Genomic DNA, 72,089 nt, shown 5'->3' with positions numbered 1-72,089 from the left:
GTAGTCCTGCAGAGGATGCTGTGATATATCTTGCCCAATGATAGATGCTTAAACAGTCCATGTGCAGGATGCATGGCGTCCTGAATTATTTTGGTGGCCTTTCAGATGCTTCTTGCAGAATAGAGTTGTTTTATGACTGGAAGACTAGAGCCTGTTACTTTTTTTGCAACCCTCACCACTCTTTGAAGCGCATTCCTTCCTGTAACTGTGCAGCTTCCAAATCACACTATGAAGTTGCAGGTGAGGATGCTCTCTATTGCACCCCTATAGTAGGTGGAGAAAATATGAGGAGGAAGCTTAGCTTTTTTTCAGCCTTCTTAAAAAGTGGAGGTGTTGGTGCACTTTCTTGACCAGTTGACTGGTGTTTCCTGAACAAGAGAGACCTTCTGATATGTGTACACCCACAAATTTCATACTCTCAACCCTTTCCACATTCTCACCATTGATCCTGAGTGCTGGCTGGTTTGTTCTCCTCTTCCTAAAGTCAATGATAATCTCTTTGGTCTGGCTTACATTCAGGTCAAGGTTGTTCCCCTTGCACCAACTGATCAGAGATGCCACCTCCTCTCTGTATGCCCTTTCATCCTCCTTTATTGATGAGCCCTACGACTGTGGTGTCATCAGCCAACCTGATGATATGGTTGGACTTGTGCTTAGTATAGCAGTCGTGGGTCAGGATGGTGATTAACAGTGAGCTGAGAACACATACCTGTATCCCTGTGAATCCCTATTGTTAATCGTGATGCACTTTGATGTGTTTTTACCTGAATACACCCTCTGTGGTCTGTCAATCAGGAAGTCCAGGATCCAGTTACAGAGATGTTTAGTGATTCCTAAATGTGCCAGTTTTTCTATCAGTTGCATTGGTACTACCGTATTAAATGCAGAGCTGTAGTCTATGAAGAGCATCCTCGCGTAGTTGTCTTTGCCCTCTAAATGCTCAAGGGAGATGCGCAGTGCTACTGATATGGCATCAGCCATGGATCTGTTAGCTCTGTACGGAAACTGCAAAGGGTCAAAACATTTCATAGCAGTGTATGTCAGAGTGACTGGTCCATAGTCATTAGGAATGGAGGGAGTGGTTTTCTTAGGTAGTGGGATGATGTTAGCTTCCTTGTAGCATGAAAGTACTTTTGCCATGGCAACAGAGGTATTATATATTTCCTTGAGCACTGTGCACAGTTGATCAGCACAGCCTTTTAACACCTTGCTCAGTATGTTGTCTGGATCAGCAGCCTTCCTGGGGATCACTCTCCTTAGCTCTCTTCTTATCTCCTCTGTGCTGAGTACTGCATCCTTCTCATCAGTTGGTAGCTTTAGTGCCAACCTGTTGTTTCTTTCCTCAGATCTACCAGAGAAGATGTTCAAACTGTCCAGGAATTTGATGCTGTCCTCACACTGTGATCCCCTGATTTTGTAGTCAGTGATCTCCTATATGCCTTGCCATAGTCTCCTTGCATCCTTCATGTTTTCAAAGTGGCTCTGTACCTTTCTGCCATACTCCCTCTTAGCCTCCTTTGTACCCCTCCTCAGATTACCTCTTGCTACACTTAGGGCTGCTTTGTCCTTAGCCCTGTAAGCTGTGTTTCTTTCCTTCAGAAGCTCATCTACCTTAGGGGTGAGCTATGGCTTCTGGTAAGCTGTAATAATGATACTCTTTGTATTTCTTACTCCAACAACATGGTTTGAAATGTATGCCATCACTACATCAGTGCCTTCATCAATGTTCAGATGCTGATTCACTGTGGCTGCTTTCTTGAACATATCATAGTTCATTCTTTCAAAGCAGTCTTGGAGGGCCTACATAACTCCCTCAGGCCATAGCCTGATTTCTTTCTTCATGTGTTTCTCTCTAACCAGTGCAGATTTGTAAGCTGGTGATAGCAAAATGGTATAATGGTCAGAGTTTCCCATATGTGGAAGCTGCACTGCCTTATAACCTTTCTTTACATTTATGTACACCTTGTTCAGGGTATTATCATGCCTTGTAGGAACATCCACATACTGATGGTAATGTGGGAGTACTTCTTTCAGATCTGCTTTATTAAAGTCACCAATTGCCACATGTACAAAGTCAGGATATTTGCTTTGCAAGATACCCATGTGATTGCATAGTTTATTTAGAGCCTCAATGGTATTAGCACTAGGTGGGATATACACCACTGTTACACTAACCACTTTCAGCTCCCTGGGCAAGTAAAATGGTCTACATTTAATGGACAGGAACTCTAAGTTCTCACAGCAGTGTGACTGACAGTATGATTTCACATTTACTGCACCATCTTTTGTTAGCATAGATGCAGACACCACCTCCTCTGGCCTTTCCACACAGTGAATGTTTTCTGTTTGCACTAAACTTTAAAATTCTCTAAGTTTACTCCACTATCATTTATCTTGTCATGCAGCCACATCTCAGTAATCAAAAATAAATAAATATTTCTCAGCTTGTTTGTGTTGGAGAGTTCCAGTCTGAAGTAGTCCATCTTGTTATCCAGTGATCTCACATTAGCTAGCAGTATAGTTGGTAGTACAGGCATGTAGGGGTTTGCTTTTAACTTTACATCAATATCTGCTCCGTAACCTCTTTTCCTTATTCTGTGACATCTTTTTCTCTTTTTTTCTTGTCCAATATATTCCAGAAACCTGTTCTAACAGGTTTCATGCACTTTAGAGTGTGAAGAGTTAAAATACACAGCTGTTGTAGCTCCATGTGAGGAATAGGTCCAGATACTCTGCAGACTTCAAGGCACCCAACAAGCAGCCTGCAGATGTTGACTGTTTAATTTCTAGTAAATTCTGTCTACTGTAAGTTGTTGTACCTTCAACTGGAAGTACAGAAACTGATTTTTTTGAGATTTTCTGTGCAAAAGAAGACAAAATATACATATCTCTAAAATGAGCCGATACAGCCACACATGGATCCGCCATTTTTTTTTAAGATTCACTGTTTTGATCTATTCATTGTATGATTCATGTTTTTTGGCAAGTAATTTATATTGAAATCGATAAAGAATGGGTGTCAGAATGTATGTTAGCACAAATCCTATACAACTATCCATGTGTATAACAGTAATAATTGAAATATGTTCCTACTTTTGGGCCATTGTAGACCTATTAATTTATGATATGTCAAGATATCCTGCTCTAAAAGGTGGAGAGGCATGGTCTGTAACACAAAGCAACAGTTGTACATTCTCAGATAACACTGAACATGAGTCTATAACGTGTAAAAGGAAAGAGTGCTTGTGTTATGTTATATTCCAAAGGAAAAGTACAGTATTATAGTAGTCACTGCTTGTGGATTCTAATACCACACTCCTCAAATGTAAAGTTCAGCTGATTACAATACTGTTTTAGCTTGTGAATAAAAAATACACAGTATTTTCAAGTAATCAGCATTACAGGATTTGAAGGGCATACCTCTAGAGCTGTGTCTTGAATGGCCTGCAGTTAAGTGTAATCGCTGTACATGCATTCCAAGTAACAAAGAAAGTTTGTATCAGTTGGTATTGTTAACAGTAGAATGTAATTAATTCTTAATTGTAGAAAGCATTCTATATTACCTGTGAGGTTACTAACGCTCCTCTTTTTTCTCTCACCCCACACCTTCTCTTCTTGTATTTTTAATTTCTTATATTTTTATTTGTTTTATTGTTATTATTGTATTACTTATATAATCAACATACTTATTATATTATTTGTTTTTATCTCTTATTTTTGGTGTATTATGTATAATTTCATAATTCTTTGCTGGGAAACACATTTTTATTTTATTGATTTTGCATTTTGTTTGTAATTATATTATTTGAATCTTTATATACTGCTTTACAGTTTTTTATTTATTTTATAAATTTTATTTAATTTGTTTTATGTTTTATTTACTTTGTGGTTTGAATTGTATTTATGTTATTACTACAGCACAGCAGTGTAGGCCAGTTACCCATGATCTGCCTACACTCACACCATAGGTTGAAGCACACTATGGCCTGGAACTTCTGGGCTGCAGCCTGGTGGCACCCCCACCCCGCTTGCCCTGCCCTACCTGGACCTTCAAATAGTTCTGCCCCAGGAGCCAGGCCTGTGGTCCCCTTGAAGAGCAGAGGCAGAAGGGGTGCATACATCACCCATCCAGAGTTGCCAGCTCTGGTGTGTAGGACTGTGCAACAGACTGTGGACACATGCCTACACTGGATGGATAGCATGCTTTCCATACTGGTACTACAACACACTAACAGGCCACCCAGACCACTGTAGCTCGAACAGAACTAAGCAAGGAATCTACCTTCCACAAGGAACAAGGTTTCCAATAATCCACACCTCGATCAGGATAACACAGTTTTAATGTAATCACAGAATAACCAGGTTAAGCGCTTTCATCCACACTATGCAGACTTCATCAGAACCAATGAATGCATTGAACAGGATACGTTTATATAGCGGATTTGGCGCCAAAAAAACAATTAGTGTGTTTAATTAAAATTATATTCTTTAAAAAATTATTAAATTGTTATTTAAAAATCTCAAACACTTATACACACTTGTAAAACCATTGTGATGAGTGATTAGGGAAGAAATATAAATATATATATATATATATATATATATATATATATACATTATAAAAAATTAAAAAATAAATTCTCTAATAGATATATATTGATAAATACTATTGAGAAAACTACTATAATCCCTAGACTTATATAGAATGTGTGATGATGTATAAAAAAGCTGTAAACACAAAACACAATAATGGTATAAAACACAAAAATGACAATAATAAAATGAAATGAAAAGTGTTAAAATCACAAAACTGGTGTTAAAAACAATTACTTGTGTTTAACCCCTGTCCAAAAGAAGGAAGGGTTTTATACTAATGCTCTCATTTAAGCCTGGCCATGAGGTAGCATCACACAATATCTGCCATTTTGATTCTAAACATGATAATCCTACCTTCCAATTGCCCCCGTGTTCACTCACTTCAATTTGGTCAATAATTTTAAAAGTAAAAATGTGGTGAGGCCCTTTTCACTAATGTGTTTACTTAGTGCATTTTTCATATCTACTTTTTTAATTTTGTATAAATGTTCATATATACGGGTTTTTAGCTTCTTTTCAGTCTCACCAATATAATAAGCTTGGCAACAAGAACAGGAAGCCAAATAAACCACCCGCATATAATTGCAATTCCCTTTTCTACCAAAGCATGTGGTTCTGTTGTTGTTGTCCAATTTTGTAATCCTATTAATATTGATATATTGACAATACTTACAGCTACCACATTTGCTAGTATGTTCGTTTTTATTGCTCCTAACCTGTTTTCTCTTCCCACCTTCAATTATTCTCTTTAAGTTGTCTGACGTTTTAAAGACACTAACAGGATGGTCACCTAACACCATGACGTTGTCATCTGAACTTGAAAAAACATCCCAATGCCTTTTCAAAATCTCCTTAACCAAGTTGGAATATGGGTTGAACATGATGACACACACATTCCTTCTATTGTTTGAAACTTCCTTTGAAATATTCTTGTCGACAAATGTGTTACCCAATAACGGGACAAATCTTTCCCCCCAAGATGTAATCACATAATTTGTGACGTCCTCCACCATAGCCACTGGGTAACCTCTAGCCAAAAACATCTCTGCCTCTATTCTCATCTGTTCTTCCATGTCCTGTTTAGTGGAACACATTCTGGCAACACGAATGCATTGCCCTTTGAGTACATTTTTGAAGATGTGGGGAGGATGACAACTACCAAATTGTATGTAGTCGTTGGAAAAGGTGGATTTCCTGTAGATTTTTGACTTAAATCCTTCATTGGTGTTACTAATGAAAGTGTCCAAATATGGTATCCCCAATTTCTCCATTTTGTATGTGAACCTTAAAAAGCTAGTGGTACTGTTGAGGTAAGAAATGAAGCTGGGTATATCTTCTTCAGGTCCCTTCCATACAATGAAAAGGTCATCTAAAAAACGTGTATATAAAGCAATATGCTTGGAATATTCACTAGACAGGACAAATACCTGCTCCCACTCAAGCATAACGAGATTTGAAAAATGGGGGCACAAGAAGCCCCCATTGCTACTCCTCGGATCTGTTTGAAATATTCTCCCTGGAACTGAATGTAGTTATGTGAGAGAACAAGTCCCATCATGTCAATTATTAGACAAATTTTGTCCCATGTGAGATTAGAATGATTTTTCAAACTGTTTTCGAAATATTCAAGACCAGTAGCATTAGGAATGCACGAAAACAATTCCTGAACATCTATAGTCAGAAAGATTAAATTTGGGGACCATATTTCATGTTTTAATTTGCTTAAAAAGTCCCAAGAGTCCTTAGTTAAATGTGGAACGTTATGGTATACATGTTTGCACCAATGGTCTATGGCAACCCCTATATTGAATGTTTTTGATTTTGAACCGGATATAATGGGTCTAAAGGGGGGGGGGGGGTTTGACACTTTTGTGAATTTTAGGAATGCCAACTATTTTAGACATCACAGGATATTCTGTTCTGATAAAATCATACTCTTCATTCATGATACGGTTGTCTAATAAATATTCTTCAATAATCAAATCTATTCTATGATATCCTATATTGATCTGGTTGAGAGAGATCAAGTTACCAGAATTAAAAAGGATGTCTTGTATAGCTTTATAATAATCATTAGTGTCGTATATCACTAAACCACCCCCTTTATCCGGTTTCATGATCCTAATGTCACTATTTGCTACCACTTGGTCCAAACACAATCTCTCTCCCTCAGTGAGGTTGTCAACAAAGAGTGTACCATACCATGGGTTTCTCCGTATGTTTCCATATAAATTATAGATGTCTTTGCATACCATTCGCTCATAGTTACTGACCTGCACATTTGTAACAGGAATATATGCACTTTTTCTAACTAGTTTGTTAGGGGGGGGCATCACTTGTGACATCTTTAAACTGCAATGCTAATTGAAGCCTACGACTGTATAACTTCACTTCTTTAATAACATCAACCACATTAAATCTAGCAGATGGAATGAATTTCATTCCCTTACTAAACAAGGAAAAAAATTCTTGTGTTATATAAACACCAGTGTAGTTGTACACTTTAAAACCTGTAAAGGAATGAACAACAACTTTACTGCCATTGCTGGCCTCTGTTTCTATCAAGTTCTTTCCGCTCACATCTATTTCACTGGTCAACGAACATTCATTAGTCAATACCACATGCTTTTCACTATTGTTCGGGGACCCTCCCCTCTTCCTCACTATCTTCTTTTTCGGTGAATGGGGGCTTGGTGGAACCTTCCACTCTGAAAATTTTCATCCTCATCTCTTCTTTTATTCCTGCCCCTGTTTAATTCAGAATGTAACTCTGTGTTTCTCATCCTATTCTGATTACTATGGGGCCAAATGTATGCCCTGTGTATTTTGTATGCCTCTAAGTCCCTTTCTAGTTTATCCAATTTCCTGTTATATATGTCATATGCTTTAGTTTTCGCCACTCTAAACTGTTTATTAAATAATTCTTGCCAAGAATGGAAAATGGGGTCATGTGTAATTTCATTGTGCAATTGTTCAATTTCTGTCAACAAACTCCCAATCTTCTCATCGCTGAATTTCATAAGGAGTTTTATGAATTCAAAACCAAAAAAATCAAACAAATTGTTAAATTCATACTGCACAGTTTCATTAAACTGGACCCCTAAGGGTAGTTTAAAAAACCTAAGCCCTTTAGGCACAATCTTCAAATTCAGACACTTTTCCAAATACCCATTGTCAATTTTAACACCCTTTATATTGTTTAGTTTTTTACCCAATAAGTAAATTTTAGACTTAATGGAGTCATTCACTAAATTTCCATTTCTAGCTTCATATCCTGCATTTGTTGCATTATCGTAGCCAAAATCATAATCATCATTCAGGAAATTATTCATAATATCACTCGTGTATTGTCCATAATTTACATTATTTACATTGTTTACATCACTCATATATTGTCCATGATTTTTATTTTTATTATTATTAGCGTTGTTACTGCTAAAAGAGGCGCCCTTGTCCCTTTGTTTATGTGTTCGTGTTTTAACACAGGGACTAGAAATAATATCATCCACCACAGTACCTTTGTGACGGTCAGCACCTTTGCTGACCGTTGCAGAGTAAGTTCTCATCATCGCCCAATGTTTAGGCTTCGCCCCCATACTGTGAGTCTCTTCATGAGAATGAAAGAGACTGAAATCGAATGTAAATTCCGCATCATCCATTAGATGCACATCGATTTCCTTAGAGTCCAAGTTAAGTTGTACACACGGCGTTACCACCGTATTTCTTGCTATTTGACCATTTGGAATGTCCGACTCACTTATGTCTACCTCCACATTAGGTGATGTTGAACCAGTTGATATAATCCTTACAGGATGAAGGTTTGTAGAATGTAAATTGAGGCTTAGACTCGGTGGAGCCAGCTCCGTGTTTGCCGCTTCCACCGCGGGTCTAGTCAGTGAAGTAACCAGCTGCAGCAGTTTGTTGACGTCATCTTTCAACGACGAAACCTCCGCACGTAGTTCCATAAACTCAGTTCTGCTCAATGAAGCAGACGGGGATCCAGGGGAAGCCATAGTAAAAGCAACTTGAGAAGTGTAAACGATCCAAATACCAAAACACTAACAGGCCACCCAGACCACTGTAGCTCGAACAGAACTAAGCAAGGAATCTACCTTCCACAAGGAACAAGGTTTCCAATAATCCACACCTCGATCAGGATAACACAGTTTTAATGTAATCACAGAATAACCAGGTTAAGCGCTTTCATCCACACTATGCAGACTTCATCAGAACCAATGAATGCATTGAACAGGATACGTTTATATAGCGGATTTGGCGCCAAAAAAACAATTAGTGTGTTTAATTAAAATTATATTCTTTAAAAAATTATTAAATTGTTATTTAAAAGTCTCAAACACTTGTACACACTTATAGAAGTGGACCTTCAAATAGTTCTGCCCCAGGAGCCAGGCCTGTGGTCCCCTCGAAGAGCAGAGGCAGAAGGGGTGCATACATCACCCATCCAGAGTTGCCAGCTCTGGTGTGTAGGACTGTGCAACAGACTGTGGACACATGCCTACACTGGATGGATAGCATGCTTTCCATACTGGTACTACAGACTGGCCATAGGTGCAGACGTCAGCCACTGCAGCTAGTGGCACAGTGATGGGACAGTGCTGACAGTCTAACTGGTGAAGACTTTAGTCACACTGTCAGGATGCTGATGTCCATGGGACCTCGAACCCCCCACCCTCATCCAAACCAAGGTGTTCACCCCCTCTTGTGTCCTTCACCAACCCTGTCTTTTGTCTTGTTTGTCTTGTCTGTCTACAAATGCTTCCTCATCTTCCCAGTTTTCCTTCCTCAGACTTGCCTATGTCCCTTCCCCAACATTCCACTCTCTCCTTAAAAAGGGGGGGGCACCTGTACCTGCCAAAAAATGTTTGTCCCATATGTAGCTCTCCATTATTTCACACACGTGTCTACTTGAAATACTTTATTTGGTCCAATTGGCTTCACAATGCGATTGTGTTGTTGCCACCCCTCCTTGTGGAGGTGACAGTCCAAATTCAACTGATAAACTGTACATGTGCCCATGTGTTACTGTTGAAGAAATGGATAGCTATGTTTTTTCCTACACCCTTCCTGCACATACTTGCCCTCCTTTCACTTTATCTTTCCTCCTGCTTGCTCCCCATTTCACCACTTTCCTATCTTCCCCCATTTCTTTTCTTTAAAGAATCATTGCATGATGGTGCTCATTGTTTGGATGTTTTGAGAAGTAATCATTTTGATCATGAGTTCATCTTTGTAACAGATGACAATACTAACTTGTTTTCAGTAATACCTCATGATATAGGCCTATAGTTTTTTACAACACCTTAACAGAGCCAGAAGGGTTAATTGATAGTAGAGTTGATAATTTGGTTGGCCTAATGAATGTAGCACTTAAAAGTAACTTTTTGAAGATTAATTTTATCAGCAGACTTTGGGCTAGCAATGGGTGCAAAATGTACCCCAATATGTTCCAATTTTGTGCTCACTGAGTGGGAAAAGCGCTATGTGTTTTCTTCAGAATTTATGTCAAAAGTGGTCATATATTTAAAATTCTTGGATGATATCCTTATCTTATGGAAAGGAAATGCACAAGAAATATCTGACTTTGTTGACTACTTGAATACAACTACAAGTTTTTTTTTTTAATTCACATATAATGTACAGAAAAATGGAATAGAGTTTTTGGATATGTTTGTATATAAGGACCCAGGAGCAAGGAATTTATGTTCTAGTATTTTTCACAAGAAGACCTACTCTAATGTTTTATTACATCTTAATAGTTGCCATCCAGCTTATTAAAAACAAAGTGTGGTAAAGGTGTAAATGGTAAGACTATCAAGGTTGATTAGTGATGATTTAAAATTCTTTGAAGACATGACCACCCTTATTGATATGTTTAAAGATAGGGGGTACCCATTGCATTTATTAATTAAGGTTATAAATTAAGTATTAAAGAATTGTAATTCTAGATTCACCCCATTTTAAAACAGGAATTACTTTTAATATGAAGGATAACTTTAAAATATAGGGCCAAAATAAAAGAGGAGCATTGGCTCTAAAATATAACCATGATGCACCTTTGATCCAGGCAACACTTAACACCCATTGGAATAAATTGTTACCCACAGAATTGAAAGCTAAGTCAGTTGACAAACCACGGGTTACATTTAGCAGGGGTAGGAATGTACAAGGTTGGTTGGAGACATATGGTCTCTCCAAATTTGATAAGTTAAAATCTAAGATGTATAAGTGTGGATCATGCAAATTTTGTAAATATATTAACGATGGGCCCTGTGTGTCAATTTCTGGTTATGAGAAGAGTATCCAGTGTCCTGCACGTTGTAACTGCTGTACAGATATGGTGGTCTATGTGCTACTTGTACAACATGCTGAGCTTTATATGTGGGTAATACCACTAGAAAGCTTAAGGAATGGATAGCGGAACACGTCAGGGATATTAAAAATAAGAAAACCACTGATGTCCTTTATGTGCATTCAGAATAGTATGAAAATTTCAGTAGGTTTATATTTTTTATCATTGATTAGGTAGAAGTTGACAAAAGTGGTGGCGATTTTAAAAATATATTGGAGTATAGAGAAACAGTATGGCAGTTGAGATTAAATGCCAAACAATTTCCCAGGATTAATGATGCTTGTTCCATTTTAAGTATTTTAAAGCTATGGGCACAAAAATCTCTAACATAAGAGTTTAGTAATTTCTTTCCCTCAGCTTATGAAAAGTTTAACTATGTTATGTAATTTTTTTCAAAATTATTGTATCTATTCATAATGCATTATAATAATTTGCTGTTATTACTTGGTTTATTCACAACTGGTTTTACTGTTTTGGCAAGTAGTAGCATTATTTCAGGAATTTTTTGTAGCTGGAAATGTTCTGGTTTATTATTCATTCATGGTAACTGTGTTGAAGCAATGGACACCTACTTTTGGCCATCTTTTTTTCTTCTTCTTCTTCTTCTTGTTCTTAGTGTGGTTGTTTTCTGAAGCCTGAATAGTATTACTGGTGAAAGTACTTTGTTTCTTTATTTTGTAATAAATTTGTGAGTCTCTGTGAATATTGGTCGGTAGTGGTGTTTTTTTTTTTTCATGTGGTTTGTGTTTTTTTACACTAAGCAACTCTTGGTATATGTGGTTACCAACAAACATACCTTTGTACTAATAAAGAAACCACAGACGTCAGTACTTTAAAACTGGATGATTGGATTCTTTACTTGAACTTAAAGTAAAAAAAAGCATTTTATAAATGTAAATATACCTCAAATAAATGCTGACAAAATAAGTAAATAAAATAAAAGATTCAAAGAGGGAGATGGCATTCAGAAAAATATTGACTGCAAAAATGTTGATCCTGAACTGCTTCTAGGTTGTGCTTGAGTGCTATGTCCATCTCTCAGGAACCACTGTTTGCAGAAAATGGGTGAATGTTAGCATGAGATGAGAGGCATGTCTTTCTGATGCTAACCATTGAGCTAACCTGTGTGCAGTATGTCAGGCGGTCTTTGCATGACTAATTTACCCTAACTAATAGCTTGGTAAATTTGATACTACATTCTGGGTTAACAGGCTGTACAATGCAATACGATAGTGATGTTGGTCATTTTGGGGAAGAAGTCAGATTGTCATTTGGAAGAATGAAGGTAGGGTGGTAAAACTAAAGCAGCATGTTTATGTTCTGTTACCACAGGTGCTGCTGTGCCTCATGCCACTGTTACTCACCTTGTCAGCTTTTATGAGATCAAGCCATGTATGTCTGTCTGTCTGTCTATCTGGGGCAAGGTATGTGTGGTGCTTGTGTCACTGCAAGTTAAAAACTGACAAGTCTGACTGAAATGCAACTTCTCCCGTCATTGGTTCTGGTACACCTTTAATTTTACCAGGTATAATTAATACAGAAGTGAACTGTTGCTTGCTAGAGCAAGCACTGTCTTTCAGGATGTCTTGATCTTCAAAAGGTGTCAGTGGGATAGGTAATGCTAAGTTATAATGCATTGGGCCTGTCAATTTATTGAACTGATGTTAGTTCAAACCAAAGTGAGTAGTCACAGTTGGAGAATTCTTGTGGCAGTTCGGCTGTCCCTCCATTAGGCTTTGTACCCTTCAATATGTGAATTTCTTGTTGGAGGTAGAAGTCAGGGTTTCCTGTGGAACACCAGGTGTCATGGGTCAACCTTCCACAGGCCATTGATCAGGCAGGATTGGATTTACAGGTGGCTTTTAATGTCACTACCAGTCAAGGAGCATTGTAAAGCAAACTCCAAAACTGTCTGTATCTGCAAAATGCACAGTTGTATTTGAGGAATTGGTTTATTTAGATCTCTGGTATCTGCTATCATTGAAGGTTGTTGTTATGGATAATGTCAGACCATCAGAGTTCAGACTTCAACTATCACAGCAATGACACATTGCAAAGTATGATGTGCTAGTATTCATGCTAATCAGCTGTCCCTTTTCTGTTCCACATTTTGATCTGTCCCTGTAAGCTCACCTGAAGTTGGCAATTTTGGGAAGCAAGATGGGCATACACTAAATGAATAATGGCAATAGTTAGAGATACCGACTTTTTTCACTCCAATAAATACATGTTCTCTGATGTTGTCAACTTCTTAGGTAATAGTACTACAAGTAACAAAGTTACCCATCCATCCCTGATTATTTCTTTGTTTGTCCTTGATTCTGAAGGTGAGCTGGTAATTTTGGGAGGCAAAAGGAAGAAGAAGGCCGATGTTTGATTTTTGTTTTTTTTTTACCATTGCATTACAATATGTACTTCACTGGCAAAAGATTGGCTTTTTCAGTGTTCACAGATGTGTATTCCAATACAGCTGATCATTTTGAAAATTTGGTGTTTTTGTCTTAGGGTGGAGGCAGGGAACGTTCATTGACCAAAAGGGTTTGCCCTAGGTATACAGTTTTTTCCTTGAGCACTTGCCTGGGGACAGTGTAGGTGGAGGAAGTGAAGGCTAATTGGTGTTAGAGAAATAGATTAAATAGTTTAGGGGTGGCAAAGTTTGGTTGTGAATGCTAAGAAGAGAGATAGGAAGGTGTCAATAGGCAGGATATAAGATCATTAGTAAAAGAGAGAGGGAAGGAGAAATATTTAAGTGATAGGGGTTGCAATTACTGCTGTCTTGGCATAGGCATTTTCTGAAGCAGAATAGATAAAAAAGAAACCTCGTAACTGATAAAGGAACCACAGAGGAAATAACTTGAAGTTTCACAAACGTCCACAGAAGTTCCAAACATGGCAAACACAATATTTGCTTTCTGAAGCAGCCCTGCTCACCCTATAATGCTAGATGCATGGTAGGGTACTGGAGTCATTAGGCCTTTGATGGTAAAGCTGCCATTTCCCTTATTTTGTTTCATAGTTCAAAGGCAATGTAGGCAGAGTCTGTGTTGGAGGTGCTGCCCAGAAGTGGTAGTTCAGTAGTGAGTCTCATCTAGTTATGCTGCTAAGTTTGGTGGTTTAAATGCATTTGCATGTAAACATTATAAACACATCAGCAAGAGGAATACGTTTTGGCAGTTGAGCAGTATAAATGCACTTGCCAGCTGTGGTTTTACCATTGTGCCATGACGTGTTTGTCAGCAGAGGACTGAATTTACCAGTGTTCACATAAGTTGACTGCACAGCAAATTTAGTGTGGTTTCTGTCTTGGTGGAGGGTTCATGGACAATTACTTTTAAGTCTGCTTAACCCAATCTTTTTTGCCTTTTCATTAGCAGAGCACATTTTACTGAAAGACAATTGAAGCCTGACACATATGCATATCTGTGTCTATATTTGATCAGTGAAATGGCATTACAGCGAATGCCCTTTCGATGACATATACAGACCGAAATCTGAAAATAGTGAAGGCTCAGGTCAGTGATTTTTTTCCCAGGAAAAAAAAACGCTTGGCCTGAGCCATGACATTGCCCTTTACCCCATTATAGTGTGATCTTGGAGTTGATATATTTAGTTAGGGGAGTGGGAGGGGTGTGGGGTCGAAGACCCCCACTTTATGTTTGAAATTGTATATATGTGTTGTTAGTGCTAGTGATTTCTTTCCCAGGGAAAGAAATCGCTGTTTTGAACATTTGCGGTTAGTACAGTTGCTGATTAGGTGTCGATGAAGAGGCGTTCGATGTAACGCCTCTTCGAGGATTTAATATAGACCCACATATTTTATAAGTAGTCATGTACTGCACAACTTGTACTTATTTTCAGTTTTGTTCTAATGTTGTTTACCTCAGATTGTTAAGAAATATGGAACACGTCTTCTTAAGTGTGTGCTTTTTATTTCATCAGCAAACACATTGAATGTCTATATTCATGGAACAAAATTCTTTATATCAGAATTTAATTCCTTAGATTTTAAGTTGACTGCAGCAACTATCTTGGTTTGCTTTTCAGTTATGCACCTTTGCTTATAAAAAGTAAAAATAAAAAAGCCATTGTCATTTGTTTGTCAAATCGCTTGCACATAAAAACCGACTGTTATATGGTGTTTACAACACAAATTAGTCTGCAAGCTTTTTATTACCTAATGTTGAACAGTGTGAGTCCTGCTACTGTAACTGGACATATTTAAATGGTTTCAGAATGTGACAATGTGGGTTGAGTGCCTGTGAATGAGTAGCGATGCTAGAAAAGTGGCGACATTTTGTAAAGATGCTTATAGAGTCATGGTAAGGAAAATAGCTTGTACATTTGATCAGATGTTTGTTTGCAAAACACCCTTGTATATTCTAGTGTGAAAATCTAAATACATGCATGCACGCACACATGCACACACACACACACAGACACATATACAAGCAGTCCCTGGGTTAAGGATGAGATCCGTTTTTTAGTCTGTCCTTAAGCCAAATTTGTATGTAGGGAGAAACACGTACATATGCTTCTTATTAAATGTCACTTAGTCAAATGTTTGCCTCAATCTAGTATTTATTTTACTTTTCTTTGCATATAAAACACTTTAGAAACACTTTCAAACAAAAAGAAAAATCTTAAACATAATACAAAAAAAAAATCTTAAACATAATACTGTACGCTGTAGCTATGCTTCCTATCAATGTTGGTTTAAGACGTCATGTTATTAAATGCAGTGTTTAGGAGGACTTTTTCACACATGCACATATACATACTTCTCAACTGTAGAGTATTGCAGAACATCCACATTTTTGCCTCATATTTTTGGTCCATTATTCATAAAATTGTGGTTGTTTAGTAAAAGCAGTGTCAAATCAATAAAGGCTGAAGTTAGAAAATAGTGACTGACATTTGAGTTTCAGAATTCATACACTTCAGAAAATTCTTGCTAATGCAAAACCTATTATTCTATCAACTTTCTGTTTGTAAGAACAATATTTATTAAAATTGTCCCTATTTTGGGGTATTTGTCCCACTTTTATTTATAGCTTTGTCCAGATTTCTTGCTCTAAGAGGTTTGCAGGTATCACACACACACACACACACACACACACACACACACACACACACACACACACACACACACACACACACACACACACACACACACACACACACACGCAACCCTACTTTACCTATTCCATAACTAACCCTCTCCCCTTATGCAACCACCCATTGTTAGGGGATCGCTCCCGCACTCTCACTCTTCACTCTCTCTCTCTCTCTCTCATACACACAGTCGCTTCCTCATTCATACCTGCATTCACTCACACATCGCTCTCACTCTCTTGATCTCTCATACACACAGTCGCTTCCTCATTCATACCTGCATTCACTCACACATCGCTCTCACTCTCTTGATCTCTCATACACACAGTCACTTCCTCATTCATACCTGCATTCACTCACACATCGTGCACTCTTCACTCTCTCTCTCTCACACACACCCACAGTCACTTCCTCATTCATACCTGCATTCACTCACACATTGCTCTCACTTTCTCTCAATCACACACACACACACACACACACACACACACACACACACACACACACACACACACACCTGGGCAACTTTAACAATTTTAATTTTTTTCATGTTATTTCCAGCATTGCTGCACCCCGTTCGTATCTATAGGTAGTATGCAAGTCAGATGTCCATAACCCGGGGACTGCCTCTACACACACACACAAACACACACACATTCAAAAAGAATGGTGCATTATGAATATTATTATCAAAATGTGTACAGCCCTCTACAGTTATTAAATAACTTATTTTACATAAGTAAAATTCCTAAAAAAGTTTTTAATTAGGAGAGAACTGTTTGATTACACTGTCTGTTGTCTTTTGATTAAATTTAAAGAAGGTAGATATTGTAGAAATATTATACTAGCAGGATTCTGACTCAGGGGCAGTATACAGCTGACCAGAATTACATTTAATGTGCCATAGACTTAGCTTAAAGAACATTATCCCTGGGATTCAATAAACTCCGTGTAGGCTTTATAAAATGCCTACACGGAGTTTACATGTGTGTGCAGAGATGCATTGTGGTGTGCAGCAAGCATCAGCAGGCAATGCATATTCATGCTGCATGTCAAGTTTAAGCACGTTTTTGCGGCAGCAACAGTATTGCTGGCCAGGAAACTGTGTAAGCAAACAAGGATAGCACTTCTGTTTAACTCAGAGCACTGACCGTCTGCTGTTTTGCGTGGAATGCCCCAATGATCACCAGGACTTCACAGATAGCTCTCAATCTCTTAGTGCAAGACATTGGAAGAAAGGCCAACATAATGTGGGACAATGACCCAGAAATAGGTATATATTTGACATATTTGACCTATAGAAATGTGCTAGAATAACCAGGAGTTTGTGTTAAGATATATGTTCTGAAGGATTTGAAGTATGAAACTCAAATGTATGTAATATTGAGTCACATCAGTCCTGAGATCATCCCAGTGATATGGCAAAAAGCCACAAATTTGTTAAGGGAGACATCTGGACATTCTGTGAAAATATTGATAGTTGATAGGTATGAATGTTAAGCTACTACAAGATAGAGCAGAAGCTACTACAAGATAGAGCAAAATCCTTAAAAGGTAAGACACCCTTGATCACTATAAGTAAAAAACTAAGAGCTCTCATAAAATCATCCAAAGCAAATTTTGAGAGAAAAATAGCTAAAGACTCAAAAGACAATCATAAGGCCTTCTTTAGCTATGTTAGAAACCTGGGAGGAAACTCCCAGATATGCTCAGAACTAGTTCAAAATGATGTAAAGATTACTGATCCTACAGACATTGCCAACATACTGGCTGACAGGTTCAGTGCAAACTTCTCTCTCCCCCAAAAGGAGAGATATCTATACCAAGCGATTGCAGCCCCCCAAACATCTCCAGCGCCCAAGTGAGAACTGCTCTCTCCAAAGCAAAAAACACAGCATCCATGGGACCTGATGGTGTCCTCAGCTGTGTGCTCCACGAACTCAATGAGGAATTAAACCCACAGCTAGGACAGCTGTTTAATCATAGTCTTACCTCTGGATACGCACTCCAGGAGTGGCGCACTGCAACTGTGGTCCCACTTCACAAAGGCGGTGCCTCCACCGACCCTGGAAATTACCAGCCCATTAGCTTGACAAGCCTTATCTGCAAAGCCATAGGGAGGATCATAATGGACCTCATAAATAAAGACATAGGGAATTTGCAGACTTTGGATCCATCCCAGTTTGGCTTTGTCAAAGGCAGATCATGCCTTCTAAACTTGGTTGACTTTTTCGAAACAGTCACCAAAGCCATTGATGAGGGAAAGGCAGTCCATACAGCCTACCTCGATCTGGTGAAGGCCTTCGATACAATACCCCACTCGGGTATCATTGAAAAACTCATCAGCTTAAATGTTAACCCATACATCACAAGATGGGTTGCAAACTGGCTGAGTGACAGAACCCACAGGGTCAGAGTTGCTGACGCCATGTCAGACTCAAAGCCTGTCACAAGTGGTGTACCACAGGGCTCAGTCCTGGGCCCACTCTTGTTTGGCATCTACTTTTCCGAAGTACAAGCAAACACAGGAGGGTTATGGCTGACAAAGTTTGCAGATGACTGCAAACTGGGCGCCATAGTAGAAAACAGATCTGACACAGATATCCTTCAGAAGGGTCTCACAGAAACAGATAACTGGTGCCAGAGCCATGGCCTAAAGTTAAATGCCAAAATGCATAGTCATACCCTTCGGGAAAAACAAGGTTACCCCTAGCTACCAAATAGGTGGCAATCCACTGAGCACAGAAGAAGTTATCAGGGACCTGGGGACCCAGGTTGATAGTAGTCTGTCATTCGACACCCATGTAGCTAAAGTAGTTAGGAAGACCTTCTACATTGCCCACCTTATCATGAAGGGATTCTCATCTAGATCAAGGGAGGTCATAGTCTCCTATACTCATCACTCATCAGACCAATGATTGAGTACAATGCCCCATTCGAATGTATCTGACCCGACACTTGCAGCAGCTGGAGAGGCCACAAAAGTTCCTCACCAAAAGGATAAAGGGTCTCAAACATCTGTCCTATGCTGCCCGACTGAAAGAACTCCAGCTCTATTCAGTCGCCACATTGCTCAGAGGTGACCTTTGCCTAACATACAAGGCCATGTCAAACCCAGATTTGATGAATATGCTTCACCTCAAAAATCTAGATCCGTCAGAGCCACAAGGGTGGGAGACTTAAACCTCGACACGGCTATTAATAGGACGTGCTGGAGGGATAGATTCATCACCCAAAGACTCCCTATGCTGTGGAATAAAATCCCGGTATATGTGAGGCAGAGCACCTCGCTGGCCTTGTTCAAGAGAAATCTTGACCAATGGATGGGAGATCGCAGATATACCCCAGGGATTACCTCAGTGTCACTGCTCGACAGAGGCACAGCAAAATAATGGGTATAGTTCCCCATACTAAAGGGGTGGCGTAAACCACAAAACTATGGGCTAGGCTTGTAAATGCCCTCGGGCAGATAGCCTAGTATGAACCTATGAACCTATGAACCTATATACAATACAGGGCAGTGTAACTACAGTGCAGAGTATTGTTATATCCCATTCCTGGCATACTGTACTGAAGCTGTGTAAATGATCTCTAACGGTACATGGACTGCCATGTAAAATAAACACTCGGGGGATGTGTGTGTATTGAAGAGGGACACACAGATGAATTGTAGGAATGAATTGCAGGAATGAACAAAGGGAAAGAGGACAGTTGAAACAACTTAATGTACATCAGCTGAGGGCATGTCAATGGAAGATGATTGTAGCAGCAACACCAATCACATATCTATATGGTACAGTAAGGACTGCACAGTGAAAATGTGTATTATGTGACTGTCACACAAGGTGACATAAAAATGGGGAGGATGTCGTGTGAGATAAGTATCCTTACATGAATAATGCAGAGGACATCTATCAGGGATCTGACATACAATTGGGGTAGTATGCATATTGTGAAGCTGTGCAAACTAATTTGCCTGAATATGAGTGTAATCTCAGCAAAGGTCTCTAGCAAGCGGGACACAGGTAAAGGCTCATGGATAACATTAAAAGAACAAAGGCTCATGGACAACATTAAAAGAACCAACCACAATCATAGACAATATCAGACTAATACCACCAGTAATACAATGCCTCTGACATAATATAGTATATATTTAGAGTGATAAGAGATAATTCTGCACAAATACACTTGTACAACTATTAAGATATGTACACAACCTATGAGGGTAATCACGCACACTGTCCTGGCACCGTAACATGTGCTGGACGTGTTAGTAGGGACACTGCTATATCTGCATGCGACATTATGAGCAAATACAGGGTATCTGACTGGTGCGCATGACATATATATGAAGCACAATCCACACTGTCATGAATGATATTCATGCCATTAATGTTGCCAAATATCTGTGTATGTAGTGTGTGCATCACCAGAACATGTAGCACACATGCAACTGGTGTAACAACTTGATGGGTGTACAGCACCAACAGACAGTCATGTTTATGCCAAAAAAACAATACCTAAGTATGGCCAATAAGCTGTGTGAGAGCACACTATGACAAAGGTGGTACAATTCAGTTACACATTAGTGGAAGATGTGTAGGTAGGTACACAAAGAAGGGTGCATTCTACTCAGTTATTGGTGTGATGATGGCTAGGAACTATGGGGATATTATGGTCTCTGATATGGATGTCCTTCACATACTCAGTACTTTTGTTACTTTTGATCAGATGGCAGTAGTCAGTATTGTGACCACATGCTGGTAGATGTTCCACTTACCATCTACCCCAGAACACAGGTCACGTACCTCTTGGTCTGATTATATACTTTGATTGTGCGTTTGTTTTCCTGACTTAACAAAACTCCCATGTTTTCTTGTCATTGCAGGTGTTCTCATGGCTGTGGCACTAATTTTGGTATGTGTTGATACTGTCTGTATTACATTAATATCACAGTCAGAGTCAATGATTCCCCACAATCTGTAATCCTTCATGCAGCTGTTTGGACACAGGATGTGCATGTCATCTGTGATGTCCATCACTTAAATAATGAACAGGAAAGGCCCTAGCCAACACCCCTGATGTACAGACCTGATCACTGGATCTGAGATATAGGTCACTTCACACATCTCAACACAGTAACATGTCACGTATGTGATACACTGGTGTACCACTTGGTGTTATAGTTGTTTATGGCCACATCTGACAGTGCTGAATGAATACCTCAGTGTGGATTTGTGTCAAATGCCTTGGCCTAGTCAAGTTCCACAAGATGATAGTGTTGTTATCATGCCTACCCTCAATGACCTTTTTAAGGAAATCTGTCAGATGTAACAGACATGATGTAGCATTAATAACTCACACAGGTCTGTTGCACACAGCCAGGATATTGCTAGTGTCCATTTAGAAAAGGTCCATGATGGCATGCTGGTCTACCTCACAGTCGAGGAGAGTCAGGATATTCCTCTACATGCATGCATCAGGTGCTGTCCTCCCAATTCCTATGAATGCAGCTTGATGTACACCCTTCTACAAGAACATTGCTCATGTGGACGGTGTGTTGAAGTATGTATTGAACCATATCAGGAAGGTCTATGTGCTGAGTCACACCATAGGCGATCTGTGATGTTGTCACAGCCCATTGATTCTGTGTGATAGGCCTGGATGAAATTAAGACAGTGCATACTGCCTATCATGATCTGGCCTAGGATTTTGGCACAGTTTCCCAAGTAGGTATCATTGAGAGAGTCATCCATCTGGGGATTAACCCTTACACCACTAGATGGGTAACCAACTGGCTTACTGACAGAACATATACTGTGAAAGCTGGTGAATCAACCTGTACCAATAGAGCTGTCACCATTGCAAAATTTAGGGATCTGTCTTTGACCCTTTAGTGTTTGGAATCTATTTCTCAACATTCAGCTAAAGTATATGGCCTTTGCCTTACCACATTTGCTGATTCTTGCATATTTGGTGCAATCATTGAGTCCACCAATTATTATTATTATTATTATTATTATTATTATTATTATTATTATTATTATTATTATTATTATTATTATTATTATTATTTTATATTTGTTTACCAGGAAAGTCCAACTGGACACAAGTCCTTTTTCAGTGGAGACCCTGGGAGAAAAGCTCCACATCCAACATAAATCCTTTACAGCTGACAATTTTGTATAGATAAGACATTTTAATATACATCATAATAATATTATTGCAGTAGAACAGTACATATCATTGCAAAATGATAATGATGATAACATGCTACAAGCGGAGCTAACCAGACAAATGATTACTGACAAAGCCACATGATCTACAAATAAATGCAGAAATGTATCTTTTTGTTGTCCTTCTGAAAAATGGAATTCCATGCTAATTATAGTGCTGATAACAGACCTGCTATGCTGAAACCAAGTGATGCAAGCAATGGGAACATAGGTAAATAGCAATCTGAACTTTGACCACTAACTGTCCACACTGACATTGAAAGTCTATGCTGTGCACATAATAAGTCATGCCATCATATTCAGATTTTAGGATTGTATTACAGCACTGTACTTGAATCTCATCAGACCACTAATAGAGTATAATGCTTTGTTTTGCATGCAGCTCACTAGACATATGCAGCAGCTGGATAGACTACAGGAGTTTTTCATCAAGAAAACACAGTGCCTACAAACCATGTCACAATGTATGTGGACAGACTGAAAGCCATGTCACTGTAATCTGCATTGCATATGATGAGGTGACTTCTACCTGGCCTCCAGGCCAGTCACTGACCCTGACATGGTAGAAATAGTGCATATCCACAAATCAGATATAGCTGATTACATTAGCAGTGTCTGTTGAGGAGAATATGGCAATAAACAGTGCACCACATTCTGGTGTAAAAACCTCCCTACAGTGTTAAGCAAGAGCACAAATACACACACGCCCCAGTGACTGCAATGAGAACAGAACCCCTACCTAGCTAAGTACACAGACTATAAGACTCAGTAATTTATGCAAGCACCATAGCACAAGTCTGACTTTTGGAATACTGCAGGTCAACTTGTAGTGCATGATATTAGCAGGCCATGTTAGAGAGAAGCTGTTGGGAGGCTTGTATGAAATGGAAGTATAGGCATGTGCATGTATCAAAATACTGTCAATCCATGGTATTGGAGCAGCAACTGTAGGACATACACTTCTGCTCTTTTGTCTAGACACACACACACACACACACACACACACACACACACACACACACACACACACACACACACACACACACACTTGACTGTAGTGAGAACAGAACCCCTACCTAAGTGCACAGACTACAGAAGTCAGTACTTTATACAATTGCCATGGCACAAGTCTGACTTTTACAAAACTGTGGGTCAACTTATAGTGGATGACAATAGCAGGCCATATTGAAGAGAAAATATTAGGAGGCCTGCATAGGTTCATAGCTTCATATGTTCATAGGAGGTTACTAGTCTAATGGACGTAGTGCATTTATAAGCTTAGCTGTGTAAAAGCATAAGTAGCCTTACTGACCACAGTTAGATGGTCGATTTTGTGATCAGCACCAATTGACCCTGTCCATGAGGGACATAGGTTCCATCACATGGGTGAACTTGCAATCACCCATCCAGTTGCAAGGTTGTGCTTGAATAGGGTCATTGATAAGCATTGCTATACATGTAATAGGAGCCTATTACAGAGGAGTGTCAATCGCTGGGAGACATATCTATCTCTCAGGCATATTCTGTTTATGTCACAGGTTAGGTTGAGATCCCTGGAGCAAGTTATTCTTGCCCCATTTGATTTGCAGATGTCCAGCATTTCCAGTTGGGCAGGGTTTGAGAGTGATCTGTAGGCCAGGCAGAGGTTACCTCTCAACATCCCCCGTGATACTGAGTACAGTGACAGGTCTTTAAGTTTCTCCATGTATGCCATGTTTTGGAGGCCTTGGATAATCCCAGTCACAAACCTCTATGTTTTCTCCAGTTGTTGCAGGTGTCTGTTGAGGTACAGACAGATGGGAGCATTGTACTCAATTAGTGGTCTGATAAGGGTAGAGTACAGGAGAGCTATGACCTCCCTAGTCTTCAATGTGATGGCCTTATTTATGAGGTGCCCAATATAGAATGTATGTCTCACCACTATGGACACATACTGATTGAAGAGTAGATTGCTATCAACATGTGTTCCCAAGTCTCACAATACTGTGTTTGAATGTAGAGTGGTGCTATGTATATCATAACTGGCAGGTGTACTTCATTACCAAAGGGGAACAAAGAGGCACCTTTTGCTTTAAGGTTCAGTCCGTAAATTTGGCAGCAATCATTTGTCTATCTCAGTCCTTTCTGTAATGTGTTACCCTCATTGGGGGACTCTCTATGACTGCATCCAGCTGACAGTCATCTGCAGACTTGGTAAACCACAGGCCATCTACCTTTACCTGCACTTCAGAGAAATAGTTTTCAAACAGTTGAGGGCCTAGCACAGATCCTTGTGGTATTCCACCGGTACGTGGTCTAGTAGTGGTGATGCAGTCCCAATTTTTGACAGTGTGTGTTCTATCAGTGAGGCAGTTGATTGCCCATCTAGTAATGTATAGGTTACACCCCAGATGGGAGATGTTCTCTATGATACATTAATGTGAAATAGTGTCAAAGGCCTTGGATTACTCATCATATGTGGTATGCCTGTTATCCCTTGTCCAGGTCTTTGGGGTCAGTATCAAAGAAGTCCACTAGGTTTACTAAACAAGACTTATCCTTGACAAAACCAAAATGGGTTGGGTCAAGTGTGTTGAAGGTCATCTACGTCCCTGTGGATATAGTCTATGCTGATTCCTTCCCTAGCCGTGCAGATAACGCTTTTTAGGCTTATGGGTCAATAGTTCTAGTTCTGCATGTTACCAGTTTGATGTGCATTGCATATCACACAATATTTGATACTGATTTATTTTGTGTTGGCAACATATGTATGGAAAAAGTACTAAGACACCAAGGTTGCAGTGCTAGGGAGGAGGAAACACATGGCTATATGGTAAATATGTACATATTGTTTGACAGGGCCTTCAGTTTGTTATTTTTCCACAAGTAACTTAATGTCCTGGACAGAAAATGGACAGTGAACACCAGTAATACATAATAATATTTACTTTTCCATAGCATGGCGAGCAGCAGGTTTGTATGATGGTTGGTAAAGTGTCTGCACATGTGAGATACACATTTCCAGTACTAGTCATATTTGCACATAGCTAAGCGTTGCACAAAAAATTAGCTGCATTTTTAAAGTATGACAGTTATTACTGAGTCTATGAAACACACCAGAAGCTTGACTGACTCTGTAGCAACTTGTGTAAATGCATTGACACATTTCTTTCTGAGCCCAGATGATTCTGGCTTTGAATCCAAGTGTAACTAATAGTATTAAATGCTTTTAAATAAACATTGAAAATGCAGTGATGTAAATTCTTTATAGTAAATGTGTTGATGTGTGTTGGCATAGCCAGAAGGGTTAAGTGGTATTGTTCAGAGGTAACCACAGCATTTTGCTGCTGCTGGGCATTGGTGCACGAGGCACACCTCCACACAAACATCTGCTGCTTATGTGATTCTTTTATGTGTATTCTATGTGATTCTATTTTGTGATCAAATTAAAGCTATTAAATTGGGTAGATCAGAAAATGGTGAAATGGGGAGAAAGCAGGGGAAGAACAAAGGGAAAGCAGTAAAGATATGTGCATGATGGAGGTAGGAAAGAACTATAGCTATCCACTTCTTTAACAGTATAAGCTGAAAATGTGTACATAATATTAAATTAATTTTGACTGTCTCTTCCATAAAGATGGGTGACCACAATGCAATAATGTTGTATAGCCAATTGGACTGAATCAAGAGTGTCCAGAAGACATGTGTGAGAAATGGAGAGCTATGTACTGGATGATTATTTTTTTTGGGACAGGTGCCCATTTTTCTTTTATTTTAGTAAGAGATGAATGTTGGGGCATGTCTGAATAAGGTAAGTTGGGTAGGTGAAAAAGCAGTTGCAAACATATAAGACAAATAAGATGAGATACAGGGATGGTGATGGACACAAAAGTTTGAGGGACACCATGATTGGGATGAGGGAGGGGACAATGCAGGCTCATGCCCATCAAGCTTGGAGACAGTGAGAATTGAATCCTCAACCACTGGACTGTCATCACTGTCACTTTACTCTGCTGGTGGCTGAAGTGCTTGACATCTCCTCTTCCTCCTCCTCCTATGGACCATGAGGTGGAGCAGCCTCTCCATCCATCATAGGCATACACAAATGGTGTAACTCATGACCCTTTGACCATCTCTGGCAACTCTGTGGGTGATGAAATCACTCCCTCCACCATTGCTCCCAGAGGGTTCCACTGCACCAGCTTCCAGGGCAGAACTACCTGAAGGTGCAGGTAAAGCAGGGGCAGCAGAGGCAATGCTGACAGGCTAGTTCTCAGACATGCTGTGCATAAGTACTGGAGCCAGTGGAGTGAGAGCAGGCTGATTCACTGGGGCTAGCCTACTTTGCTATACTGTGGAGTATTTAGTGATGTGGTAAACTTGGACAACATGCAGACATTTTGATGACACAATAGAAAATAAAAAAAGACAGTTAAGCATTGGAGTGACAGAAAAAAAGAGAAAATTAGTACCATCATATGTGACATACAATGCATTAATACAATTATACAACTCTTTTATCTTAAGTATTGCATTCAAGTATACCTTCTAAAAGATATGCACTATACTACAGATTGCTGAAAGTAATCCTTGAAATGTGCATATATTGCATATATGCTTGTTCCAATTATACAGATTACAGTTTACAGCAGGGCATTTGTGCCACTGGTATAGAAGGCTTAATTTAATGTAAATATTATTGAAGAAATAACAGTATTGTATAGTTGTAAAATGTGGTATTTGAGCTCACAACCTCTGACTACAGTCTAATAGTGGATTCAAACAACTGGTTTGTGCTACAGAGTAATACATGCATACTTGCTTTTACAGATGGAATCAGCATGCTTAATTTGATAAAACTCTATAAGAATGCTATCTTTAACTATTACTGCTACAATAACACTTCTCTTCTGCTGCATGCCTACCCCTTGCTTACCTCAGTCTCTCCAATCAAGCAACATAGGCCTGCACATTGAACACATGCTCCCTGGCAGCTGAGAAAAGAACAGAAGAGCATTATGCATACCAGTCTTGCCTATATTAAGCATTTTAAGTTTTACAAGTACTCTCTTGATTTCATACTAACACAGATGTGGGATGTCCGCAGTTTCAAATTCCTCCAATCAATGGTTGAGAGTATCCATTTTTTCTCCTGTATAGGTCATTAAAATGATGCTTACATTGATCTTCAATGTGCAGGATACCAGTGGCACCGGATACAGCTTGGGTCAAACTATTCCATGCGTCTGACTTGTACTGGAAGCCAGAATAATCCTCCTGCAGAAGCCTTGGCTATGGTGCTTTACCAGGAGTGTTATTAATATCCTGGACTCCCGGACACCCCACCACTTTGTCCTAAACCTGGCACCTTCCCCACTAATGCCAGCCATGTCTACCAGCAGAACTGGAGTAGTGGAGACTAATGCTTTCCCACCAATTCTAGTTATCACATTTACTGGTAGTGCACAAACCCAAGCAATGGGTTTGCACAATGTTAAGCAGAGAGCAGCAGTGCCAAGCAGTGAGGAATTAAATAATTGCTATCGGAAGGTTAATCTGACACTTGGACATAGTTAGAGGGGTATCTACTGATGTAGCCTGGAAATATATATTGAAAATTGGAAGGCAACTATTAGGTGATTAGGTCTGCAGACATGCCCTGGGGGTATAAATGTAATGACCTGACACCTTTGTTTTTACCTTTATACAATGAGGAAATTGATTTTTCCACTGTGGAATTCAAACCTAGACATAAGGGGCAAAACATTTTTCCACATTGTTGTTTTCCATATTTGTCACAGAAGATGTGCTGCTCAGACATAGTCAGGAATCATACATAAACATAGGTGACAGTGTGAGCTGTTACACATGTATGCATGTGACTTGACAAGTTTACTGGATATAGATCTAGTCATGTATGTGTCATAGGCAAATGTGAAGCCCATGCAAGTCTATTTAGAGGAATTACACTTACAGAACTATAGTACACAGTATACCCTCAGTCATACATCTGAAAACACAATAATGGTCTCTCATCTCTCATCTCTCATCTCTCATACATATAATTCATATCAGCTCCACTATCTAAAGCGTTATAAGTGAGACTGAATATAATGGGAAGTGGAACAACAGTAAAAGTGTATGGACTATCCTGTATTAGAACAAGGACCATGTGTATAGCAGTCCTATGCCACAAGAATGTTGAAATAAGACTTGTCTATTTTTTATTTGATTTATTATTTGTTATAAACTGCACTGTCACAACAGTAAGAAAAAAAGTTGCACACTGTAATAGAACCCAGGATCATATGTACTCCAGCCCTGCACTTGCACTTGCTGCCACAGGACTAGTTACATGACATTCCCTAATTTAGTAATCATTCTTAAGGTCTCTGTGCTAACTTCTGTGCAATGCCCCTTAGTGGGTTAGCCCAGTGCCCGACAGAATTAATTGAATATATCCAGTTTCTATTTTTGTCTATCTGAGTCCTGTCTGCAGGTGCTCTATCTGCTTCTTCTGCAGGTGCTCTGTCTGCTTCCTGGGTGGTCCAGTTGTCCAGTTTGCACAATGCCATGCTTAATGCAAATGAGATAGGCACAGCCAAACCTGAAATTCATTTCCTCCATTTCCTGTGATTGTGCTAAGCACCACATTGCACAAACACTGCCCCCCAAAATAAATTAAAACAAAACAAGAAAGAAAAAGAAAAAAAAAGAAAAAAGGGCAAGTAGTTGAAATGAGGAAAATCAATCTATGACATGCACACTATAAAATGTTGGCTCACATGAGATTTTTCTACATAGATCTGGATTTGAACTCTCAGTCCAATGAACCTTCAGAACACTGGAAGGATGCATTATCCCTCTTTGCCATACAAACAGCTTTGCAGTGAGGACCTGAGATCATTATGCATACAACCAACTGCAACATCATCTATAGTAATATGAAACCATTCAACTGTTGTTTGTACATTTATTGTTTCTGGATGTAGTGCACTATGTGATCACATAACCAGTTATGATTATTGCCTGAAGATATACAGGTCTGTCTTACCTCTCTGTATTTGTTAGTCGTTCTTCTCTATCTGACCAGTAATCTGAGACATACAGTCTGTAAGCCATTCTATATCATTGGCCTTGAAATGTCTGAGGATATTAAATGGAAGTAATATATGCATTTGCCAACAAAATGAAGGGGAGGTCGGATGTTAATGAACAGAACCTGTGAATTGTGTGGTGCTTTCTTACATTTCCAACCGTACATTTAACACTTTGTAAGTCTAGCATGACATACCCATTAGATATAGAGCAGCCTGCAGTGTTGTTATGTTTTCCTTCTCCCAATGAGTAATCATTCACAGTTGCAATCCATTAAAAATAAACACTGAAGGAGTGCATGTACTATGTTTACATCGGATACACAGAGCCAAGTATTTGAGATTCAGCAATTCTAATCAGTTCACACCTCATTTGCATTTTCATCATGCTAACAGCCCTAAATCTACACCATATTAAAAGGCAACTATGTAGCTAGGAAAACTGAAGGTGATGAGACTTATTTATGTAGAGAACACAGCACAGAGGCTATTACTTTGGGATATATCTGCACGGAGGATTACAGAACTTTAGAAGGTATATTTGCATTTTTTCAGCAACATACTGCATATGCTGGAATGTAATTAAGAAAAATCTAAAGCAAAGGCTTTTACACTATTATCTGCATGCATTAGTTACAATTGCACTGATGGCTTGGGCATGTTTGTCAAAGCATTTCAAAGGTATACGTCATTGGCAATACCATAAAATTGAATGTTTTGTGATAAATCTGTAGACATGTTTGAGGGACAGTTCATTTGATAGCACTTTTACCATTTCAAGGATGGCTTGCTAGCAAAATGTGTCATGTGCCTGTTTTTTTGGGGGGAGAGCAAAGCTGCATTTCTGTTAAGGCACAAACAAGGATATGTTGCTATTGTTACTCTCCTTTTTTTGCATCCAGCCTGTTGTTCATATTTCAGATCTCTAGACTGTTTTATGTTTCTGTAATGGGTAAAACCGAGAAGCTAGCTTTTCTGTTTTATCTGGGAACAGTTATTTTGTGGTTATGTGATATTTATGTGTATCAGCCTTCTGTTGTCTTTTAGGACACCTAGGATAATGCCACCCAGGTGTCTCGATCCTCAAAAAACACCCTTCAGTGATGCTCAAAACCAAGTTATCATCAGTGCTTTTAGGTAACATCGTGCCTTATTGCTTGAAAATGCATGGGGAGATATGTCATGCAGAATGCAGATTTTGGCAGCAAATTGTCAACAATTTTAATGTCATGGGTGGCCGTGGCAGGACATATGTCAAGTTGTGCAATAGGACCACTGACATGATCACATCTGTATGGATGAGAGCAGTTGCAGCATGCCATGATTGGATAGGTACCTGAGGGCCAGCTACAGAGCTACCACTACACCAAATGAAGAGTTCCAGTCCAGTGTTAGTGATCCAGACAGCTCCCAGGAAAGTGCAAAATAGCATGTCCTTAATATCAGTGCAACAGATTCAGGGAGAGCAAGCATGTCTCAGAAAGAGCTTCCAGGAAGGCTTTGGTATCTCAGTTGTTGAATATTGTTGTATTGTAAACCAGTTTAAATTAATATGCTACCATTGTTTGACAAGATTTTTTTGGGGGGAGGATTTGTGATTGCTACTGTTAACAACACATTATGATTGATTAGCTTAGGTTGGAGTTGTCATCCAAGTTCTGGTTGAAAGTATAGTCAATGGACAAAAAAGGCTGCAAAAGTATTACCACTGTGTTACTGTTAATTGTGATGATGTTGTCCTTACCTTTTACTTAACTTCTTCCAGGACCATCTGGTTTGCAGAGGATACCCACATCTGCAGATGGTAAGCCAAACACTTTTATGTAAGTACTGATAAGCAATTTAAAGAAAGATTTTATTGCGTGATATTGATGTCAGGGCTGTTGTGTGTATTGTTGTACTGTCTAATAGTGGCAGCACTGTTTTTTTTTGTTAGCATATATTGGTGTATAATAGTTTAGGTAATAATCATTCCTGTGTTTGTTGCTTATTATCACAGGTGATCCTGACAGTAGAAATATGGGATTTCTACCACTGTCAGTGAATCAGCAGATTGTAATGAAGATGTTGGCCAGACAGAGGCACAGTCAGGGGATGCAGAAGTTCAATCTGACATTGAGGTTGACATACAGCCATCCCCTGCCATTCTAATGGACACAGACAGTAGGCCTACACCTACCCATTCCAGTGAACGCTCAAATACTGGACAGATGGAGGGCAAGATGATTGATCAGGGAAGTGTGCTTACTGTGACTTCAGTGCCTGTTGACTCTGGCTGTATCCAAAATGTGGATGAGGAGCCACATAGCAGGGTTGTTAGGGGTGCTCAGTGGAGGCCTGCTGTTCATCCTCAAGCTGATCCAGGTGTTTCTTCCTGTGCCTCTCAACATATGTTAAGGGCCATCATGGAGGCACAGGCACATTCCCATAGGTGCTGCAGAGAAATGCTTAGGGTTGTAGATGTTGCACACACTGACATATGTGACTGCCTCCACCGTGTTGCCAATTCAATGGATTGCATGAATAACATGTTGGAACAAGGGGTGTCTGTGATAGAACATCTGCTGGGAGGGGAACGGCATTCTCATGGGCATAGGTAAGCCACATCCAGACATGACAGGCCATGGGGTCATGGTCTTGGGCATCCTTGTGAAGAGATTTCATCCAGTAGACATCAGTCATGTTCAGGTAGCAGCAGTGCATCTGCCTATGGATGTGGATGTGCCAGTACATCTCTTGGCAGAGCCAGTTGTCATGGTCAGGGATGACAACAGTGAGCTGCCACCTCTACCATGCATGGCTCATACCTGTCCGACATACCAATATATAGAGCTAGCACAGAGCTTGGCTGTGTTCATGCAGACACTCGCACATCATTTTCATCTTGATGACCCCTACAGACACACATACACAACAGTTACATGGTTCGGCCATGCAGCTTAAAAGTTATTTTGCCTCAATGGCCATTTTTTAGGTTATCCAAATGTCTGCCTGCTTCTCTTTCTTACTCACACACACTCACCAACCTTTTGTATCAGCCTAGGCTTCCTGCTTCACCACACAGCACCCTGTGCAAGTGACGATAAAAGTGCTATATCATTGTTTTGTAGCTTTTGGATTCAAGGATACATAAGTTTTGTGTCTGATGCTCAGGGTCCATAGCTGACTTAGTGCTTAGTATATCTGTATTTGTGATGTTGAACTGGTAATTGTACCTTTGACTTATACTGGTCTTAGAAAGTTAGACAGTTGATAGAATCAACAGTTCCCAACTTTACTGTGAATGATCTTGTGAAGGTTGTGAGGACTGAAACTGCAATGTGTATCATTACTTTCTAACTTCTCTCTTTAATGATTTTACATTGACTTTTATGTTGTACTAGCAGTAACGGCTGTAATCCTACAACTAATTCAAGGCTTGTGCACCATACTAGTACTTACAGCTGTAATTCCAAACCTAACTGAATGTTTGTGTGCCATGCTTATAATAATGGCTGAAATTCTAAAACTATCTGAAGGCTTGTAATGCCATGCTAGCAGAAACGGCTGCTTTACAGAGTTCTGCCTCTGCTCACACAGAGGTAGCATGCTGACAATGTATTCCTGAAAGTGCTTTTCATATTTTACATGCTCAGCTCACTAGCTATATGTATAATTGCTTTACATGCATTTTCAATACTTAGACACTGCTGGCAACATATTATCAGTAGAGCTTGTTTAACTCACAGTCAGTGGAATGTGTTTGCTTAGCGGCATCTATGCACTTAATATTTTCTCTTCCTTGCTTGTTTAATCATATACAAATGCATAGAGTGTGATATCACCACATCTAACTTAAGGTTACTGTGTTATTGTCATTTTATTACATCCAACTGACTGTCCCCTCTTTCTACCCACTTACTTCCACTTCAGAACATCACCATCCAAACCTGCACTGCTGCAATCCAGCCACCCATACCACCTCATGTACTCTCATCTGGCTATCCCTCCTTCCCCTTACACTCTTGCCACTCTCATCACTCATCACTTTCATTCCACCCTCACACAACCATCTACTTTTCCGCTCAACTCCTGTTATCTACTTACAGCTCTGCTCTCCTTTTTGCTAACATTTACTTTCTCATTCCATTCCTGCTCACTCCAATGGACTTGCAAGCCCCTTTCAGCCAGGATCAACACCCAAAGTTATTTCCCTGCAACCTGGTCCAACAATGTACTGAATAATTTAACGTCTGCTCTGTTACTGAGTACACATGTAAGCTAGTGTTTTCCTAAACCTTACCTTACCTGTACAAATAATATTTTTGCTGCCATTCTGTTAAACTGTTCCCAATAGCATGCACACTCACAGGGACCCTATCCCCCACTACTCCATTAGCGTACCACACCTGTATCTTACTATTAGGTGGCAGGATGCATCCACTTCTCCCCTTATCTAAATTCACCCTTCCCAACCCACATATACCCTACAGAACCCCAATGCCCGTTTGCTCCAATGGAACAGTTTACTACCTCTCCCTAAATAATGGCTTTAGACTAGACATACATGCACAGCTACTTACAGGCTGTAACAAACCACACAATCACTTTATATTTAGCCTATATTTTAAACTTTACCAAATCTACCCTATCACCTAACTTTAGCGACCACTAACTCTGGTTAATCTAAGCAAAGAGCAATAACTCTCTCTGAATCTGTTCTGTCATTCCCTTGACCAGCCACCACCTCCAGTCAAATTGAGTATTTACTGATAGTCTTTCGCTCATTCGCTCACCTCCTCTGCTGGGGCTCGTACCCACTCCATTCACCCTGCAGGCTCACTCTGCTCCTCTTCCCTGCCCCCATTTCCCACCTGCCCCCACTACCCGCACTTTTATCTCAGCCAAGCCACACACCCTTCTCCAATCCACCTATCATACTTGACCATTCCCTCCACACTCACTGCTCTCTCAAACACTTCACCCAACACTACACTATAACTACTCCCCATACCTTGTCCTAATCCTAATAACCACACTTACCACACTAAACTATCTCACTTATCTCACACAACTACCTCTCCTCAACCATAAATCCCCTACACACTCCACATCTACCATACAAACTGCTTGCACGCCACCTTTCACCTTCATAGCACATGAACTATAGCCACTCAACCCAACCCTACTGTTCAAACATACAATACTGCCCATCCTTCGAAAACACTATATATCCCAAAATCCTTACTCGAAGAAACCCCTCCCATCTCTTCACTCATACTGCACAACCAAAATCACCTCGCAATCATCTTCCTTCAGATAACTCTGTCACTCTCCAGAGACATTCACCCAAACCCAGGGTCCACACCCCCCAGCTTCTACCTCCAACTCCCAGTACACACACACTCTCACACCACTAAATCAATGTGCCTTGCCATTTTCAATGCCCAAAGCCTAAGAAATTAAATCCCTCACTGCCATGCATGGCTTCACCATAACCATCCAGACATAACCACCATCTCAGAGACCTGGCTTAAACCCACCTTAAAGGACAATGAAATTCTCCCACCTAGTTACCAAATCATTCGTAATGATAGACTTAACAAAAAAGGTGGAGTTGTTGTCCTCTTCCACCTATACTATAAATCCTAACACCAGTCCTAGCCCTACGTTTGGCCATGCTGAAATCACCACTATTAAAACTAAACAATCACAAATCCATATGTATAGCTGCCCTATATATACCCCCCAGCAACACCATACCAATACTAGAAGATATCCTATCCTGTTTTTCTTCCAACATAAAAAATGAAACCTACATCCTAGGGGACACTAGCATACATTGGGCCTCAATAAATACACCAGCCCTATCTCAATCACTCAATCTCTTCAATTTCACCCAACTTATAAACTCCCCTACCAGGCCAAACAAAGACTGGTCTTCTGGCACCATCATTGACTGGATCCTTACATCCCATCCCAACCTTATCTCAAAGTCAGGAATCCTCCCAGACCCCCTAACTGATCACCTTCCAGCATTCACTGACTGTCACCCCTGCTCTCTCCAACAACAACACCACTACATACACACGCATGCAATCTCTTCCACTTCAACCCTCAAACTTTCTCTGAGTGCCTAAGAATTATTGACTGGTCTCCCTAACAACCCCACCCCTGGACAGTGCCACTACCTACTTCAATGATATATTCATAACCACTCTCAACAACCATGCCACTATAAGAACCAAATGAATCAGAGTCAATACCTCCCCCAGCTGTCCAAAGAAACCAAACTTGCCATGCTACAAAGAGACAAAGCCTGGAAACTATATAAAAAAAACAGACTACCCAACTACCTACTACAATTCAAACAACTTCGTAACTCTATAAAAAAACTTATGACCAAAGATCACAAATTATACTATTTCAAACTTCAAATCAACTACTCATCCAACCCTAAAACATTCTGGGCCTTTATCTCCTCCCTCCTCCACCCAGGAAACAAAAAGAACCCCTGCCCAAACCCAAACCTTACTGACCAGGACATTGCAACTCAATTTAACAGCTTCTTCATAGATTGCATAGCCAAACTATTTTCCTCTTTTCCCCACCCCCCCAACATCAACTCCTCCACCCCCAACCCCAACTACCATTGTCCACCCTCTCCCCATTCAAACTTGAACCCATTCCCACATGTACTATAAAAAAACTACTACTACAACTAAAACCTAGCCAGAATGCACCTGACAATCTCCCTACAACCTTCCTAAAACTCTCTGTAGACAGTATAGCCCTTCCCATTTCTATCTTAATCAACAGATCCATCCAAGAAGCATACATCCTATCCATCTGGTGCCAAGCATACATCATCCCACTACATAAAGGAGACAAAAACTCTGACACCTCCAATTTCAGACCTATAGATATTCTTTCCCCCCTTTCAAAAATCCTGGAGAAATGCATTCGTACCCAACTCTTGTCATATCTTACCCAAAACTATCTTCTTACCCCTACTCACCATGGTTTCCGCCCTAGCCACAGTACCATGACTGCCCTCCTATCTTTTCTTGAAACCATAAATCAAGCTTGTGACTCTAGAAAACTTGTATCTTCTCTATTCCCAGACCTATCCAAAGCTTTTGGCACCATCTCCCACCCTCTACTCTTAACTCAGCTCTCATCTGTCAACCGTTCCACCTCCGCCTTGGCCTAGTTCTCAAGATATCTCTGTGAACATCAACAAGCCATGCAATGGAAATTTGCAATCTCCACCGTTCAAAGTACCCCACCAGGGTGCCACAGGGTTCTGTTCTCGGACCACTACTCTTCAACATATTTATTAACAACTTTAACCGTTCCATCCCTGACTCATTAATTGTCCAATATGCAGATGACTCAACTATCATCTGCTCTTCTTACACACCCCCTGACCTACTTCTAAAAAACTCAGCTAGCCTTCTCTAAAACAGAATCCTGGATGAAAAATAGCCATCTTGCTCTTAATTCTAATAAAACTAAACTCATCTTTTCCCCCCTCTAGAAACTCCCTAATAGACGCAAACTCTTTCTCAATACCCAGTAGCAATAACATCCCAATCGAAAATGTATCTAATACCAAACTCCTTGGTGTCATCGACAAGTATCTAAAATTTGACACCCATATTCAATCCGCCATTAAAAAAAACACCAAAAACTAGGACTTCTATACAGACATAACCGCTACCTCTCCCCCTCCACCAGAAAAACCCTAGCTTATTCCTACCTTCTCCCCTCTCAAATGTATAGTGCCCCCTGTTAAATAATCTCCAACTCAGTCTACTATCCAAGCTCAAATCATGCTATAATACAATAAGCAAATTTGCTACCAACTCGAAAAACTCCTTCCACTACTACCACTCTCTCCATACTCTACAATGGCTCGAACTTCCCAATTACCTCATCTTGCTTAAACTCACAAATACCCACAAGCTCGTCCACAAACCTACCAGCTGCCCCTCTCTCTCTACCACACTAAAACTACATCCCTAACCGCTCACTCAGATCAGAAATCCAAAATGTCCTACAGATCCACAAATCATCATGACCCCCTGGCCACCTCCTACTTTCCTACTCTATTTCAAAACTATGGAACTCTCTCCCACCCACTCTTCGCAATATCCAGGACCATACTTTCAAATATCTCTTATTCTCTTCTCCTATCTTACTACTAAATGGATATGTCCACCCCACTCACCAACTACTCCCCTATATCTACCTACCACTCCATCCTCTCTGCAAAAACTACTTCTATGCTCACCCCACTACACCCTAATGTGACAGTCAACTATTGAACCCATATTTTCATATGTACTTACTACATATCACTTGTCTATGTCACAAATATGATTTATTGTACTGAATGCTGTATTTCTCTGCTAATCTATTCTATGTTACTATGTATTATTTCATCGTACAATGTATATTCACAACAATCTGACTGTATGCTATTTTTCTCTGTAACTGTTAATTGGAGCTTTTCTCCCTGAGCTGCCACTAAAAATGGGCTCTTCTTGGCTCAGTGGACTTCCCAGGTCATCAAACTGAAATAAATAAATTTATGGTGCTAAACTGAGGGCATGCTGTGACCATCACTACTTTTGAAAGGTATAACTGTGTGAATCTTTGATGCCTGGGGCCTACTACTTAATAATGGACACATGTAAGTCAAATAATTTCTGCTGTCACATGTTAAGATCATTTCTGTACAAATCTCCCACCTTTTACTTACTTACACTACCAAGTAATGAAATGCAAGGATATGCCACTCATTCATATTATTACACAATACAGTCAAGGTTCAATACTTACCTTATAAATGCAGCAGTTACAACAATTTTAGTTCAGAGCTGATTCTGTCTGCTGCAAGCAGTACACTGCCAGTACATGGGAGGTAAAGGTTGTGAGAGTTGCCTGGCATCAATGTTGGTATATGTATGTGCATAGGAGGAAGGTTTTAGAACCTTAGGTGGTGAGTAAGTGTGCTGCACATTGTCTCTTCACCAAAGCAAGGGCATACTGTGCATGCCTACATCTGCCCTGGCTCTAAGTTAAGGACAACAGAGGTTGCAGAGTTCCTGAAGTGGGTCTGTATTCACCCTGAAGTACTCTACATTTTCCACATTATGTAAGTCATGATAAGTTAAATAGGGTCTGAAAACTCTTCTCCTATTTAGCCTTGGTCTATTAGCAGCAGCAGCACAAGAATAGACTTCATCCTGTTGCACATACACATGAATTAATGCAACAGTAGTCCCTAAAATTGTTTCTGTGTAGAATCCTTTCAGTGGCTCTATTCCAATAGGTTTTGGAATTCACAAAGAAAATCAGCACTGAGTCTACATGGTTGATTTGTAGCTTGTTGAATAGCTCCTTCATCTTGGATTGGTTGATTAGCATGCAATTCAGCCGCTTGTGCTGTAATTAGTATGCCACAGTGTTTACCTTGTTTGCATGGCAGTGCACGCCACTTATTGAATCCAAAATGTTGAGTTACAGTGTGTGTGTCGCGCCGTGATGCACACATGCTATAAATGGACCATGTAGGCTTTATTGAATCTGGCAGAATATCATTTATCTTTCCATTCCAAATGGTCAACACAAAGCAAAAATAATCTTTTTTCTATTTTGTGAAGACTGAGTGAAGATAGATGAAGGCTGTCAGCCTAGCCAGATAGAATTTTGGAGATAGATCTGTCATCTGTAAATATTATTGTAAATCACAGGCTTGTTGTCTTAAATGGTAAAAATAGTGTTACATGTGGAACTGAAAAAAAAGGACAACAGTGCACTCTACTGACCAAGTTCAGCATGTTGTGACCCTTTGATGTTAGGACTCAAAGCCAGTGAGTCTAGAGTGGGACATTCTGCCTATAGTTTTAAGGCCAGAGTTAATGGCCAGAATTTGCATGCATAAATTTCCTTTATTGCTCTGGTATTTGCCTCAAGCTGAAGAATGTAAATGTAGTTTCTGTTAGCTGGGGAACCCAGGGAAGTGTGAAGAATGATGTAATGTAACCCAGGGAAGTGTGAAGAATGATGTAATGTGAACCAGGAATGTGATTTTAAAAATAGAGAAAATCAGAGAACATGAAGCATTTTTGTCTTGACCATCCAACTCTCCAGAACTGTCTTGCTCTATATATAAGTTTATCTTAGACTTGTGTTTTCTCTTAGAAATAGCTAGAAACTAGAAAGATTAGACAAACCCCGGGATTCATGAAGCTCGGCGCAAGGCTGGCGTTAGGCTTGTGCCGACCGTGTGGCGTGAAGATGGTGCATTAGCGCCAAATGCATATTAATGAAGGCATGCTGCCGCCACAGCCATGTGCATAGGAAATGAGCGAGAGTGCATAGGGCGTGTCAAAGTGCCACACGGAGGCGTGGAAATGTCAGCTGTCGACATGCAACCTAAAATGCTTGCATATAACAATTTGCATGCAATAGTAATCACATCTGTCAGTGTCCGTGGATACTGAAACGTATGCAAAGCATGCAAGACAGTTCCTGCGAACACAAAATGAAGAAGCAAACACAAATGCACAGTAGGGAATAACGGGTCCCCATCCCTCGAACAAATGACATTGAAAACCGTGTGCCCGTAGTCCAACGCAGTGTAGATAGTTATACCAAGTGGAAGTGAAACGCATCATGTTAGCATGCCGCCAATAGCTACGTCCAGCCCAATGGTCAGGGTCACCAGCTGCCCCACATTGTGAGGGAGAGACACAGCTGGGCAGATGTGTCCATAACAAAACCATGATAAATGTAAATATCTAGCGACCGTATGACAGAATTATATCCCACAACACATGTAATAGTCACATACAATAGGTATGTCCGTATTTAACATACCATATGTGACAAGAAATAAAACTGCTACAACAACAAGGCAACATGTAGGCTTAAAGGAAAAGTATTATCTGTAGCATTGACTGTGGGTATGTGTTGCCCAGTACAATCGGATATGTGTCCGGAATATATCCCATCCTGGACAAAGGAAAAGGTGGCATCCTACCAATGATCGGAGCAGTCGGCCAAAATCTGCACATATGTGGTCCAAGCCGTACTTGTCAGGATGTGACACAGTTGAACGGGTATTACCCAGGTGTACCAACCGTGTCATGAAAGTTAAGTATGGACTTGTACCTATGTGCGTGATGTATAGCATGTGGAAGGTGAAACATGCCAGGGTAGTCCACACAACCATACAGGTACCTGACATATGTAGTGTATGCAATGTGTTACCTTGACCGTGTCATGGGCCATCAACCAAAGCAGTGATGGATGGAGTGTCAGGAATATGTGTGTGGGGGGGATGGGTAATGGTATAATCATCAAAGGTGAGACTGTGTTGTATGCAGAATAGGTGAACTGGAGGTGTATGAGGGAGCAGCGGGTGAATCAGAAAGAAACACAAAGAATATGTATACACATCTGCAATACAACCTGACAGGCCATACTGTAGAACACAATCCCACAAACATATAGATATTAAAATGTGCGATACAAATGTACAGAAATGTCACCGGCACATACCCATAGATTGGTCCTGATGGAACCGGCCAATTCAAATGCAACACACCTGGATGCATAATGGAATACCCATCATCCCCTCCACAGCACACAGCCTGCCCCCATACCTGAACGTCCACCAATTCCAGCCATACTTGGCCTACTAGCTTGGCGCAGCCACATCTACACATAGTGACCACTACTCATATGTAGAAGGCAGTGTCACCCTAGGCTGTTTCAGGATTGCAAACTATGTATCCCTTGCATGTAAAACCCCCAACACATTTTCAAAAAGCCAAAAGAATGGTCGGTATTGGTCTTGTTAAATTTTTGGATATCCCTCATGGGATAAGTAACTTGTGTAAACATCAGAATGGGACACGATGTCCAGTCCTGTAGACATCTGGACACAAGTTGGAATGTGCAGTAGTGGTGCACAAGACTGTCCAGCCCTAGATGGTCATGCAGAACCTACTACCCAGGATTAAACACCTGCCCATGACGCACGTGTCCCGACATGAATAATCGAGAAAATATATTGTACACATTCGTATAGTGGCACTTGGAAATAGGGTGATGAAGGCACTGACATAAACAGGATACCCCCTGATCCACTGTGTGAGGGACAGTCACTGTGTGGGTAGGTGTGTCCTGACCAACAGTGATACAATGCCAAATGTCCTGTAATTGTAGGAAATAACTATGTACCATACTGCATGCAACAGTTGCCTAAAGCGGTCATGTCAGGATAGAAAATACGTAATTTGTACAAGAAACAGACTAACAACTAAAGTGCTAAAGGTATAGGCTCTCAGCTAGGAAAATAATGAATGTTCTAAACCTGCACTGACCGTGGGTATGTGTTGGCCTATATATCCCAACCTGTACATATGACAATGTATCAACCCTAACAATGGTCAGAGCATTCGCACAATAACTGGCCAGCCTCTTAATCACTCACAAAGCCAGTGACCTTTGGAGGAAAGGTATTGATTGAGAATGACTAATTACAACAATTAAGAGTAATAGACGCATTTAACTGTAGAAAATTAGTAGTAATACAAATCTGTCAACACGTTCCAAGTTAATAGTACTAATATGGTAGAAGTGTCCATGATTGTCCCTGATTTGTCATAGCCTTGTCCCTGTCACTGTAGAAACTAGTCCCCGAGTATTCACACTGAGCTGATTGAAAGAAGGACACTGAGGAAACTCGGAGCTATAATATATAACATTAAGTATCCTGTTTTTTGTTTATTTTGTTCTTTATTTCTTTGTTATTTATAGCACTTTTTGTACTGTGTATTTTTCTAGCTAGTTTCACTGTGTGTGTGGTATTAGCTGGAAATTGTCCACTTTTTTAAGCATCTGTTGGGTTGTTTGTTTCTGATAACTTGTTGCATTTCAAACTCTTTTTCTAGAGGCTCCTTTAGCTGTTTAAAACTTTCATTTAAAGGCTCACTGCTGCTTTTCAGCTGTGAGAAACATTTCTGCAGTTTGTTCTAAGTAGTGGTGATATTTGTAGCATTTCCATATTCAGGCTTGTATTTGGGCCTAGTGTTTGTGGAGGCTGTGTGTCTGAGCACATATTCAGGGACATCTTGGTTTAGCCAAAGCCATCAGGCATTTCAGTGAGAGAGAATTGTTTGAGGTCATTGGCTGACTGAGGTCACCTGGACTACAGCTTAGACTAAGCACCTCATTGTTTCTTTTGAGATTTCTTTCTTAAAAGCTGTCTCAGGTTTCAACCTTCTGTTACCTAAGAAGTTTAGTTGTGAAAAAAAAAATAATAATAATCTGCTTTTACTGTATTTGTGTTTCTTCCTTCCTTATTTTGCTTTTGCTTTCTTAAAAGTACTCAATTGTATTTATTACTGCTTGGTGTAACTCATTCTAAGCCTTTTAGTTTAAGCACTTGGGCTTCAGACCAGTTGTTTTACATTAAGAAGGTTTGTGGTCTGCACTGTAGTGGCAGAACAGGTAGCTTACATCCTTCTAAGTTGGGAACTGCTGATTGAGGGCTCAGTGTCTGTTATTCTAAAAGTGTATTAATTCTAGTTTAAGCCTTGGGCTCCAGGCCAGTTATTTTACCTTAAGAGGGTTCGTGGTCTGCACTCTTGTGGGAGGAGAGGCTGGACTCTGCCCTTCTGAGCTGGGAATTTCTGGTTAAAGGCTTATAGTGCCTGCATATTTGAACTGCTTCTTACTGAAATTGGTACACCGTGTTTGCTGTAGCATAGACTAGATCCAGGCCTGCTGATTCTAGCTTTGTTTATATAACTTGAGCACTAATCCAGGCATTCTTTAAAGTATTCAATTGTATTTATTACTGCTTGGTAGTAACTTGATTAAAGTGTAGCTATCACTCTAAGTCTTTTGGATTAAGCACTTGGGCTTCAGACCAGTTGTTTTACATTAGGAAGGTTTGTGGCCTGCACTGTGGTGGCAGGACAGGTAGCTTACATCCTTTTAAGTTGGGAACTGCTGACTGAGGGCTCAGTGTCTGTTATTCTAAAAGTGTATTAGTTCTGGTTTAAGCACTTGGGCTTTAGGCCAGTTATTTTACATTAAGAAGGTTCGTGGTCTGCACTCTTGTGGGAGGAGAGGCTGGACTCTGCCCTTCTGAGCTGGGAATTTCTGGTTAAAAGCTTATAGTGCCTGCATATCTGAACTGTTTCTTACTGAAATTGGTACACCTTGTTTGCTGTAGCATAGACTAGATCCAGGCCTGCTGAATCTAGCTTTGTTTGTATGCTTGTTGTTTGTTTGCTTGTTATTTCCCTGAAATGCTAATTCCACCTAAAATGTGGCTTTTCAGTGCTTCTGTGGATCCCTAGTGATATCTGCATTGCTTACTGTACTTATTTCCTTGTTTCACTTGAAAGAAAGTTACTGTTTGTCATTTTTGCATTTAAGTTACCTGTAACACATTGCATTTAAGTTACCTGGCACTTGCTCACTAAGTCAGCACTAAAAATTAAAAGCACTACACCCTCACTAACTCCCCTTGAGTACCTTGTTCCCCATTGGCCCTTTTTTCAATTATAAAGGAATTCCCAATACTATTCTAGCATGTCCAAAGGTCAGTTGTCAATCTCCTCTCCGGTCCAGCTGGTGAATCTGGGAATCTTGAGGCAATGTTACAACTGCCTCATTTACGCAGACAACCCTCTCCTCCTCCCAACAAATTCCAACACATGTGAGAGATGCAACCATATGGCCAAACCGGAGGCTAAGCTCTCTCAACTCAGTACTGGTGTAACCAGTCAGGAGGAGAAGGAAACCACACTCACTACAATTCCAGTCTCACATAGACCTACCACGACAGCAAATCAAACACATAAACACACAAAAACATACTCGGAGGCTCTAAATAAAAATCTGCCTAAGCAGCAGAGACCTCCAAAGCAGACATCCAAGCAACCGCTACCCCAAAACAAAACACGTGCAACACATAGCTCACAAAGCCAGTGTGCTGAACAGTCACAGCCCTTAAGGCTAAACAACACACCTGATACACTTGTAATAGGTGACTCTATCATCAGGCACACTGACGTCCCGCTCACCAGGCTGAACAAGGAGAAGGTCATGGTGAGCTGCCTGTCAGGTGCTAGGATCCGCCACATAGCACAAGCACTCAGGTCACTCCAAGGCAAGTACAAATATGACTCAGTCATTGTCCATGCTGGTGTGAATGACCTGAAATGTACCTCCCTGGACTACATGAAAAGAGACATAGAGGAGCTCTCTGAGCATGTAGCCCAGGCCGGTATGACCCTGACCTTGAGTAGCATCTTACCCTCACCAAGAATGATGCCACAATATGAAGACAAGATGATCAATTTCAACAACTGGTTTAAGTATTGGTGTCATTCAAAGGGGATCCAATGCCTGTCAGCCTGGGATGACATGCTCGACAAGCCACGATGCTTCGCTAGGGACGGCTTGCACCTGTCACCCCTGGGCTTTTGGATATTGGCAAAGGCTCTTGCTACCCCCATAGTGTCATTTTTAGGCAAGGCTCAAAAGACAAACCCACTTCCATAGGTATCACAAGGGATAAGAAACTAAGAGTAATGCTACTCAACACCAGAAGTCTAAACCTCAAGATGCATGCACTTAGCATGGAGAACATCGATATCTGTGCAGTAACAGGAACCTGGTTCAAGGCTCCCGAGAGCACCCCAGCACTACCAGGTTATACCTCATACCATGCTTTTCGGCCCCAAAACTTGGACCGAACCACAAAAGGAGGTGGAGTATTAATATTCATCAAAGATACCCACACCTCCAGGTTGGTGGCACAGCACGAAGCATCAGAGACTATCCATGTGCAACTAACAGTGGGTAAAACTGCCTTCCAGTTTATAGCTTGCTACAGACCACCCTCCCAAACCCAGGAACCCCACTCAGCCTTCCTGAGAACACTGGAAAATATGAAGGTCTCTCCAAACACCATTATATTGGGTGACTTCAACTACCCAAACTTAGACTGGGAGCATTACTCTAGCTCCAACACCCTAGCCCAAAGGTTCCTAGAATTTATAAACTCAAATGCTATGGAACAACTTGTTACCACTCCCACAAGAGAGGAAAACATACTGGACCTGATCATCACCAACATGGGGACTCTATGCTCCAGACCAGAAGTGTATCCCTCACTGGTAAGATCAGACCATAAACTAATATCATTGGATATTCACATCCCAACCCCACCCCCTGCCCAGAAAACCACAGTGAAAAACTTCTCTAAAGCAAATTTCACACTCCTCAAAACTGAGGTGGAATCCTTCAAAGCCCCCGGGTCTGTGGAAAATACGGCCCAGACCGCAGAATCCTTTATAAACGCATCCTATGAACACCTTCAGGAATGCATGGATCATGCAATCCCAAATAAAACCAAGACCCAATCCTCCAAAGGCAGGCGTCCTGTCTGGTGGACCCCAGCCATAAACAAACTATACAATAGAAGGAGGAAGCTACTACTACATGATAGAGCAAAATCCCAAAAAGTGAAGGCATCTCTGATCAGTATTAGCAAAAAACTACGGGCACTCATAAAATCGTCTAAGGCCAGCTTCAAGAGAAAAATTGCACAGGACACTAAGGATAATCACAAGGCTTTCTTTAGTTATGTTAGGAACCTGGGTGGTAATTCCCAGATATGCTCAGAATTAATCCAAAATGACAAAAAATACACCAAACCCACAGACATTGCCAACATCCTAGCTGACAGGTTCAGTGCAAACCCCCCCCCCCACCAAAAGGGCAAATATCTATCCCAGCAGAGTGCTGCCCCCCTGACATCTCAGATGCTCAGGTAAGAGCCGCCCTCTCCAAAGCAAAAAACACAGCATCAATGGGACCAGATGGTGTCCCAGGCTGCGTCCTACATGAACTCCAAGAAGAGCTAAACCCAAACATAAAACTACTGTTCAATCTCAGCCTTACTACAGGATATGTACCCAAAGAGTGGCATACAGCAACAGTGGTCCCTCTCCACAGAGGTGGTGCCTCAACAGATCCTGGAAACTATCGCCCCATAAGCCTGACTAGCTTGGTCTGCAAAGCTATGGAAAGGATCATCATGGACCTCATAAATAAAGATATTGGGGACCTACAGACACTGGATCCTACCCAGTTCGGCTTTGTTAAGGGCAGATCCTGCCTCTTAAACCTGGTCGATTTCTTTGAAGCAGTCACCAAGGCCAGTGAAGAGGGGAAGGTAGTCCACACAGCCTACCTGGACCTCGTAAACGCCTTCGATACAATACCCCACTCGGGCATTATAGATAAGCTCATCAGCTTAAATATAAACCCCTATGTCACTAGATGGGTTGCAAACTGGCTCAAGGACAGAACCCACATGGTTAGAATTGCTAGAGCCATGTCAGACTCCAAACCAGTTACAAGTGGCATCCCACAAGGCTCAGTCCTGGGACCTCTCTTGTTCGGTATATATTTCTCGGAGGTACAGGCCAACACGGAAGGACTGTGGCTGACCAAGTTCGCAGATGACTGCAAACTAGGTGCCATGGCTGTTGAATGCTAACAGTACATAAAGTAGCAATGTTGACTGAGGTAACATTCCCTCTGTACTAGTTACCCATGACAACCATCATATCATACAACAGTCCATGTGTCATGTATGTCATCACACATGTCCACCAATTGCAATGCATACAAACATGGCTACATGACAGGAATGTAGGACCAACACACATGTACATGTAGTGGTGTGCATTCAGCTACCATGCATGGGCAGTAGCTGATGTATGCCGTTCATCTGTGTCTAACTACAACATGCAGTTGCAATGCAGCCCCATCATTGACACTTGTATATGGTGAAATACTGACAGTACGGTAGAATGTACATCAGGTATGGATGGATGTGTGTACATAAAGTGGTGGTCCACATTTGCAGATGGATGTTTGCTGAAGACAGCTCACAGGTGTGTCACAAGCCGTCCTACCATGACATGTGCAAACAGTACGCTATGTTACTGTTACTTGAAGGTGAAGACATACAACCTACACAATGGTCAGGGTGTTACTGACTGTAAATCACTTGACACCTGTAACACTTATGTCCTACTGTGTGCATATAGCAGCACAATTGCCAAAGGTAGTGTTGGTTCACATAATGCGGCCAATACTGCTGCATGTCTGTCAGACGTATCATCATATAGCAGGTGTATGATTCACAGTACTGCCATGTGTGTTTGCTTGTGTGACCATATATGCCACGTATGGTGGGGAATACATCCCAATTGTTACACACCCCTGTACACTGTTGTAGAGATCTGTACATACTGCAGTGTAGAAAGCAAGACGTAGGCAGGGCTGGTGTGTATCACACACATGTCAGCTATCTGTATGTGAATGACATTTGTGGACTCCACAGTGTGTGTGTGTGCATGTGTGTGTGTATGTATGTATGGCTGTCTGGTGCATGGAGTGACGGTGTATGCTACCATACAGAACAGACAGGATCCCTAACCCCTCATGGTGATGCAGTCTACTACCCTGTTGATGCCATCAGTCTCAGCCCTACTGGCTACCTGTACATGTTCATTCTCTGTGTTGCATCATGTGGTTGCACAGTACTGTGAAGGTGATTACCACATAGGCAGGGGTCCTCACCTCAACACTATCGAGTGTGCGTTATAGTGTCGTTGACCCCATGAGTGTGGGCATGTTACTGTGTGTTTCTGTGTATGTCTGTGCATGTTCTCATCCTGTAATGTGACAGTGTATTACTGCTACACTGTGAGGCCTCACGCTATCAACTGGCCTCTAACCTTGACATCAGCCAGACTGCTGTGTAAACCCCCCGCACCATGTCACTATACCTGTGATGTGACCTGGTATGGATGTCACATCTCTAGCCACTGTAGCCTATTAAACAGCTCACATGCTTCTAGATCAGTAGATGAGTGGACATCTGTGGAATGGTAGCCTTTCTAACAGTGAGGTTGAGGCTACGTATAGCATGCTGGTATTGCCATACATGCCTGTGAGTACTCCACATTTACACATGGGAAACTGCAAACACTGCTACTTATTGGCACATACAATTAGACCTTAAGGAGGGAAGCAGGGCATCATTACCAACATGCTGCTACTGTTGTTACCAAGACACATACTGTGAACATACATCAATGCACTCTAACTGCAAACACTGTAACGTAATGGCACATGCAATTAGACCTTAAGGAGGGAAGCAGGGCATAATTACCAACATGCTGTTACTGTTGTTACCAAGACACATACTGTGAACATATAACAATGCATTCTAAACCTGTACAAATGGTATGTCTGGTGCGTGTCAACAGTACACAACAAATTTAATATACACTTATCTCACTAATCTGTTCACCCTGTGCATCAGACCATATGAGCATATCCCTGCACCAATGGTGTGGATGACAGGGATGCGGCACAAGCATCATCATATGCACAGGGTGATAATGTTTGCCAGGGGCATAGGCTGCACCAGTGGATGACATCATGTGTGTGGGTTAGGGCCGGTGATCTGACTGGACATGTGTTGTTGTTATGCATGTGGGTGTTGCGGTGCCCTACAGATGTTTCTGCTGTGTGTGTGTATGTGTGCACACAGTTCTGCCATGTGTCTGGATTACACAGGGGTATTATTGACAGCTCCAGATTGTACAGACCAGGATGTACAGCTCACTGTGTCCGGCCATGGCCATGTGACCTGTGCCTGCCAGGGGTTGCATGGGCACTACCAGGCAGAGGTACAGATTGGCTACTGTCCGATGACACATGTCCACTGGAACTGTGTCCCCACTGGGAATGTCCAGGGCCAAGTCCACGTGGCCTGCTGTGTCCTGGTGTGGACAGCGCAGCACCAGCTGCACTGCTACTGCTACCGGCACTGTAGGAGTGGGCATGTGAGGTAGCTCGTTCATGTTGACCTGCACCAGGTGGTGTAGCTGGCCTACATCCACGTGGCCTATGCCTCACTCCTACCAGATGTTCCAGCACAGACAGCTCACACTCGTGGATTGCCATGCCACAGTCAAGGATTCCAACCATGTCACCCAATCGCCTGTCCAGAACATCAGCAATCTGCTGTTGAGCATTTGCAAATGCATGGAGGTTGTCATTTAAAGAATGGATAGCAGCCCTCTGAAGCCTCTGCCCTTCTCTGTTCTGCTGTTCAGCACGTGCCTGTGCCGCCATTACAGTCTGAAACATGCGTCTGGTGACACCAGCTGCTGCGCTCTGCCCTGCAGGTGCATGTCTGCCAGAGGTCCTCCTACGAGCAGCACTGGCCACATGCCTGTGTGGCACATCTGCAGTCATTACACTGACACCATGGTGTGAAGACACACCTTCTGTAGCCACCACACATTCCTGTTCCAAGCTAGCACACACTGACTGTCCTTCCTCTATGGCCACTGGTGATGTAGTATGTGTTGGCATGAGAACTGTGTGCGGGGAAGAGGGGGACATAGCTGGGATGGCAACCACTGGCACAGATTCAGCCCCTGACAACCCTGCCTGTACCTCATGCATATGCTCATCACTGCTAGAGTCTGTGGGGACACTAACATCAGATGGACCGGAGGAGGGTAACACACCTACATCACCTGTGAATGCAAAGAAATACTCTACATTACAATAGACAAACAGACAGACAGAGACACAGACCCACAGACAGACAGAGACACAGACACACAGAGACAGACACAGACACACAGAGACAGACACAGACACACAGAGACAGACACACAAAGACAGACACAGACACACAGAGACAGACACAGACACAGAGATACAGACACAGACACACAGAGACAGACACACAGACACAGACACACACAGAGACAGACACAGACACACAGAGACAGAGACACACAGAGACAGACACACAGACACATACACACACAGAGACAGACACACAGACACACACACACAGAGACAGACACACAGACCCAGACACACAGACACAGACACACAGACACAGACACAGAGACAGACCATGCATGTGATTTGACAGACGGCATGCAGCATGCATGTGATACAGCAGATGGCATGCAGCTCAGACATTAATAGTGGTAGTTAGCGTACATCCCTGGGTTGCACACAACAGCAAGCAGGTGTCATATCAGAAGCCATGCAGTTCACACAATCACGGTAGTAAGCATGCATCCCTGTGATACACCATGTGGACCAGCACAGGTTAACAGTACACATGGCTGATGTGACCTTGACATTGACATGTAGTATGACATCTAATCTGCTGACGTGTGCATTGACATGCATACATGTCTTACACAATGGTGTCCTGACACATGTACAGCGGTGTAATGGGTATCACATTGCAGTGTTGTCTGTATGCCCTACAGATAGAATGCACTTTTAGCAGATGTGCATGAGCATTGAAAGGTAGTATGAGGTGTCTACATTGCTATACAGTGCAAAGTACAGACACTGTGCCATTGCATGGCATCATGAGGCATCTATATTGCTATACAGTGTGGAATACACACACAGTGCATAGCCATGACTGCGTGCATACACATTACATAACTACTGTGGATTGTGACCCACGTCACCGAGGTGTATACACACTAAACCATGCTGTGTCATGTGACAGGTCACTGGAAGACCTACGGATGACACCCCTGCACAACTACTAAAATGTCTTAGCTGCCTGGCAACCGTATCCACACATGGCAGACTTGTCAATACACCATGTCCCACATGACATTTATGTACCACACACACGAGGTGCATGGCTGACAGTGATGTCCAACAGCAGCAAGGGAAATGTACGGTATCTGTGGCCTGATGTGGTGTCTATGTCTGTGGAAGCTGTACAGGTGACTACTGTCATGCTATGACACAGTCATGATGCTCAACACATCTTATATGGTCGAATTAAGTGACACCTCCACAAGCTGTGCACAGGCTTTTAGGATGTCCAGTGTTCCACATCAACTATATAACCATTCAACAAAGGCTATAGTTGGACCATGTGTGGACAATGTGCAACAGGGTGGATACACATAACATCTACTGTGTGTTGCTACATGTCTCTGGCCATCCTCCATGGCCATGTGTGAACATGTGTTGGCCAAATGTTTGTGATGGCCATCTATCTCACATGTCTGTGTTGTTCCATATGACATACACCCATACATGTCAGATACATCACTGTCCACAGGGTTATGCAGACAAAGGGTTGTATGTTTGGTATTTGGGGTATGTATTATGGGATAGTGAGACAATATTGCAGCCGGAACACTACATGTCTGGGACATGTCAGATGGCACATCACAATGTGTGCACCCATTGCAGGGGTATATTACACAATGGTGAATCCTGTGGGCTGCCCATATCCCAGCTCACTGTGTAGTACTGTTTGCATACCACACATGTGTTATTTCAATGTATAGTACATATGCTTACATTGAACAACAGCTCCACCTTTGTATGCACAGCTGTCCACACATCTACCAATGACAGATACTGTGGTTTCATGTCGGTGTTTCATTTAGTTTGTATATATTGCACATGGGTAGCCAGTGTGATTGATGACAGATGCGACCTGTATATCGTGACTGGACCATACATTATGTGTACATGTGTTAACTGGCCACATGGCGAATGGATCTATGCATTAATATGCCTGATACTGAAAACTGTCTCACCTGCAATGGACTGATGTCTGTGCGGCACGCCAGAGTTACCTGTATAGGGGAGGCACAGCAGTTTGAACATTATCCATGACTGTATGACAGCTACAGGGTGCACTTTGCATGTTATCACATTTGCCTGTAATATAGCATATAGTATGCATATGTGTGCATACACCGGGTAGCATACTATAGTATGCGGCATGTGTGTAAACATACCTTGCAGGGTTGGGAGGGTGGCCTAATGGTTAAGGTGTTTGCCTTACAAACACAAGGTGCAGGGTTTGAATCTCACAAGGGATAATTGGCTAGGCTTAAAATGGCTCGCAAGGGCAGTTAGCCTAGTACTAATCTATGATCTATGATATGATGTTACATTACATACTGTACAGTGACACATGCAACTAAATGGGATATAATTGTCATATGTGCAGTAGTGACTTACCAGGCAACTCCAGGCTCGGTGGTTGGGAGACACCCACCTCCACGATGGCAGCTAGTGTTTGTGGATGCTGTTCTGAGGGTGTCCCCAGGCTGGCCAGTAGCTCCTCAGTAGGTGCGAGTTGGGGCTGGGTTGGTGGCCCACCACCTGTTCCACTTTGTTCCCTGGCCATTGCATTGGCATGCTGTTTCACATGTCGTATCAGGTCTGTGCAGTGTCTGCGCACCTGCTGGTAGGTGCAGTTATGGCCACCCACATCATTAACCCTCCTGCGAAGTTTCTGCCACAGGTCGTCACGCTGCTGGGCATGCTGTGGCACATGGCTGAACAACACCTCATAGTTATCATGGAGGTACAGTATGAGGGCATCATCCGCCAGGTGGCTACATGCTGGCAGGCATGAATGAGGCATTATCTGGAAGACATAATGATGGAGACAGGTCACAGTATCACAGAGATGTACAGAGATACAGCTGCACATACATTTGTATTAAATCTAGTACATATGAACAGTTATCTTTGCAAATCATCATGACACTGACACGACTGACATGTTTGTGTCACACACATGTAACACCCGTTGTGCATTGGATATCATCACCATATATGTGTATCACCTCATTACATTGCTCATACTCCATGTGAATGCTGTCTTGATGTGGGCATGTCTGTTTACCTGTACTGGTGTTCTTACCTATCAGCACATGCCTGGATGTGTCCACAGTAATGCTGTTGACCTTGATGCTGTGTATATATCACATATCAACACATACACTGCCTTAACGGACATGAGCAGTGACAATGCAGACATGCGCACGGAAACCTTTACATGCATGTGTTTTGCCATATACATCTACACGGCACTGTACAGCAGTTCAACATCCTGCCACGTATCGCCTGTGTTGCACATGTGATACACATGGGACAATGGCTAGCCGGACGTTATTTGCAGGGATGGTTATCAACTATAGCATGTACGGGCAAGGTTTTCTAGCTGTATCCGACAACCATTTTGCCACCGCCAGGTGCATCAGTGCCACATTACTGATCCAGACAGTTAATGATACATCTACCATGCGGTCATCGCACCATGTATGACAGAGATTACATGTGCAGCTTTGATGGACAGGGTTGCATGGTATGGCAGGAGTATGTAACATGTATAGCACAGGGATCTGTCCAGCATGTGGCGATCCTTGTAGTAGGACGGTGGCTGTCCATGACGTATGTCTTTCAGATCAGGATGTGTATGTGTAGCATGTCCAACATCACAGTGTTGCACATGTCTTTATACAACATAGCCAGCATGCTGCATAGTGGAGGTGAGGATTGTAAAGGCTGGTATCGCCCATCCACGCATGGCCAATACCCCTTAAAGGTGATATGTGATCTGATATTGGTCACCCGAGTGCTGAGTATGCCTGTCCAATGATCTCCATGCTCATGGATGGCACCCTGTCATGAAATGGGTGCCTCGTATGACTACCTAATAGGCCTGGAGACATCACCAGCTCAGGGAGGTGAACTGCACAGCACCATCCCTTACACACAGTGTCCATAATGTTGACCGCTGCCTAGGTGGTAGTTAATGGGTACAGGGTTATTCATCTAGCGGTGACAATGCTATTAGTAGCTGTCAGATTGTACACATATGTCACGCACCTTACCCACAAAGCCCATTCTGTATGTTGTCCACAACACTGAGACAGCTATTGCTCCTAGGTCATGGCTATTCACATCCTTACATACGGAGATGCCTCCCATTTGTCTGTGTGGTATGGGCTACAATGAGGGGGGAGTACAAAACATTAACCCTGTTTTACTGTAGCTGCCACTGGTGTGATATGCACATCACTCAGACACATTTTGTAGTGTTGCTTCTGTCAACAGGCCACTGGTAGAACACTCCTGTGACATACGAAGGAACATGTAGTATACTCAGTGTAGCTGGAACACAGTATGGGTGATGATGTCCTATGACATGTCACAGGTATGCTATGCAGTGTGTAATCATCCGTACTATCATCTACATCTGTACTGCTAACATCTACACTGATAAAGGTTCATAGACTTGCAGACCATACTCAGCAGGGAAGAGTGCAGTGCCTCCAATTATGACTGGCGTCTCCACTTGTGGGTTGTAGTGGGTTTATATTATCCAACACCCTATCTGTATTGCATATTCATGCTCAGCACTTGTTCAGAACATGTAAGCACTTCATGAGCTACTAATTACTATAGCACCCATTCCAACTCATTCCCTACAAGTACACTGTCTGTCCTTACATTTTCAGCTTGCTTACAGTACAACAGCTGTTGTACACACATACCTCACATATCTTGTGAGACATGGTTGAATATACAGGCATGTCCAAGTGTCACTTACCAGTGTTATTGCCTGTCTATATGATGAATATGGCAAACATGAGGAAATAGAGCAATTGTCTCATGTACACAGTCAATGCTCACCTCCCAACATACGACACTGCAGCCTGTGGGAGATGCACATATATAGCCATGCTGGGGGTAATGCTCTCTCCAACCCAGACTGAACCTGACATTCATGTGGGGACGTTAAACATTTGCAACACACCCCACTCATCACATAGTCTCACTAGATCTCCACCACCACAGGCCACACATAGTATGACTATGACATTTGCAGAACCTCTCCATACTCTCTGTGTAGGCAACAGAGGCAGCCCCATCACCAAACACAACACCAATTACTGATAGCCCACAGACGCATGTGTGCCCATCAACTACAGCCAATAGGGTGTTATAACATACCCAACACACCAGTCATAGGTGACTCTGTAGGCGGTCACACTGATGTCCCACTCAGCAGGCTATGCAAGGTGATAGTAGCTTACATCTGGCTGTCGGGTAACAGGATCCGCAACATAACCTATGCACCCATGCCACACCTCACCAGGTACAATTTGACTGTCATTCTCCATGTTAGTGTGACTGCCCTGAGATGTAACTTCCTGGACTACATGTACAGGGACATGCAATAGCTCTCCAGTCTTGTAGCCCAGAAGGTATAGCCCAAGCCCTGAGAAGCATTCTGCATTCATCCAGACTGATACCACTGTACAACTACTGAATGTTTCACTTCAACAGTTGCCTATGCTTCTGCTGTCATTCCACAGACATCCACTATCTGTCTGCTTTGAATGACATAGTCAACAAAACATGATGCTTTGGCACAGATGACCTGCATCTGTCAGCCTTGGGATTGCAGATAACATGTAAGGCACTTGCTGCTCCTATACTGCCTGTCTTGGGCAATTTCCAATAACATATTCACCACCAGAACAGGAACAGGCAACCAAAACCTGGGGTAATGTTACTCAATTCTTGACATCTTCATCTCTAATGCACTCAGGCAAGGCACTCCTTATAATGAACCACTTCGATATCTCTGCAGTGACTGGGACCTGCCTCTAGGCTCCGGAGAGCACACCTGCACTGACAGGTTATACACAGACCACACCTTTCAGTCATGTAACCAGGACCGAACACCCACGGCTAAGGTGTGTCCATATTTCACAAGGATGTACACACCTCCAGGCTGGTTACTTAGCATAATGCATCAGAGGTGATCCACATGCAACTAACTGTGGCCAGAACTGCTATACACACTGTAACTTGCTACAGATTCCACAACATACCCTACGGTTACTGGCCCTCATTTCTTGGTGTACTGGACAGTAGAGTTCAGACAGGAACTACTGATGTGAGACTGACACTACCCCACACTTAACTGGGATACCTACTCATGTACCAACACATTAGGCCAACGCTTTCTGGGATTCATAACCTCCACTCGGCTGGATCAACCCATGCACACCACCACCAAGGCCAACAATATCCTAGACATGGAAATTACCAACATGTGACTGGTGTTCCACACCTGGGGTTAACCCCTCGTTGGTAGTTTCTGAACGTATGCTAATCACCCTTGTTATCCACATCCCGGCACCACACCCTTCACGGAATACACAGTACAAGATTTCTACAAGGCCTACTTCAGACGTCTTATGACAGCGGTAGTAAACGTCATGACACCCGTGCAGATGGACAATGTACTTACAAACACTGAAACATACACCAGTGCACTTCATTAGCACTTACACAACTGCATGGATCATGCTATCCCAAACAGAGCCATGATGGTACCCACCAGATAATGGACACCACTCTGGGGGTCCAGTTCCATGGACATAATGTACAACAAAAGGTGGAGGCTGTTGCAAAGTGGAGTACAATCCCATGGGTGGGGTAGCTCGCTGGTCAGCCTCAGTAGGAATCCGGTATCCCTTATCACATCCTCCAAAGCTAGCTACATAAACATTACTGTGTCACATTCCAAGGACTACCACAAAGCATTATGGAGGTATGTCAGTACTCGATGGCAATACGCACATCTGCTCTGACATACGACAGTTAGGCAGGAACATTACAGAACCGACTGATATTGGCAACATCCTGGCAGATAGGTTCAATGCTAACTTTACACCCTCTCACTCCCTACAGGGCCAAAATCCATACAGGAACAATGCAGAGTCCCTGCGGTCACAACTATGCAATTCCGACCTGCACTCTCTAAGGCCTGGAACACAGACTCCATGTGACCGTCCAACATCCTAGGCTGCGGGTTACACAAACCTCAGAATGACATGGCTCCCCACTTGGCCACCAGATTCACTAATTGCCTTGTATCAGACATTGTGGCCCCTGAATGGCGCACATTAACAGTTATCACACTCCACACAGATGGCGCCACAATGAACCAGAGGGACTATTGCCCTATACGCCTGACTGGACTGTTCTGCAAGGCTATGGGGCACATCATCATGGAAGTCATTCACAGAGACATTGGTGGGCTCCAGACCTTTCAGGTTGGACTTGTTAGGGCCAGACCATGGCTCCTACAGCTGGTGGACTCCTTTGATACAGTTACCAGGGTAGCTGGTGACGGTAAGGGGGTCCACACAGCCTACATTGTCCTCTCATTGGCTTTCAGCACCGTTCTCCATTCTGGTATTGACAACATACACATCCACCTGCACATCGACCCCTATGTCTTGAGATGTTATGCAAAGTGACTCATGGACAGGACCCACACAGTGAGGGTAGCATACCATAGTACCTACTGTAATTCAGTTACACTCGGCGTACCACAGTCCTCGGTCATAGGGCCCCTCATGTTCGGTATATTCTTCCCTGAGGTACAGGCTAGCACAGAGGGACTTTCTCTGAATAGGTTTCCAGATGACTGCAAAAAGGAGCCATGATTGATCCACCAGCTGATACAGACACCCTCCATAAGGGTGTCACTGTGACGGATACCTGGTGCCGATAACATGGCCTCAAGCTGCATGACACAAGGTGCATAGACATCCCCTTTGGATTACACCAATCACACACTGACTGTCACATAGGTGGTAGTCCCCTACATACATGTGACATTATACGGGATCTTAGTACACACGTATATAGCACCCGCTCCTTTGATAACCATATTGCCAATATGGCATGGATATCCTTCTACGTGGCCACCCTTATCTGTAATGGGTTTGTAGCTGGAACAAAGGCACCCATTGTACCTCTATACTCCTGACGTATGACACACGTTCAAGGGTACAATACCCCTTTTGGGGTGTACCTTACAGAACGGCAACGGCTTTACATACCACAACATTAACACACCATGAGGATTATTGACCTCTGAAGGATGACGTATGCGGCACAACTACGGACACCACAACTGTACACATTTGCATACTGCATACTCAGGGTGACCTCTGCTGAACATACAGGGCCCATGTCCACAACAATATTTATGGATATACTCCACATAAACAACATAAGCGAAAGCCACTGAGAGCAACATGCTCATGGATATGTACACAAACACAACGATGAGTGGGACGTGCTTGAGGGATACATTCCTGAACCAAACACTCACCATGCTTTGGAACATGATTCCTATGTACATCAAGCAGGGTCACTCACTAGCACTCTTCATGAGATACCTCGATGGGTGGATGGGAGACACACATGTACGCCAGGGATCACTGCAGTGGCTGTACTGTACACAGGTGCAGGTAACACATGGCTCTGCTGTTCACAGACAGGACACTACCCTAGGGAGGTGCCGCTGATGAAAACACTGTAGTTGGGCTTACACATGGACTTGGCCAGACAGCATAGTACCTCACTATGAACCTGTGAAGCTATTACATGTCCTTTGTGCATGGATAATTGAGTAGCTCTTCCATTTCAATTAGCTATCATGCTGTTACAGTGTCCTGTGACTACAAGCCATATGTATCCTGTTATTGTGTATTGTACATGCCAATAGACTATACCTTTTATTTGCATGATATAACAGTTATGCTGTGTAAAATATCTGACATATCTACCTACAATACTGTACATTACACATATTTTAAACATTATCCCATAATGCAAAGCATACTTGCACAGCAGGACCACCTTAGGCATGTTATTCTCATTATATGCCCATACACATGCCTACTGTGACAGTATATCAACATATACTATCCCCTGCTATGGCACGTACTTGTTGGACAAACCCTACCACTGACGGCGGGTGGTGTGGAATTGTTGTTTTTAAAGCCCTCATGTAGCATCCCTTGTGGTGTATGAGATGTTTACCTTGTGGCCCATAGCAGGACATACAATTTCTACAAGCATTACTATGCTCAACAAGACATCACTACATAATACCTTTTCCCACTTTATGCATTGCATACACTTTAATTAATAAAAAAGAGGCTCTACATACACTAACATACTGAGTGTTCTACATACATTGTTAGCATTCCGAGTCTTCATAAATATCTCTCTTACACCTTTACTGTTTAAACGGTTCTATGGTATGAGCATACAGTTTGAATGTATGGCAAGGCATCCTTATATACATACATACCTGTAACATGTGGTATCCTGCCGCCAGTTGGTGTTCCTGAGTAAATTACTACATACACATCAGCTGTGCAGCTACTCCATTCGCCAATTATGTGGCAACAGCGGGGTATATATATATATATATATATATATATAAAACCACAGAAAAACATAGGAAACAGTACTTCACCACAAATAGTGAATCCAATTCAGTAGAAAACAAGGATTTATTCTAAAATGCACTCAAGTAGCATAAAATGCATGATATATATCCACATATGGTACAAAAGCAGATAACAGTGGGGTATAATTGAATTCTCCACTTGGGCGTTGCCCTTTTGCCCTACCTTCAGGGAGATTCAGTATGTGTTTTGTTGTGAGAAATTGCAACTGCTATTTGGAGAGACACGGATATTTTGAATTCATGTCCCCCGTGGATTGTGTGTGACAGCTAGAGTATGTGGTTGTACATGTGAGTGTACCTGTCATCTCAACCGTCTGATAAGGGACTATTGCAAACAAAACCTGTAACATCGCCGTCTGTTCCATTATACAACAGCTACGATTTCACATGGCGCCATTACAAATGTGTCTCTCACAAGGTATGTTAACGCTTCTGCAGATGTAATTGAGTGAGTGGGTGTTTGTGATGTTATTACAGTCTGTATTGCAATTGTTTCGGGTGTGGGGAAGATGTAGGTGGGTGTACATAGCATATACAGGTTTGTGGGGACTGCATTTCTACATATTCCATATATGTGTGTGGGCTTCTTCCCTAATTGAAGACCTATCATTTAGTAGACTGAAACTATGGTTGTTGCGGGCTTATACATTGAGCCATTGTTAATTGGTTCCTATATAGCATGCAGGTGAGGTTGATACTTCAACACTTCCGGAAATACATCGATATGTAAGGGAATGTTACTAAACGACAGCTGTCTTGTGTATTTCTGTCACAGATATTTGCACTCATTGCAGTTGTGTTGGTGACTGAACCTCTTTGGCATGGGTTGCCACCTTTTCAAATGGCCATAGTGGGACATTTGCAGGACACACATCAGTATTTACAGGCCGACACATACCCATGGTCAGTACACAGGATAGAACATACTTTTATCCTAAATACATACTTATTCTTGTAGCACTTTAGCTACTTATCATGTTTCATGTAACATTTACGTATTTTAGATACAGGCATAACTATTTAATGCAACTATTACATAATATATGGGACATAATTATGTCCTACAATCTCGGACATTTGCCCTTTTTAATATTTTGTCAGGACACAACTGCCCAGGGAGGGGCTGTCCCTCTTAAAGTGGGACAGGTGGTAACCATATGCCTACGGCCAGCTATGACCACACCTTCCATAATGATCTACCTCCGAGTTAGCACTAACAGACACACGATGCAAACACACATTACAGTCCCATGGAACTGCACACGGCACCCTCAACACACACATACACAGACTACAGCAATCACAAACACAGATGAATACAGTACCTACCTGGACCGCAGCACCAGCAGCGATAACTAAATGTCCCTTAACATCGTGATAATATTACACATGGTTCTAGTGTTCCGGAACTGTGGTCTTTTGGTCTTTAAGCCTTGTGATTATGTGTGTCGGTATGTGACACATTTGATAGTTGGCAGTATCCTATTTATTTGTACCTCCATGGTTGTGTACATGTCGTTGACCTATCTATATATTTGCAGATATAGGTGAATCCGTACATATCGACATATATCTCTCTATCACCCTTTCTATCTCTATTATATATATATATATATATATATATATATATATATCTAGAGAGAGAGAGAGAGTGAGAGGGAGAACACGCCTTTCATTGTGTACATGGCGGTGTGTACTGTTTCCTGAACTCCTCACGTTTGTGTTTTAACCTGTCACAATACACACCTACCATTGGTACATCTCGGGTAGCTTAGTCTTAGGTGATTGTGTACATGATTGCGTGTTCTACTCCTGGCAGTGGTCGTTTTACCCTTCAGAACAGGCACTATCAGTACAGGGGTGAATAATGCTAGTTTCACCTGTTCTGGACATTGTTGACCATGATCTGCACGATATTCAGCAAAGCTTAGCCCTCTTTCATGCATATCTGTATAGTCATGTTTAAACGACACTTACCAGCACTTGCCAATGCATAAACCCGCTAACATGTGCTAAACCTGATCTGATGACCTGCATCCAACATCCATTATTCGTGCCTTTGGGATTACGTAACATCCCTTGTAGGACGTGGAACCGGGAACATGCACGACAGTCAGTGCATTTACCACTTACACGTGTTATGGTGTTTTGTATGTGGACTGTACTACGGCTGTTACTCCATACTGCGATTAAATGTGTAACTCAGTTAGTTTACATATGGATGAGACCTATTAATGGTATGTCCAAGTGATGTTTAATGGATGTGCTCCAGCATTGGAAATGTATGTCACAGTGAGCCACACACTATAATGTGCTACACCTTCACACAACCATAGGTGGAGCATGCTGGGGTGACAGATACCTGTCATGGGTACTCCCCATGCTTTGCCACTACATCCCTGATTACATTATATGGAGCCCCTCATTAACACACCAGGGAATCCATGCAGAGTGTGTGGGGAACAGTGATTACACACATGGATCCCGCAATTGGCTCTGCTCCACTGAGGGACAGTTGGTTAATCGATGTGGTGGCGACAGCAGACAGTGTTTGCCTCGGTTGATGAATGGCCTCTGACAATCGGGCATGTACTTACCGATGTACCTAGGAACCTATACATACAGTATCGACATATGCTGTTAGGTGCGTGTACTGTTCAGGTGTTGACATTCCTTGTTCCAATAGCTGTTGTGCATGCAATGATTGAGGGCTGCCTATGTAGGATTCACACAGTAGGCCACCTATACATTACAATTTACAAGTGGTCGTGTGTGTGTGCCATCCATTTTACTGTGTGTGCATGTGGAGAGGTATGACAGTCCGTAGGGGCCTACACTGTCAGTGTATGTGCTATACGTTCCCTCTTTGCCAAGGAGTGGGCATATTGGGCACGCCTCCATCTGCCTACTGGGGCTGGCACAGGGTGTTCGTGGTCTGAATCCCTCTGTGCCTGTGATGGCCTTGGCAATTGAGGTGGGCTGTGAGGGCTTTCACCATTACGTCCCTGCTGCAGCTGTTTCTGCAGGATCATATTATATAGCATAATACATACTATGAAGATGTGGGCACACGTGCCTGGAGAGTAATGCAAGGCTCCACCAGATATGTCCAAGCAACGGAACTGTGATTTCAGCATCCCAAATACATTCTCTATGATGATTCTGGTTTGTGCGTGTGCCTCATTATGGCGTTCTTGCATGGGTGTGTGTGCATTTCTGATGGGAGTCATCATCCATGGCTCCAGCGCATAGCCAGCATCCCCCACAAGGTGGCCATGTGGGATGTCCCCCCTGACAAATACCTGATACAGCTGTGAGGCATGCCAGATGTGGGAGTCATGGTAGCTTCCAGGGCTGCCAGCACACACATCCATGATAATGCCCTGGGCATTGCACACAACCTGGCAGTTGATGAAGTGGTATCCCTTGCGGTTTATGTAGCGCCTACCATGCTCACTGGGTGGTGACTTGATATGTATGTGCGTGCAGTCTATCGTACCCAGTACCTCCGGGTAGTGTGCCACATGGTGGAAGAGACGCATATTGCTGGCCAACTCCTCCTGCATTCTGGGGAAGTATATATGCTCATTGGCATGTGGTAACATGGCATCCAGGAACTGGTGTAGTACCCTGGATGCTGATGCCTGTGAGATCCCCATTATATCTCCAGTTGGCCTTTGAAAGGTACCTGTGGCTAGTATTCGCAAGCTTACACATACCTTCGTGTCCACTGGGATGGGTTCCCCTCTGTTGTTTCTGGATCTCCCGGTCCCGAACCCCTTTTTTTGGCTGAAATTCCCCTTCCCCCTGGGTTTTCACTATCCCCCAAACATTAGCCCCTGGTAGGTTACCCCCTTGGGCTTTTAAAATTCCCCTCCCCGGGTGCGGGGGTTTGGGTCACATTTTTCCTTTCCCCAACATTGTCTTTAACACTGGTGATGTCAAGGGGGGGGAGTTCCCAACAGTACAGGGGAAATTCCCATTGTTTTAAACCCCAAGGTTTCAGGGGGTTTGGGGAATTTCAAGGTGTGGTTATTTTCCCCTTTCCCTTTTTAAAATTTCTTTGCACCCCCATTTTTATGCATAGGGTTTTTTGTACTTTTAAAAACCGGGTTTTCTTAAAAGTGTTTTCCACTACTGCAGGGGGTTTTCCCTTTTTTGTTGAATTCTTTTTCTTTTCCAAAAACCCTTCCCTTCCCTTTTCCCTTTCCAAATTTTTTCCCTTCCCATTTTTTGGCCCTTTTATCCAAACCCTGGGTTTCCCTTTTCTTTCCCCAAAAACCCCCTTTTTGGAAAAGGGGGGCCCTTTTGGCCAATTACCAGGTTTTGGGCCTTTTCTCCCCTTTTGGGGCCAAGTTCTCTTTCCCTTTGCAAAACCAAAATCCCCACCCCCTTTTTTTCGGTTTTCTTGCAAAATTGGGAGCCCGGTTTTAAATTTCCCAATGTGGTTAATAGGTGGAAATTTCTAGTTGTTTCCCCCAAACCCTCTTTTTCGGCATTTCCTTATTTCTTTTTCCCCCAACCCTTCCTTTTGAAGGGTTGTTTTCTGTTCCCACTTACCCGGTTTGAACCCGCGTTTTTTTCCCGCATTTCCATTGGTTTTGGGAAAAATATTTGTTTCAGCTTTAAAAGAATTTTTTATACCTTTTCCCCCCCCCATCCCCGGGTTTCTTTTTCAATGGGACCCTTTTCATTTAAAAGTTTTTTTTAAATGTTTTGGGACCACCCCCTTGGGTGAATTTTTCCCTTGGTATTTTCCTTTAAACCAATCCCCGGTTTTTTTAGCTCCGATGGGTTCCCTTTTGGGAAAAATTTTTTTTGGTTTACATTTCTTGGGGGTTTTTTTTATGCCTTTACCACTTTAAAAATTTATAGTTTCCCAAACATGTCCCGACCCTTTTTGCAACCCCGGGGGGCCGGGTTTGGTGTACCATGCATAATTGGGGTATTAAAGGGGGGCCCTATTTGGATTTACCCCCTTGGGGAATTTTTTTTAACCCCTTTGTTTTTTTTTGTGTTTTTTTGTGTGGTTGTTTTCCGTTTCTTGGGCATGACAAAATGGGTTGTTTTAAAAGGGGTTTTTTTGCCCCCTTTTCTTAGATTGGCCTTTTATTTGCCATTGGGGCTTTTTGGGAAATTTTTAAACAAAAGAAAACCCCCCTGCTTTATCTCCGTGTTCTTTTGGGAAAAAATTAAAAATTTTGTTTTGGGTTTCCTTTCTTCCCTTTTGGAAAGCCCCCCATTTTTTGGGGGAAACCAGGTCCTTATTTGGGGAGGAGGGGATACTTTTTTCATGGGGGATTACAACCTACCCGGGTTTGGGAAATCTTTTTTTTGTGGTGTGGAAGGGAATTTGGACGGTGAATGGCCAATTTTGGCTTAAACCCCCCAAACCCTGAATCCCAAAAATTGTTTGTTTTTTTTTTTTGTTTGTTGTTGGGGTGGGGCCCGCATTGGGGGGCAGAAGAGGAAAGCTTTTTTTTTTTTTTTTTTTTTTTTTTTTTTTTTTTTTTTTTTTTTTTTTGGGGGGGGGGGGGGGGGGGGGGGGGGGGGGGGGGGGGGGGGGGGGGCAAAAAGGGGAAGGGGCCAAGGGCCTTAAAAAAACCTTGAAAAAAAATTTTTTGCCAGGCTTAAAAAGGAAAATGGGGTGCATGGAAACCTGACTAAGGCAGACCTGATTGCAGCCTTGGTTACAGCTGCATCAGAAAACAGCAACCAGGAGGACAATCAGACTGGCAGTGGAGATATAATATCCTCAGAGAATGAACAGCTCAACCTTTCTGCAGAGGACTTAAAAATCCATCTGGAGCTAAAGAGACTTGAGTTTGAGGCCAGGCATTTGGAGATAGAAGCAGCTGAGAGACTGAGAAGTCTACAGGCTGAGGAAAATGAGAAACTGCCATGCCTGGAAGCAGAGGAAAAGCAGTGGCAGAAGAAGTATGAGAGGGAAATGCTGACTCTTCGCCAGAGTCATGGAGGCAATGAGGAAGGGAGTAACTGGACCCCAGAAGCACAAAAGGTCAGTAAATGTCTTCCGCAGTTTAAAGAGGGGGATACTTTTGATAGTTTCATTCATATGTTTGAGAGGGTATTCAAACAGTATGGTGTTGACTAAAGGCTCTGGGTACGGTTCCTGACCCCCTTACTCCATGGTAAAGCTATAACTGTTTTGTCAAAAATGTCTGACATTGCATGTTTTGATTATATTGCTGTTAAAAATCACTTGTTAGAATTGTTTAAGCAAACACCTGAAGCATATAGGAAAACGTTTTGTAGCATAGACGCAAGGCAGGTGAAAGTGTGTATGAATATGTTGTTGAACTGAGCACCTGTTTCCATAGTTGGGTTAGTGGATGTCAGGTCACCACTTTTGAAGGGCTGGCAAAACTTTTGGTGAGGGAACAGGCCCTTAGCACTTTGCCTGAGGACATGAGGATCTGGTTAGCTGATATACCTTGTGCTATTTCAGATGAGTTGGGGAAGAAGGAAGACCTATACCTGGCAATCAGGGCAGCACTGCACAGGAAAGGGACCACCAGTACTGCTCATGAGTCTAAAGCTACCCATGGTGGGAAGCACAGACTGCCCCAACAGAATCTGCCAATAGCAGGGGAAGCCTCTAGTCCAGGTACACGTCCAGGAGCTAGGGTTAAATGTTTTGAATGCAACCAGTGGGGCCATGTGGTATCCTGGGGGACACCCAGACAGACTGCATACCTGCAGCCAGGACTGGTGAGGTGGTTACTTCAGGAAGGGAGCTACCTGGTAGCAGTGAGACTGAAGGTGAGCCACAACGGCTTGTGGGTACTGATGTTCCCTTGGACAGAGTGACTGTAAAGGTAGCGGTGAGTAGTAGTACTCAGGCTGACAGTGAGGCACCACTGTCAGAGGATGCCAGACTTCCTGTGGAAGGGTAGCTGGGAAGGGTTACAAGGAGAGAGTTGAGACAGGCTCAGCTCTCAGACCCTACATTGCAAGGCCTGAGGCAGGTAGCTAGGGAGGCACCTGATTCTCAAGAAAAGGGGGGATCTGTATACTGGGACAAAGGGTTACTGTACAGAGAGTGGACCCCTGAGGGAGGGCTAGAAGGTGAGAGAGTACAACAGTTGATAGTGCCTAGAGCCTACCATCTGGTGCTTCTAGCCATAGCCCATGATATTCCCTTTGCAAGTCATATGGGCATTAAATGTACAAAGAGGCATATTATGCAGTACTTATATTGGCCTGGAATTTTCAGAGATGTAACAGGGTACTGCAGGACCTGTGGGCAGTGCCAAAAGGTAGGCAAGGCAGGAGACAAGTTGAGAGCTCCTTTACTGCCTTTGCCTGTGATTGAGGAGCCATTTCAGAGAGTAGCTATGTGGGTCCTCTGAGTACCCCAAGTTCCACAGGGAAAATGTATATCCTAGTGGTAGCGGATTATGCTACATGATACCCTGAGGCAGTGGCTTTGTCATCCATTGAGGCAGAAAAGGTGGCAAATGCTTTGTTAGAGAATTTCAGCAGGGCAGGTTTCCCAAAAGAAATACTGACTGACAGAGGTGCCAGTTTCATGTTAGACCTGTTGGCTTGTCTGTGGAAGTCCTGTGGGATGAAGCACATGAAGATCACCCCCTACCATCCCAAGACTAATGGTGTTGTTGAGAGGTTAAACTCTACAATCAAGTCCATGCTATGGGCATTTGCAGCTCAGTTTAACAGGGAGTGGGACAAATATTTTCCCCATCTTTTGTTTGCTTAAAGAGAGGATCCCCAGGAATCCACAGGTTTATCACCCTTTGAGTTGCTCTATGGGCATAGGGTGAGGGGACCTCTAGATTTAATTTGAGATGAGTGGGAAGTTGAGTGTGAGTCTCACAAGGAGTCTGTTGTGTCATACATCTTAAACCTCAGGACAAGGATCAGGCAACTCATGGGCTTGGCCCAGGAGAACCTGGCCGAAGCCTAACAACAGAAAAAGGTGTGGTATGACAGGAATGCTCGAGCTATAGAGTATGCTTTGGGGTAGCAGGTAATGGTTCTCATTCCTGTCAGACACAACAAGCTGCAAGCAGCTTGGGAGGGACCCTACAAGGTGATAAGAAAGGTAAGTGATGTTAACTACATGGTGGAACTGCTAGTCAGAAGGCAGGGGCACAAATTGTACCATGTCAACATGATGAAACCTTACCATGATAGGGAGGCCCTTGTGCTGAGCATTTGCAGTGGATTGCTGGAGGAGTCTGGGGGAGATCTAGTGACTGATCTCCTCAGTGAGGCTCGAGCTGACACCTCAGTGGAAGGGGTAGCAATGTCCCAGCAGCTATCTCCTACCCAGGTTCGGGAAATCCGAGCAGTGTTGCAGGAATTTGGGGACATGTTCACTGAAAAACCAGGGTGCACCCACCTGGATCAGCCCCAGGTGGATACAGGATCCCAAAGGGCTATTAGGCAGGTCCCTTATAGAGTGCCTGAGAGAGTCAAACAGACTCTGAGGGAGGAGGTACAGGAGATGTTGGAACTAGGGGTGATTCAAGAGGCCAACAGTTCCTGGGCCTCCCCAGTGGTGCTGGTGCCAAAGAAGGATGGCAGCACCAGGTTCTGTGGGGACTACAGGAAATTAAATAGTCACACAGAGTCAGATGCTTACCCCATGTCTAGGACAGATGAGGCCCTAGAGCAGCTGGGTGAGGCTAAGTATCTTACAACTATCGATCTTACCAAGGGTTACTGGCAGGTGCCCTTGACTCTCAGTGCTAGAGAGAAGTCAGCCTTCGTGACACCTTTTGGCTTGTATGAGTTCACAAAGATGCCCTTTGGGATGAAGAATAACCCAGCAACTTTCCAGAGGCTGGTAGATCATATCCTAGCAGGACTAGGAGGGTTTGCCCTTGCTTACCTAGATGATATTGCCATCTACAGCCATTCCTGGCAACAACACTTTCAACATGTCAGGGAGGTGCTTGTAAGACTACAGAGGGAAGGGTTGACCACTATGCCTAACAAATGTTAGGTGGTTATGGCAGAGGTCTCCTACCTAGGACATAGAGTGGGGAGTGGTGAGATAAGGCCAGAACCAGCCAAAGTGGAAGCCATTCAGGCATGGTCTGCACTTGTTACCAAAAAGCAGGTGAGGACATTTTTAGGGACAACAGGGTACTACAGAAAGTTCATCCCCCGTTTATAGTACCATAGCTGCTCCCCTCACAGACCTGACAAGGCAGAACAGGCCAGATAAGGTAGTGTGGACCCCAGCATGTGAGCAGGCATTCCAGAAGCTTAAAGAAGCTTTGGGAGGACCCCCTGTGTTAGCCAGTCCAGATTACAGCAAATAATTTGTTGTGCAGGTGGATGATTCAAACTATGGGGTGGGGGCTGGACTTAGCCAGATTTTTTTCAGAGGGTGAAGAGCAACCAGTGGTTTATCTCAGTCATAGGCCCCAACCCAGGGGGGATTGCTATGCAGCTGTAGAAAAGGAATGTCTAACCATAGTGTGGGCACTGCAGAAACTTCAGCCTTATCTGTATGGAAGGAAATTCACTGTTATGACAGATCATAACCCCCTAACATGGTTAAACAGACCCAGCCAGCAAAATGTCAAGTTGTTAAGGTGGAGCCTGGGGTTGCAAGCATATGATATTTCCGTACAGCACCACAGTGGGATTACCAATGCCAATACAGATGGGCTCTCAAGACAGGGAATGGGGTAAGGTACACTCAGATAGACCTAACTCTCTCTCAAGCAGCATTTCTCAAGGGCCACTTGAAAAGCTAGCTTGAGTTCTCTGGGGGGGTGATATATAAAGATTGGGTGAAGATACATGAAGGCTGCCAGCCTAGCCAGATAGAATATTGTAGATAATTATGTCATCTGTAAATATTAATGTAAACCACAAGCTTGTTGTTTTAAATGGTAAAAATAGTGTTACACGTGGAACTGAAAAAAAAATGTAACAACAATGCACTCTACTGAGCAAGTAAAGCATGTTGTAAACCTTTGATGTTAGGACTCTAAGCCAGTGAGTCTAGAGTGGAGCATGCTGCCTATTGTTTTAAGGTCAGAGCTAATGGCCAGAATTTGCATGCATAAATGTCCTTTATTGCTCTGGTTTCTGCCCAGAGGTGAAGAATGTAAATGTAGTTTCTGTTAGCCTGGGAACCCAGTGAAGTGTGAAGAATGATGTAATGTAACTCAGGGAAGTGTGAAGAATGATGTAATGTGAACCAGGAATGTGATTTTAAAAATAGAGAGAATCAGAGAACATGAAGCATTTTTGTCTTGATCATCCAACTCTCCAGCACTGTCTTGCTCTATATGTAAGTTTATCTTAGACTTGTGTTTTCTCTTAGAAATAGCTAGGAATTAGGAAGATTAGACTAAGTGTTTTTCTGTGATGTCAGAACTATACTACTGAATTATTTTAAGTATTTCTTTGTGATCTCTGAACTCTTGACTAGCACTGTGTAGTAAAAAGTATCGTCTTGTGTTTTGACTGTTATTAAATATGTTTAAACCCTTTCAACTGTGGCTGTTTTTGTAGAGATAATTTAAGCTCTTTAGAGTACTTGCATGGCTTTGGTAAAATTGTACAAAGACACTTCAATAGCTCTAGCCCTGGGCTATGCTACCACTTGGATAATAATATTGCACAGTAATAATTGGATACCCTTTTAAAGGCCTTTGAGTAGCTTATAAATATTAGTGGGTGTTGGCAGCTGGTACTACTGTATAGTCTGAGAAAAAGAGGCACAGCTGGAGAAACTGTGCCAGCCTTCCCCAGGAGTGTCTGTGTGGTTGTATAAACTCTTCTCAAAGTGTGTGTGTGTGTGTGTGTGTGTGTGTATGTGTATGTGTGTGTGTGTGTGTGTGTGTGTGTGTGTGTGTGTGTTTGTGTGTGTGTGTGTGTGTGTGTGTGTGTGTGTGTGTGTGTGTGTGTGTGTGTGTGTGTGTGTGTGTGTGAGCTTATTGGGCAGGGACACAAAGCACTGGTTGGACAGAGAGGGTGCTGGAGGTTTTAGCTTGTCCACTATGCTGAAATCTCGACCCTATAGCTGTGCCAGTGGAGAGTCTTAATGGGAACCTGGAGAGCAAGGGAGCGACCAGCCCGACTGACTGTGATCTCTCTGTGCTCTTAAGGGAAATTGCACTTTACTGTGTGTATTTGTTATCCTTTCCTCCTATATGAGACTGGTATTAGTGGTGAGGACTGAGGCTTATTGATTGCTGGGCCAGGGCATGAGCGTCACATATTTTACTAACATATTCCTTATTTTATGACTATAATATCCATACATAATCACATCCATATTTGTTTCATTTACATCCTTTATATTTTCAAAGAACTTTTCTTCACATAATTTTTCTGACAAATTTTGGAACCCTTGTATATTGCAAAAAATATGTGCTGCAGTTTCTTCTTTACCATAATATATACACACTCTTTCACTAATGTTTTGTATGGCATATTTCCTTTTACTGGTAATTTATTAATTACTAAGCTACATAAAAAAGAAATGTTTACATTTTACTTGCTTATTACACTATGCATTTCATACTTTTATAGCTTTAAATTTTTCATTTGCTAGATGAGTCCAAGGATTGACATAATACCACTCTTTCCTCTCATTTTCAATTTTTCCAGTTTTTATTTTCCTTAAAATAAATTTTTCTTTACAACATCTCATTTCTTCATTTATACGTTTCCCCTTTGAGTTTTCTTAGATATCTCAATGCTACGCATATTTGCACTTTAGTAAATTACTACTAACTGCTAATTTTTATCATTTACCCAAAGTAAATCTTTATGCAAATTCAAAGAAGCAGTATAAACAACTGGGTTTATTAATCCTAAATCTCCATGTTCCTTATCCATATAAAAGACCACCATCTTCACTGGCTTCAATCTTGAACCTCATATAAAAGAAAAAATACTTGTAGTAATTCTTTTTCATAGATTATTGGCAGCACATAGACACTTGCTAAATGCACAGTCTTTCACAGTAAAACTGAATACATCAAATAAACTGTTTTATTAAACAATAGTTTGTATGTTTTTAAAAAAAGCAATAAAACTCCTTTATTTCACCTATTATCATATTGAATTGTTCCACACTCACATTTTTACTCCCAAATCTTATTCCTAGCACAAAGATTTCTTTCACTGAAAAAGATATTCCTTCAGTCTTTACTATATCACCCTGTTCTTTGCTTTTTTCTTTATTTAAGGTCATGCTGATCATATTTAAATATTGATGCATATAATATATAGACTCTCCCACCCAGACCTTGTTTCTCATAATCAAGATAATATCATCTGCATATGTAAAAATAACTGGAGTTATCACTTCATAAGTAGCACATTTCATATGCAAATGTACATCTCTAATACATTCATAACTAACAAAAATAATATGCTCATCATAGGACATCCCTGACATATGCATTCTT

The sequence above is a fragment of the Protopterus annectens genome, chromosome 4.part1, assembly GCF_019279795.1.
Source record: "Protopterus annectens isolate FY-2018-M chromosome 4.part1, PAN1.0, whole genome shotgun sequence".
Classification (NCBI taxonomy): Eukaryota; Metazoa; Chordata; order Ceratodontiformes; family Protopteridae; genus Protopterus; species Protopterus annectens.
This window is presented reverse-complemented; position numbering follows the sequence as displayed.